Source organism: Anomaloglossus baeobatrachus, chromosome 5, assembly GCF_048569485.1.
Source record: "Anomaloglossus baeobatrachus isolate aAnoBae1 chromosome 5, aAnoBae1.hap1, whole genome shotgun sequence".
NCBI classification, from domain to species: Eukaryota; Metazoa; Chordata; class Amphibia; order Anura; family Aromobatidae; genus Anomaloglossus; species Anomaloglossus baeobatrachus.
Genome location: NC_134357.1, coordinates 158,234,278 through 158,306,366, shown reverse-complemented (window position 1 = coordinate 158,306,366; position 72,089 = coordinate 158,234,278).

Sequence of the window (72,089 nt, the reverse complement as noted above, 5' to 3'; positions counted from 1 at the left end):
ACAATGTTTGTAAAATGTAATAAGTACTGTTTTTTCTCTTAGTAATCATTTGAGTACTACCATTCAAAATCTAATAAATTCAACATTAAATAGGTAAAAATGTTTATCCTATTATTATGCCTATATAAGTAACAGTCTTTGGTTTCTATATGATGCAGTTAAACCAGCTTGCACTTGTTCACATTTGCTTCACTCCATTAGACGATGCTATCAAACATTCTTCATTTCCTATACTGTATGTTGAATCAGGCAGCATGCATCAGTTGTCAAGTTGTCTTTAAGGAAGATTCTGTAGAATCCCATAAATAAAAGTTAAGATTAATGAAAACTTTAAAAGACCAAATAAAACTACTTATTTTTTTTCCTTAATTTGATCAAATATTTCTAAAGAAAAGAATAACGTAAAACAAATATTTCACATGATGGCACAGTATGCAAGAGTAAAGTCACACTTGACAGATTTGCTCTACACATTTCTGTGACTGGAGATTTTACATATTCATTGATTTTATAAAAGATTGAGACAATCACATATATTGTTTCAACAAATCTGGCATATATGAATCTACCCAAACAGCTTAAAATGTATGAGATTAAAAAACAAACAAACCTCAAATGCACAACCTGTTTTACCTAATTTTTAAGTGTATTTGAAGAAAAAGATGTCCTGCATGTCTCCTTTCATTGCTAGATCAGTTCAGGGAGAAGAAATTTGACAATGTACAATCATTTTCCTCATCTTTTGTTATGGAATTTTATATAATTACTAAATATTTTTGTTTTATAGTATGCAAGTAGAGAATCATACTGTGCCCACATTATATGGTGCTCATATAGCAACATTTATGCTTTTACAAAAGCTCATTTAACTGATGTTAGTACTATTCTTTAACCTCACAACAAGCCTAGATATAAACATATGTACAAGATTGGAGGTACTTCACAAACTAGGATGCATATGTAAGTCCTTGCAATTGCGGGTGTACTAGCACACAGTGCCTGGTGCAATCTCAAAGCACTCACTGTCCCTGGCTGTTTAACCACTTAAATTCCACAATTGATATCAATCACAGCACATAAGGCCCGTTACATCTAATGATGTCGGCGGGGTCACGGAGTTTGTGACGCACATCCAGCATCGTTAGAGATATCGTACCGTGTGACACCACTGAACACCTGTGAACGAGCAAAAATACTCACTTTATCGTTGCTCGTTGACACGTCGTTCTTATTCATAATATCGTCCCACCTTCTCTGACCCAGTTGTTCATCGTTCCCGAGGCAGCACGCATTGCTCCGTGTGACACCCCGGGAACGATGAACACAGTTTACCTGCGTCCCGTTGGCAATGCGGAAGGAAGGAGGTGGGCGGGATGTTATATCCCGCTCATCTCCGCCCCTCGGTTTCTATTGGTTGGCCGCTGTGTGACGTCGCTGTGACGCCAAACGTCCCTCCCCCTTCAGGAAGAGCATGTTCGCCGCCCATAGCGACGTCGTCCGGGAGGTAAGTACGTGTGATGGGGGTTACCGACTTTGTGCGACACGGGCAACAAATTGCCCGTAAAGCACAAACGATGGGGGCGGGTGCGATCGCACATGTGATCGCACAAGATATTGTCCCGTGTGATGCCGGCCTTAGAGGATTGGGAGAAGGATCATACTCCCTCTCCCCTCATATCTGTATCAGCACAATGTAGTCACGAGGGCCCGATCATTGTCATGGTGACCCAAGGTTGTCATGATGACCTCCAAGTCAGTTGTTATTCCTGCAGCATGATTACTGAAACCTCAAACAGCAGAAATCCTCCACAAGTTACCACATATTACAAACTACACCCCTCAATAATTTTATATTCACTACAGTTCAAAGGTTTGGTGTCACCCAGACAATTTTGTCTTTTCCATGAAAAATCATACTTTTATTTATCAAATGAGTTTCATAAAGAAAAGAAAATACAGTCCAGACATTGACTAGGTTAGAAATAATGATTTTTATTTGAAATAATAATTTTCTTCAAACTTTGCTTTTGTTACAAAATGCTCCCTTTGCAGCAATTCCAGCTTTGCATACCTTTGGCATTCTAGCTGTTAATTTGCTGTGGAAATCTGGAGGTATTTCACGCCATGCTTCCCCCCTCCCACAAGTTGGATTGGCTTGATGGGCACTTTTTGCGTACCATACGGTCAAGCTAATCCCACAACAGCTCAATAGGGTTGAGATCTGGTGACTGGGCTGGCCACTCCATTACCAGCTGCCTGTTTCTTCCCTAAATAGTTCATGCATAATTTGGAGGTGTGCTTTGGGTCATTGCCCTGTTGTAGGATGAAATTGGCTCCAATCAAGCGCTGTCTACAGGGTATGGCATTGCAAAATGGAGTGATAGCCTTCCTTATTCAAAATCCCTTTTCCCTTGTAAAAAATCTCCAATTTTACCAGCACCAAAGCACCCCAGACACTCACAGTACCTCCACAATGCTTGACAGATGGCGTCAGGCACTCTACCAGCATCTTTTCCATAGTTCTTCATCTCACAAATGTTCTTCTGTGTGATCCAAATACCACAAACTTCGAATCGTCTGTCCATATCACTATTGTCCAATCCTCCTCTGTCCAATGTCTGTGTTCTTTTGCCCATATTAATCTTTTCGTTTTATTAGCCAGTCTCAGATATGGCTTTTTCTTTGCCACTCTGCCCTGAAGGCCAGAATCCTGGAGTCGCCTCTTCACTGTAGATGTTGACACTGGCGTTTTGCAGCTACTATTTAATGAAGCTGCCAGTTGATTACCTGTGAGGCATCGATTTCTCAAACTAGAGACTTTAATGTACTTGTCTTGTTGCTCAGTTTTGCAGCAGAGCCTTCTCTTTCTAATCTAGTTAGAGCCTGTTTGTGTTCTCCTCTGAAGAGAGTAGTACACACCGTTGTAGGAAATCTTCAGTTTCTTGGCAATTTCTCACATGGAATATCCTTCATTTCTAAGAAAAAGAATAGACTGTCGAGTTTAATAAGAAAGTTCTTTTTTTCTGGCCATTTTGAGAGTTTAATGGAACCAACAAATGTAATGCTCCAGATTCTCAACTAGCTCAAAGGAAGGTAAGTTTTATAGCTTCTCTAATCAGCAAAACTGTTTTCAGCTGTACTAACATACTTGCACAAGGGGTTTTCAAGGGATTTATAAACATCCATTAGCCTTCTAATACAGTTAGCAAACATAATGTACAATTAGAATACTGGAGTGGTGGTTGTTGGAAATGGGCCTCTATACACCTATGTAGATATTGCATTAAAAAACAGACGTTTGCAGCTAGAATAGTCATTTACCACATTACCAATGTATAGAGTGTATTTCTTTTTAATTTAATGTTAGCTTCATTGAAAAAAAAAGTGCTTTCCTTTCAAAAGTGAGGAAATATCTAAGTGACCCTAAACTTTTGAACTGTAGTGTAGATGTGCAGTGAGTATACTGACACTACAAGAATTTCACAAAATATATTGTTTGTACTACTAAAATGTTGTTTTAATCCCAAATTTCCAATGTTCATAAGGTGAATAGGTAAAAAAGGCCCCATAATATGTTTCACAATTTCTCCTGAATGTGGCAATACCCCACATGTGGCTGTACTGTTACAGTTATTAGTACTGTTTGCCCGCACCACAGGGCTTGGGAGGAAAGAAGTAACATTTGAATTTTGACAACTACAAAAAACAGCACTTAGCATATGAAGAGTAGCACTCACTCTGAACAATAATAAATGTATAAATTTTATGGATTGTCACAAATTTAAAAACAACCCATACAAAATTACAAACACATACATGATAAAACAAATGGTTCCAAATCTGCCCCCATAAAGTGTGTGTCATACAAGAATAAATGTGTAAGAGATTGCCATGAATGATTCAATCTAGTCACGTTAAGCCAATGCTATGTAAGCAATAATATGGCTGAGCAATCTAAGTAAAGACAAGTATCCTAGTACATATAGCATTAAGAGAACCACCCATAATCAATTGGAAACCCCCATTAAAGAGGATTTATTTTAAGCAAAACAGTAATGGCATGGCAAAAATAAATAACACAGAGGCAGATAGGGCACTTTTGAATATTGGAGTGCAGATTTTCCTAGAATAGTTTATGGACTCCATTTTTAGATTCCCTAAGTGCCAGAACAGCACACAGCTTCTTAAGTGACAAACTTTGGAAATTACACCTCTCTAGGAGTTTATCTAAGAATTATCTAAGAATTAAATGATGATTCAGTTTGTGGAAAACACCCAATGAATTAAATTCAATGAATGTTGCAAAATTAAAAATTAAAAATAAGCCCTTATGGTGCCCAGAATATTATAGTGCCCGTAGATTGGGACTAGCTCATGCTTCTGGAGACACATACCTAATGCCAAACCTGTGGACTTTAACTGTGGTTTAGGCATATTGTTGTGTTAAAAAGGGAAGGGAGATTTTGGATTTGGAGGGCACATATTTTGCTTTATTTCTTTTTTGAGGCGAGGAGCCTTTGTGTTACTATTAATGAGGAAGCCCTCTATATTTTCATTAACAGGTGACAGACCTGAGATTGCACATTTGTATTTTGTGGTTTGTGATTCTCAAATTTGTGCTGATGGAGCTGAATAGCAGCTTGTTTTTTGAAGGGCAAAATTATGCTTTCACTGGTATCATTTTTATTTATACATTATTTTTTATGTCATTTTATTGCACTTTTTTGTCAGCTGTATAATAAAAATACATAGTTTTTGCTACTTATTTTATTTTATTTTTTTTACCATGTCCCCTTAAAGGGTTAACTATTGTTACAATTTTATTGATAGGGCTGTTATGTACGTGGCAATAAGAAATTTGTGTACTTTTTTTTTACATAAACCTACATATTTGGTATTTTTTCATATTTTTACTCTTCGTGTTATGATTTTTTTAAAAAAATACTTTTACAATTTATTTTACTTTTTTTACTTAGTCTCTAAATGGGCCATTACCTTTTATAGTTCGGTATATGTGTCATAGAAGGAATGGGTTAATCCGCACTGCCTTGTGAATGGAGGAAAACACTCGGGAGAAGTAGTCTTTATGATTTTATTAATTCAACGCACTTCAGAGTCTATACAACTCCTTTTTCAGGAATCAAAATCACTGTGACTGGCCCCCTGTGGCTGGCACATGGCCTACTGTGCCTGCACATGTCCCACTGTGGTTGCACATGGCCCTCTGTGGCTGGCACATGGCCCACTGTGGCTGCATATGGCCCCCTGTGGCTGCACACAGCACCCTGTGTTAGATATCACTCCCATGCTGCTGCTTTTAGTAAAATAAACTCTTTCCTTACCTTCTCCAGCACTGTCCTGTCTCGTGACTCCCTCCTTGGGGTTGAGCTCCGGCCTCCTGCATTTCCTGGTTCTCGGCCGGTCACGTGATCGGCACGGCAGAGTGATATCATCTCTGCGTGCATGATCACAGTGGCAGGAGGGAGACCGGGGGAACACACTGGAGGGGGTAAGTAAAGAGTGTTTTATTTTACTATGGTCAGCAGCATGGGGGCCATATCTAACACAGGGGGGGCATGTGCCATCAAAGGGGCACAGTCAGATATAATATGCACCGCTCCCCCAGCCCATCGCCGCGGTGCGGTTTCAGCACCATGTTGATGGACAGCGGCTGTGCATATTATATGAGCAGGAGCAGGAGATCAAACGCTGCCACCCGCAGCTATCACCAGCCCCCAGCAGAGCTTCAGAGCTGCCCCTACCTCTCCTGGACTCTGTAGAGTATATATATATATATCGTCCGAAACAGAATTTGATATTCAGATTTCTGTGGAGTGCGACTCTTCATGCCTTGTTTCGGACGATTTGTCTCCCCCCTTTTTTGAGGTACGCACCTGGATCGTTTTTCTTGGATTGAGACTGAGCCTGTAGCAGTCAGTGGTATAGTGGTGCACCGGTACTTCTTACTCCTCCATATATATATATACGGGGAAGTGTATATATATATAAATATATATATACACTTCCCCGTATATTCGGATTATAAGACGCACCCCCTACTTTACCCCAAAATTTGGGGGAACAAAAGTGCGTCTTATAAAGCAAAAAATACGGTAAGTGATTTTGATTCCTGAAGAAGGAGTTGTATAGACTCTGAAGTGCGTTGAATTAGTAAAATCATGAAGACTACTTCTCCTGAGTGTTTTCCTCCATCCACAATGCAGTGCGAATTAACCCTTTTCTTCTATGCCACATATATCAAATTATCTCCTGAGTCTGCAGCAGCCACCGTGGTGATCATTTCTGCTCTTTTGGTAGTTGTTACCCTCACAACTACACCAGGTGAGTGCTCCTGAGCATATTATTTTAATTTCCGCCATGATAAGAGACCATCTGCGCCTCTTTGTCTTTACAGAAATAATTTTAACTTTTATAGTTCTGATCGCTGGTATTGCAATGCATCAGCATTGTACAACATTATAGTAGTCATTATAGCAGTCGATACAGCACTGACAGAAAGCTCTGGAATCATGCCAGAGGCTTCTGTCAATTTTTGATTTGGTTAAGTTAGATAACCCCCCCCAGACATCTTTTCATCACCAGGGAAAATGTTAATACTTATTTATTTTTTTTTCTCTCTGTTGTCCAAACCTGGGTGTCTTAAGATAGACATTTGTAAATTATAGATGAAATGTATGTATGTAGATTTTAATTTCTTTCGTTACAGCTACCAAAAATGCAGCAATTGTATTTAACAAGAAGTGCTCCTGAAAGATTTGGTGTATCATTTTCCGATATGCATCTTTTTAAAGGTAATCTATAAGCTGTCTTTTTTAACTCATCTAAAAGCAGCATAATGACGGCAAAGAGACCCTGAATCCAATGATGTATCACTTAGTGTACTGGCTGCAGCGGTTCTGACACAATCAGAGATTATATATTTAGCAATGCAGCAGAGCTGATAAAGCTAGCCACACCCAGACCTGGCTCTCTATGTACAATATTTACAGAGAGTGGGAATGGGTAACAGATATTACTTTGCTATCCATGTGCTGGAAAAATAAATGCTGGAGAGGATAAAATGAAAACTGTGATAGTTGAGGCTCTACTTTTGGTGAATACACTTGAAATTTTATGTTAAAAACTGCTTATAGTGAATACAATAGGAGCCAGTTGGAGTGTGCTTGGAACAGAAGTTCAAATGAACTTCATGTACATTCAAACACATCATTGAATTAGTATATTTAAAAAGTCCTTGATATAAAACATTTGCTACTTTCACCACACACCTGCGCCTGCTGTTCAGCTAACACTTCACTTATGACCTGTAACTCATAACGCGTCATCATCCTGGCTCAATGGGAAACACTTTCAAAGCAACTCCATCCCACACAGCACAATAAGAACCAAAAAGGACCCAGCTAGTAAGTTCAACACTGTTTAATCCAAGTATTTGTGGAATTGTCAAACAATAGATATTGAATCTGTGAACTATAACAGGAAAAGACTTCAACAAGATGTTACTCAATACAATGTTCATATCAGGTCACTTCTGGTCCAAAGCACGTTTAGATTGCCGTTTTATGTTAAGGTTTTTTTTTAAAATGCTCTAATTCAAATTACATTTTTGAATGTATATCATTAAGTTAATTTGAGGTTCCACTCCATGCACACTCCAGCTGGAACCTATTGAATCCGCTATTAGCAAATTTTGGTATGACAATACTAGTTTATTCATCATTAGTGTTGCTTCAAATATGGCTGTTTTTCTTTTTCCCACTCCACCATTCATTTATCCAGCGCATGGGTAGTGCAGTAATAACAGATATTCGTTACCTTTGAGTGTTTACTTGATGGGTCATCACACAGGACCCGTCTTGTTACAAGCATCTGCTTCTATTTCCCTAGGCACCTATAAATGTTTTTTGTGCTCTTGCATTTGAGCGAGCTCCAATTTAGTTCATTTTTTGTTTATAGACAGCGAGCTGCTTATCTCAGGACTGTACTTGTTGGACTACAAGGCACTTTAAGAAAAGGAAGGAATTCCAGCAACTCCAGGAGAGAATAGATTTTCTTTAAAAGCTATTTCTTTATTGATAATAAAAATATTCCATCGGTGCAAGACAAAAATAGGGAGGCAAAAAGACAGAGGAGCTATTTCCTACGCGTTTCAACCTAAACAGGTCTTAATCATGGAATGCGCAGAGAAAATCTCTAAAACAGTATTTAAAGTCTGTGCACAACAAGAGCAGGTTGAATTAATTAGATGGGACACCACCCACCCCACTTGGTGTGGAAAGCACAGAGAAAAAAAATTAAAAACTGAGACACTGCACCGAAAGTTTAGCACAACAGAAAACAAAGAAAAAAAGAAAAAAACCAATACATATAAATGAAATGATTAAAATCAGAAGTAACCAGAGAGCTCACATGAACAAAATATAACCTGGTATAGATTATAAAACAAACTCTTAGAGACAAGAAAGATTTTTTCTGATGGAAAAAAAGAGAACAATTGCTCCCCATATTTCTATATAATGAAAATTTAAATGCTGAAGGAATAACCTTAAGCCATCAGATTTCCGATAATCGCTAGAATATAATATAGTTGCTGGTGCTAGAAATGTATGTCATATAACGAACAAATGGTTAAAGAATTTTAAGTATACTGCATAACAAGATCTCTCCTCATATTCAAACCATGCGGCATTCTAGTGCCCAATTTAAAAATCCAGAAAGATTCTCTGTTGAGAATCTTTCTTTTGAGGTCCCCCCCTCTAATCGGTCTGGAAACTTTTTCAATGCCTGTAAATACAAGACTGTCCAGACACCTGTTGTGGACAGAGGTAAAGTGTCTAGAAACAGCAGATACATTTACCGCAGATGTATTTAGTGTGTCTGACATGTGTCTGCGTATTCTTTGTTTGAGGGGACAACTAGTGCAACCAACATATTGAACGTGGCAGGAAGTACACTCTATTAAATAAACCACATTTGGGGTATTACAGTTTATAAAGCTGTTGATGTTATAGGAAATCCCTGTATGATTAGATGTAAATGATTTACATTTTTTTACATGTTTACACGAGATGCAAAAGTTGTGCCCGCAACCAAAAAAACCAGTGCAGGATAACCAATTTTTAGAGATGGCATTGTCCTTTTTGCTAACAACCAAACTGGGGGATAAAATGTTGGCAAGATTGGGGGCTCTTCTGGCCACAAAATTAATTTTGTTCTCAGTGAAAATCCGGTTTAATAAGTCATCACTAAGTAAAATAGGCAGGTGTTTTTGTACTATTTTTACTATATCATGAAATTGTGGAGAAAAATTCGTTATAAACGTCACACAATTATTCTTTTTATGCTTGTTCTTATTTTTGTTGTTATCTTTAAATAAATCAGATCTATCTATTTCATTAACTATAGTTTTTGCCCGATCTAGACACCATTTCGGATAGCCTCAATGTTTGAGCTTTGCCACAACAGAGTCAGTTTCCACTTGTAGAACCTCAGGACAAGAACAATTGCGCTTCAACCTAATGAGTTCACCAAGCGGAATATTTTTGATAACATGCGGAGAGTGACATGAACTGGCCAGTAAGATAGAGTTGGAGTCCGTATCCTTATGGTAAGGAAGGATCTCCACTATACTGCCATTGCCTGCCAAAATAACATCCAAGTAATTAATGCTGGTGGAATGTGTTTGAAATGTGAATTTGAAATTGAAAGAATTTTGATTGAGATGATTTATGAAAGAATGTGCAGTGACCACATCCCCCTTCCATATAATCAATAAATCGTCGATGTAACGTGTGTAAAAAATTATGTGATCTGAAAAATCATTATCATCATTAAAAATATAAAATTCCTCAAAAATGGCTACAACAATGTTAGCAAGGGAGGGAGAGAATTTCCCTCCCATGCTAACGCCACATTTCTGCAAAAAGAATTTTTCATCAAAAGAAAAATAATTGTGCGTTAATAAAAAATTAATTGCAGTGATGATGAAATTTTGTATGTGGATCGGGTATGAACTGTGTTTTCTAAAGGTACTGTCACACATAACGAGATCGCTAGCGAGATCGCAGCTGAGTCACCGTTTGGTGATGCAGTAGCGATCCCGTTAGCGATCTCGTTATGTGTGACACTTACCAGCGATCAGGCCCCTGCTGTGAAATCGCTAGTCGTTGCTGAATGGTCCAGGTCATTTTCTTCAAAGGCAATGTCCTGCTGGGCAGGACACATCGCTGTGTTTGACACTGTGTGACAGGGTCACAGTGACTGCTGAGATCGTTATACAGGTCACTACTGCGACCTGTATTGTTCCTGCATCGCTGGTAAGATCTGTCTGTGTGACATCTCACCTGCGACCTCCCAGCGACTTACCTGCGATCCCTATATGGTCGCATCGTTTTCGGGATCGCTGGTAAGTCGTTGTGTGTGACTGGGCCTTAAAAAATAACTGCAAACAATCTGTAGCTACATGATGTGGAATAGAAGGATAAAGGCTGACAATATCACAAGTCAGCCACATGTAGTTACTTTGCCAGGATATAGAATTCAAATTATTGATAAGGGATTTAGTATCTCTAAGAAAACCTGGCAGTTCCCTAACTAAAGGCTGCAAAAAATAATCCAACCAAGCACCAAGTTTGAGGCACTTTGGCGCTCACCTGGTGCTAAAACAATCATAGCAAATAAAACAGAGTAAAAAGCCTGATAAGACAACACTGTAATCTGTGTTTTAACCCTTAGGGTACCTTCACACTTAGCGATGCAGCAGCGATCCGACCAGCGATCTGACCTGGTCAGGATCGCTGCTGCATCGCTACATGGTCGCTGGTGAGCTGTCAAACAGGCAGATCTCACCAGCGACCAGTGAACAGCCCCCAGCCAGCAGCGACGTGCAAGCGACGCTGCGCTTGCACGGAGCCGCCGTCTGGAAGCTGCGGAGACTGGTAACTAAGGTAAACATCGGGTATGGTTACCCGATGTTTACATTAGTTACCAGTGTGAGCAGGGAGCCGCGCACACTGAGCGCTGGCTCCTTGCTCTCCTAGCTACAGTACACATCGGGTTAATTAACCCGATGTGTAATGCAGCTACATGTGCAGAGAGCAGGGAGCCGCGCACACTGCTTAGCGCTGGCTCCTTGCTCTCCTAGCTGCTGTACACATCGTGTTAATTAACCCGATGTGTACAGCAGCTACATGTGCAGAGAGCCGGAGCCGGCAGCACAGGCAGCGTGAGAGCTGCAGAGGCTGGTAACTAAGGTAAATATCGGGTAACCACCTTGGTTACCCGATGTTTATCTTGGATACAGCTTACCTCAGCTGTCAGACGCCGGCTCCTGCTCCCTGCTTGCTTCATTTGTCGCTCTCTTGCTGTCACACACAGCGATCTGTGTGTCACAGCAGGAGAGCGGCTTTGAAGAAAACGAACCAGGGCTGTGTGTAACGAGCAGCGATCTCGCAGCAGGGGCCAGATCGCTGCTCAGTGTCACACACAGCGAGATCGCTAATGAGGTCACTGCTGCGTCACAAAAAGCGTGACTCAGCAGCGATCTCGGCAGTGAGCTCGCTATGTGTGAAGCACCCCTTACAGCATGCAATCTTCAGATTACACAGCAAGCACCCATTGATTTCCTTTATAACTGATATATGAAATGCTAGTCTCAATAAGTCTCCCGCAATGTGTTTCTTCAGATTACCTGATAACATTTTTGCAGTTTAAACTGTAATTAAGTAACAGTAATTGCTCATAACTGCGCTATCAAGCATTAGCTGTATTTCACATCACACTTGACTTGTAAGTTATTGATATTTGCTTTTTTTCTCTTAATAACAGTTTTATTTTTACACATGACTTCATTTTGTAAATGACATGATTTTGTAATTAAGTTATTGTTACATCAGAATTTTATTATGTGGCAAAGTGGGGTAAACCTGTACGGTATCTTTTGTTCTAAAAATACATTGTAAGGGAAAGAGCGCCCTTAATATTTAAAGGAATTGATGATATGACTTGGATAGTAATTCAAAAGTCAGTTCCCCTGCAGCTTTTATCTTCACCATTCCTCTTGACTGACAGCTGACTACCTATGTGTGTGCATAGCGTCAGACCTACTAGTCTAGAGACACGTGGCAGAGAAAAACTACTGGATGCCTATTTCTTAGACCAGATTTTGTATCCCATCATCCTTGTCAGCTCTATAAAACATGTTTTCTTTAAAAACGCCACAGCATTTAAAGTCACAAAAACTTTGATACATGCCCCTTACAGTAATTTCAACTAAAGATTTTCCCATACAGTATGGAACATTTAACATTAGTTCTCTAGACAGGAATGTTCTATAATATCTGAAAATATTCATCAGCTAAGTTCCCACAATTGCTAAAATATATCAGTGCTAAAAACTGACACAGCAGTAAAAACTTAGAAAAAGTTTACGTGTAGTTGCAGAAAATGTGAAATCGGCTTTATTTCATTTTCTACTAAAGAATTCTAAATCAAAACCAAAAGCCTAAGAGGCAAAACTGAGAAAAAAAAGCAACATCAGTGAATATTGTCAAAATATTTGTTTACCTCCTATACTGAATGTGTCATGTAAACTACTGTACTTCTTGAAACAGTAGCTGGAATAATACATGACAGAAAAAAATGTGTCAGACTCCAAACTATTATTGATGAGTAAAGCACACAGATTGGGAAAGAGAAAGCCTTAATATTTTGAACTTTTAAACCAAATAGAAATGTAAACTGATTTCTAACAAGAAAAATAAATGGATACATCAAAAAATGGCTTGAATGATTTGGATATTTTATTCAGAATAACTCTGATTGTTGTGTCTTTTAGGTACCCATCTTATACCAAATTGTATACACTGTTGATGTCAACCTTGAAATGACAAAACAACATAGTTGTAGAAAAAGACATTGATCGCACATCCAAAAATCATAAGCTGATCTAATACCGTTAAGCAAAATGTATGTACCTGAACATGAGGTTCTTGGTTTAACATTCTCATCAGACTGTGTAAAGCCCACAGCCAAGGCAAGGCGAAACTCTCAGTGGGTTCCTAACATTGAAGTCTTAAAGGTGTGGTGCCGTGCACCAACTACTGCCGCAGCGACAATGCACCAGCAAGGTAGGTGACTTGATGCATCACTGTGCCCATACATCAAGGCTGAGTCTCCAAAACTCCAGTCCATACCCCCCACAGACACAAAATCAACACAAGAATGGCCGAAACACAAAGCACAGACACCCTGTGAAAGGAATTGAATAACGCACCTTCCACCAGCTCCCAGTGTGTGAATTGAGAGCAAAGAAAAGGCAGACCCCTCTTGCAGTCTCCTGCTAATTACAAAACACCTGTGCCAAATGTGAGGAGGGCTGGTCCAAGAAAAACGAAAAAAACAGAGGGGATACACCGTGTATTGCAACATAGTTGTAGAAAAAGCCAGGTAGTGCACATGCAAAAATCACAAATTGATCTAACGATGTTAGGCAAAAATGTGTTTTACTTGGACCAGCACTCCTCCCATTTTTACTTTCACCAGAAACAGCAATATGACAAACAGGCATAGGACTGTTGCTTCCACACCCCTGCACTACAGGCAAAAAACAATTTGGAGATTATACTTCAAGTCTCTACATTTCCAAAAATATTAAATCTATAAAGGTTTTGAGCCATATAGATCACCACAAAAGTAGAATAAAATTGATATACATTTTTTTAAACATTAATGCAAACAAACAAAATCAATGCAAAAATAGTGAAAGTGCGTGCTGCAGGACTGCAAAACAGCAAGGTGCCTGAAGAAAACAACTAAGGGTTGGAGACCCTATTGGACTTATATCTCCAATAGGGTGTGTACACAGATGGTATTAAACCTAGAGTATTGAAGTCAATCTGACTGTTATCATGAAATATAATACAGCCAGCATTTAGTACACTCACCCATAGTGATCCCAGTTGCTATGCGGCACCAATGGTTTTATATAGATTTCTACCTTCAACAGAAACAGTAAGATTACAAACAGGCTTAGGGCTGTTGCTCCCAGACCTTTGCCACTAAAGGCAAAAGACAATTTTGAAACCCTACTTCGAGTCAACACATTTCCAAAAATTAAGGTCAGACAACAGGACAAGTGGCAACAATTGGCATAGACTACAAATAGTCGAAAACCTCAACATGGATGCGTGGGACCAGCCTTGTAACAAGGCCTAAAACAGCATTTCTACCTTACCAGGTGACAGCAAGATGACAGACAGCCATAGGGCATGTGCTTTCTGATACCTGGCACTACACCATCGCCCAGCCTGCACAGTCTGAGACTGGTGTGGCAAAGTGATTAGATATCCTTAACTTGTTCATCTTTATGAAAGTTAGGCAGTTTACACTTTTAGAGGACAGCTGGATGCACCTGTCCATCAATACACTGCCAGCAGAGCTGAAGACACATTCTGAGAGAACGCTGGCTGCTGGATAGGCCAAAACTTCCAAGGTGTGACTCGCAAGCTCATATCACTCTTCAATTTTTGAAGATCAAAATGCAAAGGGGTCCAATCCCCCTTTATGGCATTGATATTGAGCTCTAGATACTCTTGCATCATCTTCTCCTCTGGTCTGCTAGTGTATGCGATAGTCTAAAAAATGTGTGCCAAACCTCACAGAAATTGCTTCTGCCACTTTAACTGCTGCTGCTAATGTTTCTACGTTGACGATTCAACATTTCTGTAATTGGAATTTTAGAACTGGGATGCACACTATGTGCCTCACTGCTGTCTTGTGGAAAACTACTGTTAAGATTGTCTACAAGCTTGTTTTCGATGCTCCATGATCTGCACGTCTCTTTCCAGAGGGGAAGAATCTTGCTAAATTTAATTCACTGACTCAGTCATGGGTACGGGATTGAAATATACCAGGTGAGTGCTGCTAAGAGCAGTTCTGCTATTCATATGTGAGGCCGTATGGCACATTTTATAAAAATATTTTAGTGTAGGACTGCCTCAAATGAGATTTGCCGTGACGTGGCGAGGTAGCTCAAGAAATTGCAATTTGTTGCCAAAAATCTCAAAAAATTTTATAATAAGTACAGTTTGGAATTTTTAGTGCTGAAGTGCAAATTTAGTGCTGGCTTTTTGTTTTTTCTAAATTTAATTTTGTACAGTGCATTTAACAGAGTGGTAACCCATTAATCAGAAGTATTTCTAATCCTAACAATACAGATATCATGTTGCAGATAGTTCAGGAAGAAGACGCTCATATATCGGACGCTTCCATGAGGTCCAAGTCCATGTTGGTGGAGGGGTAATGGTCGAGTTTGCCTCTTTTATCCACTTCATATCTTCTTCATCTCCTACATTTTTTGTGGTCATCACCTCTTCCTCTTGCTCGGCTCCTGTACCTTCACAACCAGTTTGTCTGTTACCATGAGCCCACCTCGATCGATGGACTCCAACCTCCTGTGACACCTGCCTGCGCGACGACTGTCCGGACCTACAGGAAATAGTATCCCTTCCTCATCCACCTCTGCTTCCTTCACCTCCTCCCGCAGACCAGTCAAAGTGTGATCCAACATATAGATGACTGTAATAGTGGTCCTGATGATGGCATCATTGGCACTAACCATCTTCGTATCCATTTTGACAGCCTGCAGGAAGATGCAGAGGTCCTTCTTCTGTGCCCACTCCGCAATCGGGATTTCCTCCACATCTGGACAGCGGGGTCCCAGGCTATGCATTAAGACATAGTGCACCAGGGCTCACTGCTGCTTGCACAATCACTGCAACATGTGCAGAGTGGAATTCCACCATGTCGGCACATTCCGCCTACCGGTTAACTGGTTGATATGCAAAGACCTTTGTAGTGATGCTAGTTGATTAGCCATTGGATGCGAACAGTGGAAGGGAGCACACAGTGACTGTGCCTTCTGCTCTAGCACATCTAGGTCGTGATAGTAGCCTAGAGATTGCTATACAACCTGGTTGAGCATGTGAGCCATGGAAGACATAGTGCCACAACCAGGTTTGCGCCCTTATCGAACGTTTCCTTCCTTGACTCCAGGTTTAGTGGAGAAAGTCATTGATGAAACTCGGCCCGGATAGTGGTCCACAAATCTGCAGCTGTGTGACTGTGTTCTTCACTGCATATAAATTTCAGGACTGCCTGATTGCATTGAGCCCTGGCTGAGCTGTATGGAGGTGGGATGATTCTCTCGGCACTGTTGGAACGCATGTTACATTAAGGGGGAGGTTGGGGGCACAGGTGGAGGTCCTAGAGGAGGTGTACAAAGGAGAAGCAGTGGAGGAAGCATTAAGTCCAGAGGTTTGTTCCTGATTTCGAGACTTGGAAAGGAGCCGCTTTCCTGCCTGCCCCAGCAGCCACCAGATTAACCCAGTGCCTATTGAGCGAGATATAACACCTGTGGCCATGTTTGCTCATTCAGGTGTCAGTGGTGAAATATACCCTGGGAAAAACAGAGATTTTCAAGTAAACGATAATGTTGTCTGTGACATGATGGTGTGGGGTAAGTACAGTTTTATTAGAGAAGGAATGGCAACTGGGAAACTGCAATGGCTTTCAGCTTTTGTAAACCTTCTGAATCCACCAGGCTGATAGGCAGCATTTCTGAGCCCAAATGACTGGCTATGGTGAAGTTCAAGCTTATACTGTAGCTTTGGCATGTATAGGAGGAAATAATCTTTTCCATGACAATAACTGCGGGACTGAACGTTGGTTGATGTGCTGAAAGGGGGCAAAGGAGGTTGTACATGACAAACTGGTGAACTGCTTGAGAGGTGTAGGCAGAGATGTTATGGTGGATTGCGAAATGTGATGTGCTCAGTCTGAAATTGGTCAAAATCCACAGGCATATCCACTTCCATAACAACTGATAGGATTTCACTCACCCCAACTGTAGTTTGTAAACAAGTGCAGGTTCTGCGGGTGGAGACCTAGGAAAGAATAGTTTTGAAGGTGACGGAGGAGGATAAAAAATCAGATGTGGTTGACGGGCCATCAGGTGGTTGGGGTGCCTACTAGGCCGCATTTCAGTGCAGTAATATTCCCAGACTAATCCATGTTGGTTGGTCATGTGATGATTCATGTATGTAGCAGGCAAATTATTTGTATTTCAGCCTCTGAGATGTTTTTTACAAAGTTTGCAAGGAACGGGAGTTGGGTCATCCATTCTGTTTGAAAAAAGCCTAGGCTAGGTAACCCTTGCAGCCTATGCAAAATGTAGACCTGGCACCGCTGCTGGATTCAGCCAGAGTTGTGACTGAGGATGCAGTGGTTATCCTGGTTGCATAACTCTGTGTCTGTGTTGGAAGCACCTAATCTACCTCCTCCACCACCTCCTCTGCTAAGCTAGTCAGCTGCATGCCTCTGAGGTCAGACCAAGTGGGATCTACAACTTCATCATCATCATCACTGTTGTCCTACTCCTCGCCCTGACGACCACCCCCCTGCTCTTCCTGACCTGACATCACAGGACAGTATGTGTGCACCTCAGGTGTCTATGTCTCATCATCCTCACCTTTATCCCTGGGGGTTAACATCTGTTGATGAAGGTCTGTATCCTGCTCGAACCCAACTTTGTCTGAGCACAGATCTAACTGATAGAGATTTTGGGCATTGGTGCAGATACTTTCCTTCTCTTCAGTCTGATGCCCATGGGATAGAATGTGTGAACAGCTCTGTAGACTCGCCCATGTGTGGTTCCACTCAGTCACTTGGGTGGGTGGAGAGTTGTGATGTGAGGGGAAACAAGTGTAATTGGGGTTGAACCTCTGAGGATGAACTGTGTGAGATGTTGAAGTGCAGGAAAAGGAGGAGACACTTAATGCCACTTAATGCAGCACTTGCCATCCACTCTAGCAAATGCTGTTTCTGGCCCTCATTTACAAGTTAAAGCAATGTGTGGCTGCCAAGGAAATGGAGAGGAGTAACACATCCAGTAACAAAAGTTGTTTTCAGTTATCTTGGGATAGGACAAGCCGGTGTTTACTCAATAAAGCTTTGACTAACATTATAATGTCCCCTATGTACACCTCAAACACATCACCTATTCCCTCTTCCACCATAACCTTGTGATTTACCACTCATGATTGATGTCCCCATCCCTTTTGAAAGAGATGTTTTGCAACTCTAGACCCACACTTGTCAGTCACCTGACACAAAAGTAAAATTCTGTATTTCTTGACTGAGATGGCAATGTTCGGATGGCCCACAAAAGTACCAATACCTACTTAGATGGTTCACTAGCAAATTTGTAGCAGCCACTAAAGAGTACCAATAACTATTAAGATGTTTCACTGGCAAATTTTTAGCAGCTACTAAAAATTAGAAATACCTGTTATTTTTGTCAGTGCCAAATTTTTAGCAGCTGCTAAAAAGTAGCAATGCATATTGAGATGGTTTACTGGAATTTTTTTTATCAGGCACTACAAAATGGCAATACCTAATAAAATGATTCACTGGCAAATTTTTAGCAGGCTCTAAAATGTAGCAATACCTATTGAGATGGTACACTGGCAAATTTTTATTAGGCAATAAAGTTGTAATCTCTATTTATATCATGAAATGCCGATTTGTGGCACACATGTGCGAATGCCGCTGAGAACTCAACTTTCCCTACAGCTCTCAAAGCTAGGGACTATCCCTGCTCCGTCCTTGGGTCTTTAACCCCCTAAATGCTGAACAGAGTATCGTTTGCGGCACTTTGGGGATTGGGAGAAGGATCCGAATCGCTCTCCTCTCCGATCGGTGCCTGCAAGATATTGTTGAACATTGCTATTGTGACCCAAGATCATCATGACAACCTCTGGGTCTCCAGACTATGGTAAGTCTCATCATGCCTGGAGCATGATCACTGAAGCTTTTCACACTGCAGCTCTAACAGCTGCACTGTACTGGAATGATTGATCATTTCAGTACAGTACACATACAAACTTAGCAGCAAAAAGTATTGTACCATGTAGGGACTAATTAAAAAAGAAAAAAAATTGACACCAGTTAACCCATTCAATGACCACCATAAAAATAAATAAAAAAAAACTTACTAAAAACTATACAGCTAACAAAAAAGTGAAATAAAACATTATCAAAAAGGCATAAAAATGTTACTGCTGAAAACGTCACTTTGTTCTGCAAAAAAACAAGCCACTGTACAGCTCCACCAGCGAAAAAATAAGAAAACTATAGCTCTTAAAATACAGCAATGCAAGAACTGTTCTTTTTTTTCTATAGGATTTTTTTGGTGTAAATGCAGCAAATAAAATAAATTATTAAGCGTGGTATCGCTATAATTAGACTGACACTCTGAACGGCGTAAAAAACCCCAACTATTCCTGAATTGCTGTTTCGTCTTTATTCTGCCTCACAAGAAACGGAATAGAAAGTGATCAAAAACATTGTTTGACTTAATATGGTACCAATAAAAGCTCCAACACATCCCGCATAAAATAAGCCCTCACATGACTCTTTAGGGAAAAGAATAAGAAAATTATAATCTTCAAAATTTAGTGAAATCCTTCAAAAAACCCTTTATTTTGTAGAAAAAAGTATTTTTTAGTGTGATAGTTGTTTAGGTTTGCTTACTATCTAAAACTGGCATCGTTGTAATCGTACTGACTCAATGAATAAAGCCATCTAATCACTTATACTGCAAAGTGAACAGGTTAAAAAAATAAATAATGGAAATGATTAATCTGCAGTTGATATGTTTATTCTGCCTCCAAGAGATTGCAGTATGGTGTGGCTCATATTTATCCTGCACTCTACTCTGAGATCTTACACCAGGGATTATGTGAAAATGTCTGAAAATGTGATTCAGACAAAATTTCCAAAGGAAAAGTCACTGTAATGAGGCAGAGGGAGTCAATGTGAACTCTTGTCTGGTCTGTGGTGAGGTGGTGTCCATCTTTTTATGCATATTTTTACACATGCACAAATGTGTGGTCATCAATAGTTTTAATCACCTTTGAAAAGATGGACCCAACTGAACAGAGGCCAAACAGAATCTGGAGTATACTGAAGATCTAGACAGAACCTTTTATGTACCGCATATACTGGAGTATAAGCAGAGTTTTTCATGCTGAAAACACCCCTCCTCGGCTTATACTCGAGTGAGGGTCCCACAAAAATTATTCTCACCTGTCTTCCCTTCTTCTAGTGTCCTCTTAACTGCCTTTTGTGGACCGCAGGCATATAGACCCGTCGGGGATTGTGGCCAGTGCAGGGGCTGCCGCTGTTGTCATCAGCACTTTACTTTGCTTGAATGATTTGTTGTGCCAGAAAGCATTCAACTGGAGTAAAGCACAGATGTTAACAGCGGTAGCCCCGTGTACCGGCCATGATCACCGAGGGGTCTATGTGCCTGTGGGCCGCAAGAAGCAGGTAAGAGGACACCGCAGGAATGGAGAACAGGTGATAATATTTTTTTGTGTGTATGTGAACAACAGAATAATAGGGGACAAGAAGGGGACCAGAATGAGGATATTTTTTAAAAGGTGGGGGACATTACTAGAGGGCTTATTGCTGCAGGAGACAATATGGACAAATTACTACAGGAGACAATATGGGCACATTACTACAGGGGACAATATGTTCAAATTACTACAGGAAACAATATTGGCACATTACTAGATGGGACAATATGGGCACATTACTAGAGGGGACAATATGGGCACATTATTATAGGGGACAATATGGACACATTACTACAGGGGACAATATGGGCATATTTCTACCAGTAACTGCTGCATTTCCCTCCCTAGGCTTATAATCGAGTCAATAACTCTTCCCAGTTTTTTTGTGGTAAAATTAGGTGACTTGGCTTATACTTGGGTCGGCTTATACTCTAGTGCATATGGTAAGTGATCAGCTCAGAAATGGATAATTTTGTACTGATCCAAAATGTTCTGTTCCAAAATTGCCACCAAATAACAGTGACCTCAACCCACAAAAATACAAGTCAACACTAAGGTCTGTCATCTGATAATGGAAATATAGGGGCGTCCATGGTATTGGGAACACAAGGGCTCAGAAAAAATGCTATAGCTTCCCCACAAAAATAGAATTCCAGCAAAATCTGCACTCCAAAATCCATATGCCCTCTTCTCTTTTGAGTCCCAAAATGTGCCTACACCATGGATAACATCCACATGTTTGGCATTGATGGAGTGAGGAGAGCAACACTTAACTACAGGGTGCATTTTTCCAAATGCACTGGCTGGGCATAATGTGCAGGCTCTATAATGTACTGGGTACAACAAGGACTTTTGTGCAATTTTTAATTCTGCAACATTCACTGCGTTTGACACCATAGGTGTATTCCAGAGACTCAATCGTCACTACACTCAAAAATAAAATCCCAAGGGGGTGTATTTCCAAAATGGGGTCACTTTAGGGGATTTCTTCCATTTTATCAATTCTGGAAAATCTGTGCTCCAAAAATGAAGTAGTGCTCTTCCTTTCTGAGCCCGGTGGTGCGGCCAAACAGTACAGTACAATCACATGTGGGGTATTGCTACATTTAGGAGAAATTGTGCAACCTATTATGGGACCATTATTACCTATTCCCCTTGTGAAAATTGAGAGTTGAATCAACATTTCAGTGGCAAAAAAGTATTCATTTTTTTTTCACTGCCCAATATTACAACATTTTTTGACACCTGTAGTGTCAATATGCTTACTGCACCCCTGGATAAATTCACTGAAGGGTAAAGTTTGTAAAATTATGGGGGTTTCTACTGTTATGGTACATAGCACCCACAAATCATTCCAACAAAATCCAAATATGGTGCTCCATTCCTTTTTGACTTTCTACTGTGCCTTTAAAAGTATTTTTTTTACCTCATTTGGGGTATGTGACGTACTCAAGAAAAATTGCACAATCAACTGAATGGTACATTATCTCCTGTCACCCCAATGAATTTTAAAAATTTGAGCTAAAGCAACATATTTATGTTCACAAATGCGGTATTTCATTTTAACTGTTCAATGCTATGAAATTCTGTGAAGCACCTGTGGGTTTAAGGTGCTCACCAAACATTGAAATAAATTCCTAGAAAATTTCCAAAATGGATTCACTTGAGGAGTAGCTCTACTGTTTAGGCATATCAGAGGTTCTGCAAATGCAACATAGTGTCCACTATCTATTCCAGACAATCTTGCACTCTAAAATTCAAATGGCGCTCCTTCCCCTCCAACCCCCTCATGTTGTGAATGTCAGTTATGCTTTTGCTGCTGTGAGGCTCCCTCTTGTGGCCAGGAATGGTTTGGACAGAGACTAGGTGTGTTGAGAAATGGGCGTTTCCATTGCTAACTCTCTGCCTATTTAAACCCTGGTCTGCTGGCAGGCTATTCCGGATGTCAGTTGTTCTTTGTTCACCAACCTGCTTCATCCTGCTCCAGACCACATCTACCCCAGATAAGTGCTTGACTCTTTATTTGTTGTTTGGTTCTTGTTGCTCTTATCTGAGTTTGTCATTTTTTGTGGTTATTGTCAGTTTATTTGCATGCAGGAATCTTCCCTCTCAGTTGCTTAGCTGGGAAGCTCCCTGCAACTATGTTTGGAGTATTACTTCTATAAGTCCAAGTGTTTGTTGCTTCTTGAATTTGTAATGTTTCCTGCTTTTTGTTCATTGGTATGACAAGAGCGCCTGGTATAGTACGGAGTTCAGATCTAGTGATCTGAGGGCTTTTTACACTATCAGGTTTTTGGAATTGTGTAGGGTTTTTCTCTGGCCACCATCAGTCCCTTTCCTATCCTGTCCTATTTAGTTCGTAGGGCCTCACCTTTTGCTAATCCTATCATCTATCTGTGTATTGTGTTTTCCCACCGCAGTCTTTGAATGTGGGGGGCTTGCTATTCTTTGGCAATCTATTTTCTGAGGCAGTTATTCATCTTTCCTTCCTTTAGGATAGCTAGTTCTCCGGCTGGGTTCGCGGTGCACAGGATGTTAGTTCACCCCTCGGCTACTTCTAGTGTTGATGGTTAGTAAGGGGATGGCGGCCAGATTAGTTGCCAATGCTCTTGTCACCTTTTACCAATGATTTATGGTGGTCTTCCATGGTTCCGGATCATAACACCCTCAGTTACGTACTGCTCTGAACAATGAGAAGAAAATTACTCTTGAAGGACCAAATGGATGGGCCTATAGAGGATTGTTAATTGTCCCACACCTCAGCTTTGATTCAAACACCAACAAAATGGAGGGGAGCCAATGCAATGATTTAGTATTACTAAAGATGATCTCGCTAGATTTTCTGGGGTAGAAGATGGATTCAAAATAAACCCCCAAATCTGCTGCCAGTTTTTAGACACACTAATGCAACGGTAAAAAAAAAAAGTTTGCATCTTTCAAGATACCATTATTTTTAAGCTAGACAGTGTTCCATCGCATGCCTCCAAGTATTTCACTTCTTCACCGGTCATTACAGTAAAGACTGTAATAATGAGTAGAAAGTTATAGTTCTATATAACTTTTTTATGGGATGATCTGGTCACCACATATTGATGACTAAGGGGTACTTTGCTAGCCGATTGTAGCGATGCCAAGCGCGATAATCCTCGCCCCCGACGTAGATGCGATATCTTATGATAGCTGCTGTAGCGAACATTATTGCTACGGCAGCTTCACACGCACTTACCTGCGCTGTGATGTCGCTCTGGCTGGCGAACCGCCTCCTTCCTAAGGGGGCTGGCTGTGCGGCGTCACAGCGACGTCACACGGCAGGCGGCCAATAGAAGCAGAGGGGCGGAGATGAGCAGGATGTAAATATCCCGTCCACCTCCTTCCTTCCTCATTGCAGGCGGGACGCAGATAAGGATATGTTCCTCGCTCCTGCGGCTTCATACACAGCGATGTGTGCTGCCGCAGGAACGAGGAACAACATCGTACCTGTCGCTGCAGCGAAATTATGAAAATGACCGACACTACACAGATCACCGATTTATGACGCTTTTGCGATCGTTTATTGGTGCATCTAGGCTTTACTTGTTGCGACGTCGTTAGCGGCATCGAATGTGCATCACTTTCGATTTGACCCTGGCGATATCGCCGTACCGATATCAGAACGTGCAAAGTACCCCTAGGATAGGCTATCAATATCTTATCAGTGAGTTTTAAATACAGAATACTCCTAATGAGTTACTTGTTATATAGTCTCAGCTATGTAGCCACTTTGAACTGAGCTGAGAAGTTCAGATCAATTCAAAGTGTAGTGGCCATTCTTTGGTGCTGCACAATGCCAGCTAAACAATATCATTTCACTATTCTTCTTCACTCAAAATGTTTACATAAAAGAAAGGCAGAAATAAATAACAGTCAGTCTGTGGGTTTACCAGGTGTCAGACCCACAATGATTTGATATTGATGAACTTCTCCATTTTCTGTCAGCCAATATTAAGTCAAACTTAGTGTAAAACCTTGATTACTACATTATTAGGCACAAAGACTGGAATATCTGAAATGTATTAGCAGAAACAGGCTCACAAGTCCTTAAATGTAGGTGGAATAGAAAATGTTTTGAAAATGGAATCTTTTGTGCACTGTCTAGAACTGAACGGTAACTGCATATGTGTGACCCTCTGCTCCATTCTATTAAAGCATCGGAATTTGTAAAGTGTGTTATTTGACACACAATTTAGTTATACACATAATGAACACTGATGTAAACCATACCATCAGGCTGGGCAGCCAATAAAGAGATCCAGCCATTCAGATTACAGAACACTTTATTTAAAGGAGTGGTTCACCCATATTTTTTTTTGTCTTGTTCGATATTACATTGAGAAACAATGTTTCTCTCAAATACCTTGTTTTGGCAATAGTGCCTGTGAGAGGCGCTATTGCAGACCGCTGTTCCCTGCTCTGGTGACGTCGCGTCAAGTGCCGCACACGTCACATCTGTGCAGCCGGCTGCAAACTTCCTGACTCACTGAGCTGTGAGCAGGGTTTCATCACTTGTCACAGCCCATCTGCTCCCTGCTCCCTCCTCCCTCCTACCTCACAGCAGACCACTGCAAGCAGGAGATGCACTGTGCTGTGACAGTGGTGAAACACCTGTGTCGCCCTGGAGACCGGATTGGGGGTCTATTTCTTGAGGGAATGTCACGGGTTGCTCGACCTGGGCTGTGGTCTCAAGCGATGCACAGTGCAATGGGGGTATTTACAGGGGATAAATAAAAATTTATAAGAGTTTTTCATCACGCCACCCGGAATAAATGTGGCTATTTATGGCCACCGTTGCCAGTAGCTGGCTGGGGATGATGATGTAGGGCAGCTGAGGTGGAAAGCCCTTTCCAGGTAGGGCTGTGGGTTCCAGGCAGGTGAGGTAAAAGTCAATAGTGGTTATAGATGATGGTATTGTGAGGAGACTTTGGGGGCACAGACACTTACTTGATCTGCAACAGGTTTTCTCAGCTTCGATGGTCCCAATCCTGGATAGGTGGCAACTGTCCAAATGAGAGACTGAGGCGCAGGCAACGTTTAATTGGTTTACTTCAACAAAAACTGCATAACAACAAGTCCCATCACCAGAGTCTGTATCAGGAGGACTAAGTTACTCTGCCCTGCCGGGTCCTTGGCCTCCTTCTTTGCGCTGTCTGTGTGTGGCCGTGCTGCTGTGTGTGAACTGGCTGCCGGCCCAAACTGTCCCCCCCGGGTCCTAATTCAACAGGCAACTTGAGTCCTTTTCCTCTGCTTACCCCCTCCGGGAGTACCACTGAACTCTCTGGATGCTGCTTTGTCTGACCCTGGTGAAGCTTGAATCGCCTTCACTTTTCCTGGTTGCTGTATTGTGTGAAACTAATGCAGCCACGGATCCGGTGTCCGTTTTTGCGCCTTTTCAGGGGTAGATATTAATGGCTACCTGGTTCCTAAAATGTTCCTCTTCTCTGTATCCTCCTCCTCAGACCGATGGCTTGGGCCTGGAAATTGTCAGTCTCTCCTAAGGACCTCAGAGCAATTTCTCTGTGACTGCTCCTCTGAGCATCCCGGCTCCAACTGGAAAAACTAACTGACTATTTTACCTCAGATCAGAATATATATAGGGGAGTCCCTTGAGCTCCCCCTTCTGGCCAGAGGTGATAGTGCGGTGTCTGCTCTAGTGCTTGTGTTCAGTAACTAATGATGGTTTTACTGTGGCTAATACCCCTAGGGGTGCCACACACCGCCCACAGCTCAGTGAGTCAGGAAGACTGCAGCCGGCCAAAGGGATGTGACGTGTGCAGCACTTGACATGACGTCACCAAAGCGGGGAACAGCGATCTGCAATAGTGCCTCTCACAGGCACTATTGCCAACACAAGGTATTTGAGAGAAACATTGTTTCTCAATATAATATCTAACTAGACAATAAATAATATGGGTGAACAACCCTTTTAAATATTCTAATCACTGATTTTAATTTAATCTACCAGATTCTGTTCTTCTGGAAGTTGTTTTAATACTTATGACCTCCTTTCTTCATGAACCCATGCATTCACATTCATATGCCTGAATGCAATGCATGAACTGGTAGGATTTGAAATCAGAGGATACAGTATATGTTATTTTCTGAGGATTATAAGGAATAGAACACTTTACTAACTCTTTGCATTTATTGTTACATATGTGATGTAGTATTTTTTAACATATAATTGTTCTGGTAAACATAAGTGACAGCTTACAACAATATCAGAAACTTAGACAAAAATAATACTAATATTAGTTTGTAAAATGATTCCATAAATTATTGGTTTGGCTACAATCACTGAAGTTGATATTTCTGTAGCATTAAAAATATTTACAGGAAAGGAAGATGGTTCCTGAAGCTTTGTTTTTTGTTGCTGAAGGCGATAACTTGTGCAATATCTGTCCAACAGATGGGTGCTTTTAAAGTTTAACTGTCTAGACAACTTGTGACATGGTCTTTCTAGTCTCATTTCATTACCTATCTGAAAATAGTTTTCTTACTTTGTGAATATCTGTTTCTTGCTGATAGAATGAAACCCATCTCAACCATATGCCTGGGGTCCTTATATTCTTTTATCAAAAGGCCAGATCCACTAAGAATTATTTTCCCTCTAGCAAATATGTTTTGCAAGTTTTAACAGTTGTGTCATCTGACACGCATCAAGTTGCCCGATTCCATCTACTGTCAACTCATTTGGCAAGAATGTGTAAAGTCTCATGACACAAAGTGACATGCTGTGTACAACACAACATTATGGTGACAAATCATAAATAAGAAATGACACATTTAAAAAAAAAATAAAAAAATAAAATAAGACCCAGAGTTGGAGGACAGCTGTTTTCTCCAAACATTTTGATGCCAAATTCTGGGTAGGTTTATCATTTGATGAACATACATTTGGCCTCTGTACTGCAGAGGAAAGAATAAGATGTCTGTTTGTATTGCACTAAGAAAATATTAGATTTTACTGGGACATGTCCACCTTATCTTGTATTTCTTATTTGATTTTTTTATTTTATCTTTTCATAACTACAGGACAACATTCTGTTTATGTTCCCTGTGACTTTGAGAAAGTCATCATGTTTCCTTTTCGATAAATATGATAGGAACATTTTCATGAAGATTTTGTAAGCTTCTTCTTTTTTAGTTTATCATGTCATTCTAGACCTGGAAATAATGTAAAACTTATAGTAATGTAAATATAGTCATGTAAAAATTATAGTTGCTTAGCAATAGTTTAGTTAATTAATATGTACTATCCTGTGTGAACAAGACAAGAATCACAGTATAGTTAAAAAATGTCTCCATTGTACTGTTGATTCATCTTATCCTTTTCTTTAAAGTTAAATCAAACCCACAATTTCACATACTTCAATCAGAAAATACTTTTGATCCTTTCATGTACTTAAAAGTAACATATTATACTGTGTTTAACAGAAAATCTAATTAGGGCGTAGAGATAAGTAACCACAATGTTATTAGTGATGGATAAGAACATTTTCATGAATGTTAATATGGCATAATACATGTTCAAAGTGGAATTTGTGTACCATTTTAGAAATTATCTAATTCAAATGATCAGCTTTGAGAAATTTGGATTTAAATTGCCATCTATAAATTATAAATATGTTAAAAACAATGAAGTGTTTAAAACGGTTGTACTTATTCACTGATACCCCGGCCACTAAAACACCCTAATGACCGGGCCATTTTTTTTGACATTTTGACCACTGTCACTTTGACAGGTTATAACTCTAGAATGCTTCAACAGATCCCAGTCATTCTGACATTGTTTTTTCGCGATATATTGTACTTCATGATAGTGGTAAATTTAGGCCATTATTTTTTGCATTTATTTGTGAAACTTTTGGAAATTTGGAAAAATATTTTAAAATGTTTCAATTTTCAAAATTTGAAATGTTATGCCTATAAATTCGAGAGCTATGTCACACAAAATAGTTACTAAGTAACATTTCCCACATGTCTACTTTACATCAGCACAATGTTGCAAGCAATTTTTTTTATTACGAAGTTAGAAGGGTTCAAAGTTCATGAGCAATTTTTCATTTTTCCAACAAAATTTGTAAAACTGTTTTTTAGGCACCACATCACATTTGAAAATTTGAAATGACTTTGAGAGGCCTAGACGACAGAAAATACCCAAAAGTGACACCATTCTAAAAACTGTACCCCTCACATTATTCAAAACCACATCCAAGAAGTTTATTAACCCTTTAGGTTCTTCACAGGAACCAAAGTAATGTGGAAGGAAAAAATGAAACTTTTACTTTTTTACACAGAAATGTTACTTTAGCCATAAAATTTTGTATTTTCACAAGGGTATCAGGAAAAAAAGCACCATAAAATTTATTGTTAATTTTTTCCTGAGTGCATCGATACCTTATATGTGGTGGAAATCAATTGTTGGGCGCACATCAGGGCTCAAAAGGAAGGAGCGCCATTCAAATTCTTGAAAGCAAAATTACCTGGACCTATTAGTGAATGCCAAGTTGCGTTTGGAGACCCCCTAAGGTACCTAAACAATGGAGCTTCCCCACAAGTGACCCCATTTTTGAAACTAGACCCCATGGAATTTATCTAGATGTTTGGTGAGCACCTTGAGCCCCTGGGGGCCTTACAGAAGTTGATAACGTTGGACCATGAAAATTAAAAAAAAAAAAATACCAAAAAATTGTTACTTCACCCAGGTAGCCTTTTTTCACATGTGTATCAGGTAAACACACAACAATTTCTCCTGAGTACGCTGATATCTCATATGTGGTGGAAATAAATTGTTTGGGTGCACGACAGAGTTCGGAAGAGAATGGGCTCCATTTGACTGCAAAATTTGCTAAAGTAATTAGTGGATGCCATGTTGCGATTGAAGACTGCCTGATGTGCCTAAACAATGGAGCTCAACCACCAGTGACCCCATTTTGGAAACTAGACCCCTCAAAGAATTTATCTACACAATGTTCCAAATTATTATGCAAATTATATTTTTCTCTGATTTTCCTAAATCGTCGGTGCAAATGACATTCAGTCTGATAAAAGTCATCACTCGTTAGAGTATACATCAAATTTTATTGAAGAAACCTCCGAATGATAACAGTATAATCTTCAAAATTAAAAAAACTCAAATTGAACTGTTCCAAATTATTAGGCACAGTAGAATTTCTAAACAGTTTATATGTTATAAAATTCTGAAAATGCTCATTTGTGGAATTTGCAGCATTATGAGTAGAGATGAGCGAACCGGTCGCGGTTCGGCTCGAGGTTGGTTCGCCGAACGGACCTCCCGTTCGAGTTCGGTTCGTCGAACGTTCGACGAACCGAACTCGAACTGCATAGGAAACAATGGCAGGCAATCACAAACACAGAAAAACACCTAGAAAACACCCTCAAAGGTGTCCTAAAGGTGACAAACAACTCAAACATATTGGAAAGTGACAAGGACATATACTCATGCGAAAACAAAACAGCTGGACAAGGAAAAAGAGGAGGACACACAGATATAGGCATGGCACGCCCTTCTAAAATCATGTAAAACACCGCAAGGTGACTCCAAGCGGAGTCTCCATTTTTTCCAAAAATTGGGCCACACACACACCCACCCCTTCAGTGGCAGCAGTTGTGCCCCAGTTGTACACTTCACAGCTACATTTGCATCAAGCACATTCAAAAATACGCCATTCTTATCCATCCCCAGGATGACACCGGGGTAGGTAGCAAAGTCTTTGCTGACCCATGACTTGTTCATCTTGGCTTCTTTTAAAAACAATGTAAGCAAGGGTTACTCCAAGCGGAGTCTCCCTTTTTTTCCAAAAATTGGGCCACACAGACACCCACCCCATCAGTGGCAGCACTTGGGCCCTAGTTGCAAACAGGATGTTTTGATTTGCATCAAGCACATTCAAAAATACGCCATTCTTATCCGTCCCCAGGATGACACCGGGGTAGGTAGCAAAGTCTTTGCTGATCCCAGCTCTGTTCATCTTGGCTTCTTTTAAAAACACATCAAGCAAGGGTTACTCCAAGCGGAGTCTCCCTTTTTTTCCAAAAATTGGGCCACACAGACACCCACCCCATCAGTGGCAGCACTTGGACCCTAGTTGCAAACAGGATGTTTTGATTTGCATCAAGCACATTCAAAAATACGCCATTCTTATCCGTCCCCAGGATGACACCGGGGTAGGTAGCAAAGTCTTTGCTGATCCCAGCTCTGTTCATCTTGGCTTCTTTTAAAAACACATCAAGCAAGGGTTACTCCAAGCGGAGTCTCCCTTTTTTTCCAAAAATTGGGCCACACAGACACCCACCCCATCAGTGGCAGCACTTGGGCCCTAGTTGCAAACAGGATGTTTTGATTTGCATCAAGCACATTCAAAAATACGCCATTCTTATCCGTCCCCAGGATGACACCGGGGTAGGTAGCAAAGTCTTTCCTGATCCCAGCTCTGTTCATCTTGGCTTCTTTTAAAAACACATCAAGCAAGGGTTACTCCAAGCGGAGTCTCCCTTTTTTTCCAAAAATTGGGCCACACAGACACCCACCCCATCAGTGGCAGCACTTGGGCCCTAGTTGCAAACAGGATGTTTTGATTTGCATCAAGCACATTCAAAAATACGCCATTCTTATCCGTCCCCAGGATGACACCGGGGTAGGTAGCAAAGTCTTTGCTGATCCCAGCTCTGTTCATCTTGGCTTCTTTTAAAAACACATCAAGCAAGGGTTACTCCAAGCGGAGTCTCCCTTTTTTTCCAAAAATTGGGCCACACAGACACCCACCCCATCAGTGGCAGCACTTGGGCCCTAGTTGTACACTTCACAGCTACATTTGCATCAATCACATTCAAAAATACCCCATAATTAACCGTCCCCAGGATGACACCGGGGTAGGTAGCAAAGTCTTTGCTGACCCATGACTTGTTCATCTTGGCTTCTTTTAAAAACAATGTAAGCAAGGGTTACTCCAAGCGGAGTCTCTCTTTTTTCCAAAAATTGGGCCACACAGACACCCACCCCATCAGTGGCAGCACTTGGGCCCTAGTTGCAAACAGGATGTTTTGATTTGCATCAAGCACATTCCAAATCCACAAGCATTTACTCTCCCCAGGATGACACAGGGGTAGTAAATTCCTTCTGGATCCATGACTTGTTCATTTTGATGAACGTCAGTCTGTCCACATTGTCACTGGACAGACGCGTGCGCTTATCTGTCAGCACACACCCAGCAGCACTGAATACACGTTCAGAGACAACGCTGGCAGCTGGACACGACAAAATCTCCAAGGCGTAACTGGAGAGCTCTGGCCATTTTTCTATGTTTGAAGCCCAAAAGGAGCAAGGCTCCAGTTGCACAGTCATGGCATCGATGTTCATTTGGAGATACTCCTGTATCATCCTCTCCAGCCGTTGAGTATGTGTCAGACTTGTTGTCTCTGGTGGCCTTGCAAAAGAGGGTCTAAAAAAATTATGAAAAGATTCCATAAAATTGCTGTTACCGGCACCAGATACGGTCCTACTGGTACGGGTAGACTGGTGAAGATGACGAGACCGTCCCATGTTTGTCAAGTTACAACTGGGAGATTCCCTCCCTGCACCTGCACGGTTGTTTGGTGGAAAAGCCGAGCTAAGATCGAGTAACAGCTTCTGCTGATACTCCTGCATACGTGCGTCCCTTTCTATGGCTGGAATTATGTCACAAAATTTGGACTTGTACCGGGGATCTAATAGTGTGGCAATCCAGTAGTCATCATCACTTCTAATTTTGACAATACTGCTGAAAGGGGGGAGAAAAGGCGCAAATAGGGTTTTACCCGGTATTAACCGTGTAAGGATGTAGAAAGATACACTCACCTGGAGCGGTTGTGCCAGTCACAACCCCTTGTAAAGCATATGAGTGTCCGCGTGGTTCCAGCAGCAGCCCCGTGAAGACTTAGTGAAAAAAAGGACATATATATATATATATATATATGTGAGAATCGGGTTTTAGCCGCGCTAAGAAACCACTGTTGCCAGGATGTAGTTTATATTGAAAAACTCTTTCTTTATTACAGCATCCAACGCGTTTCAGAGACATAAGCCGTCTCCTTCTTCAGGGAAAAAGAGAATCTCTTTTTCCCTGAAGAAGGAGACGGCTTATGTCTCTGAAACGCGTTGGATGCTGTAATAAAGAAAGAGTTTTTCAATATAAACTACATCCTGGCAACAGTGGTTTCTTAGCGCGGCTAAAACCCGATTCTCACATATATATATATATATATATATGTCCTTTTTTTCACTAAATTTTGACAATACGACTGTCATGTTGGAGGTAGTGCAACAAAAAGGCACTCATGTGTCTTGCGCAGCCATGCGGACCAAGTCCACGCTGTGTTTGTGGCATAGAGGTGCTACCCGTTCTTTCTTCCTCTGACATCTCCCCCCAACCTCTTTCAACTGAAATTTGACCAAGGTCTCCCTCATCCGCTGAGTCTTCCATGTCCATGGACAGTTCGTCCTCCATTTCTTCATGTTCTCCTGCACCTTGCTCAACATTTCGCCTGCTACTATGCGCCCTTGTCGATCCCTGTTCCCCATGGTCCCATGCCTGCTGCGTTGGTGATGATGAACGTCTGGACCTTGGTGATGTTGTTGTCCCTTGCACATATGAATCCTCCTGTAGTTCCTCCCCTTCATGTTGTCCCACCCCCTGACTCCGAATAGTGTTTAGCGTGTGCTCCAGCATGTAAATGACTGGAATCGTCATGCTGATAATGGCATTGTCAGAGCTAAACATATTCGTCGCCATGTCGAAACTGTGCAGAAGGGTGCATAGGTCCTTGATCTGAGACCACTCCATCAGGGTGATCTGCCCCACCTCTGCATCTCGTTGGCCCAGGCTATACGTCATGACGTATTGCACCAGGGCTCTGCGGTGCTGCCACAGTCGCTGTAACATGTGGAGAGTTGAATTCCAGCGTGTCGCCACATCGCATTTCAGGCGATGAACCGGCAGGCCGAAAGACTTCTGTAGCGATGCAAGTCGCTCAGCTGCGGCGCTTGAACGCCGGAAGTGAGCAGACAGTTTTCGTGCCCTGTTCAGAAGGCCATCTAGGCCGGGATAGTGTGTTAAAAATTGCTGCACGACAAGGTTCAACACGTGAGCCATACAAGGTACGTGTGTCACCTTGCCCAGGCGAAGGGCCGCACCCAGGTTTGCAGCATTGTCGCACACGGCCTTACCAGGCTGCAGGTTGAGTGGAGACAACCATTTATTAAACTCGGACCGCAGAGCTGACCACAACTCCTCAGCTGTGTGACTCTTATTACCAAGACATGTCAAGCTAAAGACCGCCTGATGCCGTTGCGCTCGGCTGCCAGCATAGTAATGAGGCGTGCGTGATTCCTTCTGCGCAGTGAGAACGCTGGTGGCCTGACCAGGCAGGCTTGGGGCGGAGGTGGAGGACCCAGATGAGGTGGAGGATGCAGAAGCTGTGGCGGAACTTGGACAGACAGAGGATTGACACACAAGTCGTGGGGACGGCAAGACTTGTGCAGCAGACCCTTCACCATCTATCACCATAGTTACCCAGTGCCCAGTCAGCGACATGTAACGTCCCTGTCCATGCTTACTGGTCCAAGTATCGGTGGTGAAATGCACCCGTTCACACACAGAGTTTCTCAAGGAAGCGGTGATGTTGTGTGCGACATGCTGGTGTAGCGCGGGCACACCTTTCTTAGAGAAGTAGTGGCGACTAGGCATCTGGTACTGGGGCACAGCGACAGACATAAGGTCTCTAAAATCCTGTGTGTCCACTAGGCGGAAAGGCAGCATTTCGGTAGCCAACAGCTTACAGAGGGATAGAGTCAACCTCTTAGCTTTGTCATGGGTCGGAGGAAGTGGCCTTTTATTTGACCACATCTGAGGGACAGAGATCTGGCTGCTGTGTGTAGACGGTGTTGAGTAGGGTGTCCCTGGAAAAATGCAGGTTTGTGAGGAAAGTGCAGGCGGAGACAGGATGTTGCCTTCATCCAACGTTGGTGCTATCGATGTCTGAGAGAGCTGTACACACTCACTTGTTTCCCCTTCCAAACCAACTGACGACCTTACAAGCAAACTGCCTGTTGCGGTTACAGTGGTGGAAGTTTTGCGTGGAAAAACAGGTGTGACAGCTGTCCCCACAGTCCTAGAAGATGAAGAGCGCGCGGATGCACTGGAAGGGGCGGGCGGTGGATGGTTCGCTCCGCTAGCCGGCATTGCAGCACGGTGAGCTTCCCACCGGGACTTATGATATTTATTCATGTGACGATTCATGGAAGAAGTTGTCAAACTGCTGAGGTTTTGACCTCTACTAACAGAATCATGACAAATGTTACATATCACATGAGTTGGGCGATCTTTTTCGATGTGAAAAAAGGCCCAGGCTAGGCAAGGCTTAGAGGCCATGCGACCTGTTGATCCACCCCGAATAATGCTCATAGGCAGAGTGGTGGCTGAGGATGCAGTTGTAGACGTGCTACCAGTGCTCCGACTCTGTCCAGGAAGGCGCAAGGTAACTTCGTCGTCGGTTGCATCCTCCTCCGCCGCCTCTGTTGACCTCCTCGAGTGCCTGACTGGGGGTTGACAGTAGGTGGGATCTAGAACGTCATCATCAATTGTTGTGTTCGCACTCCCCTCCCCCTCAGACCGAGCCTCTTCTTGCCCTGACCGAATATTTAAGTTGTCATCCCAATCGGGTATCTGCGTCTCATCTTCATCAGTATGTTCCTCATTGTCTATAACCACAGGTGTTACAGTTTGTGACAAAGGGTCAACATTATGCTCAGAAACTTGGTCCTCACGGCCTGAATCTGAGTCACAAAGGTTCTGGGCATCACTGCAGACCATTTCCTGTTCTGTACTCACTGTAGCTTGGGAGCAGACCTCTGATTCCCAGGCTATAGTGTGACTGAACAGCTCTGCAGACTCAGCCATCTCAGTTCCACCATACTGTGCAGGGCTGATGGAGACTTCAGAGCTGGGAGAAATCAAGTGTGATTGGGATGACAACTCAGAGGAATGGTGTTTTTTGGATGCGATACTTGAAGTGGCTGAGAGGGCACTTGTTGGACCACTTGAGATCCATTCAAGCATTTTCCTTTTTTGCCCATCATCTACCTTTGTTCCTCTTGTTCGTGTCCGTAAAAAAGGGAGCACATCGGATTGTCCACAATAAGTAGTAGACATCTTACTTTTGCTAGTAGATGGTCTATCTTCAGCAGATGATAATGGAGCTTTGGCACCTTCCCCACTGACAAAACCTTTTTTGCCTTTTCCACCACGCCTCTTCCCCTTTCCACCAGCATCTGTCATTTTGCCACTCATGTTGATTGCGACAAGATTGTGGACTGAAAATGTGGTAGTAAAAATTGAGAGGTAGTGAAGATTGCAGTGGTGGTCTAGCTTTATTAACAGCAGAATAATAAAGAATAAATATCCCTGATAATGTAACTTAGTTATAATTAGTTGGAGTGTGCAACGCAGGCAGACGTGCTGCAAATGTCTTGGCACTAGTGGGACTATAGCAAAGTCCAATAGCCACGTATAGGATGCCACTAGGTACACTGAGTGTGTGCTAGTATAATGGCTTAGTTATAATTAGTTGGAGTGTGCAACGCAGGCAGACGTGCTGCAAATGTCTTGGCACTAGTGGGACTATAGCAAAGTCCAATAGCCATGTATAGGATGCCACTAGGTTCACTGAGTGTGTGCTAGTATAATGGCTTAGTTATAATTAGTTGGAGTGTGCAACGCAGGCAGATGCGCTCTGCAAATGTCTTGGCACTAGTAGGACTATAGCAAAGTCCAATAGCCACGTATAGGATGCCACTAAAAAACACTTAGTGTGTGCAAGTATAATGGCTTAGTTATAATTAGTTGGAGTGTGCAACGCAGGCAGATGCGCTCTGCAAATGTCTTGGCACAAGTGGGACTATAGCAAAGTCCAATAGCCACGTATAGGATGCCACTAGGTACACTGAGTGTTTGCTAGTAAAATTGCTTAGTTTAAAAAAGTTGTAGTGTGCAATGCAGGCAGTCGTGCTCTGCAAATGTCTTTGCACTAGTGGGACTATAGCAAAGTCCAATAGCCACGTATAGGATGCCACTAGGTACACTGAGTGTGTGCTAGTATAATGGCTTAGTTATAATTAGTTGGAGTGTGCAACGCAGGCAGACGTGCTGCAAATGTCTTGGCACTAGTGGGACTATAGCAAAGTCCAATAGCCACGTATAGGATGCCACTAGGTACACTGAGTGTGTGCTAGTATAATGGCTTAGTTATAATTAGTTGGAGTGTGCAACGCAGGCAGACGTGCTGCAAATGTCTTGGCACTAGTGGGACTATAGCAAAGTCCAATAGCCACGTATAGGATGCCACTAGGTACACTGAGAGTGTGCTAGTATAATGGCTTAGTTATAATTAGTTGGAGTGTGCAACGCAGGCAGACGTGCTGCAAATGTCTTGGCACTAGTGGGACTATAGCAAAGTCCAATAGCCACGTATAGGATGCCACTAGGTACACTGAGTGTGTGCTAGTATAATGGCTTAGTTATAATTAGTTGGAGTGTGCAACGCAGGCAGACGTGCTGCAAATGTCTTGGCACTAGTGGGACTATAGCAAAGTCCAATAGCCACGTATAGGATGCCACTAGGTACACTGAGTGTGTGCTAGTATAATGGCTTAGTTATAATTAGTTGGAGTGTGCAACGCAGGCAGACGTGCTGCAAATGTCTTGGCACTAGTGGGACTATAGCAAAGTCCAATAGCCACGTATAGGATGCCACTAGGTACACTGAGTGTGTGCTAGTATAATGGCTTAGTTATAATTAGTTGGAGTGTGCAACGCAGGCAGACGTGCTGCAAATGTCTTGGCACTAGTGGGACTATAGCAAAGTCCAATAGCCACGTATAGGATGCCACTAGGTTCACTGAGTGTGTGCTAGTATAATGGCTTAGTTATAATTAGTTGGAGTGTGCAACGCAGGCAGATGCGCTCTGCAAATGTCTTGGCACTAGTAGGACTATAGAAAAGTCCAATAGCCACGTATAGGATGCCACTAAAAAACACTTAGTGTGTGCAAGTATAATGGCTTAGTTATAATTAGTTGGAGTGTGCAACGCAGGCAGACGTGCTGCAAATGTCTTGGCACTAGTGGGACTATAGCAAAGTCCAATAGCCATGTATAGGATGCCACTAGGTTCACTGAGTGTGTGCTAGTATAATGGCTTAGTTATAATTAGTTGGAGTGTGCAACGCAGGCAGACGTGCTGCAAATGTCTTGGCACTAGTGGGACTATAGCAAAGTCCAATAGCCACGTATAGGATGCCACTAGGTACACTGAGTGTGTGCTAGTATAATGGCTTAGTTATAATTAGTTGGAGTGTGCAACGCAGGCAGACGTGCTGCAAATGTCTTGGCACTAGTGGGACTATAGCAAAGTCCAATAGCCACGTATAGGATGCCACTAGGTACACTGAGTGTGTGCTAGTATAATGGCTTAGTTATAATTAGTTGGAGTGTGCAACGCAGGCAGATGCGCTCTGCAAATGTCTTGGCACTAGTAGGACTATAGCAAAGTCCAATAGCCACGTATAGGATGCCACTAAAAAACACTTAGTGTGTGCAAGTATAATGGCTTAGTTATAATTAGTTGGAGTGTGCAACGCAGGCAGATGCGCTCTGCAAATGTCTTGGCACTAGTGGGACTATAGCAAAGTCCAATAGCCACGTATAGGATGCCACTAGGTACACTGAGTGTTTGCTAGTAAAATTGCTTAGTTTAAAAAAGTTGTAGTGTGCAATGCAGGCAGTCGTGCTCTGCAAATGTCTTTGCACTAGTGGGACTATAGCAAAGTCCAATAGCCACGTATAGGATGCCACTAGGTACACTGAGTGTGTGCTAGTATAATGGCTTAGTTATAATTAGTTGGAGTGTGCAACGCAGGCAGACGTGCTGCAAATGTCTTGGCACTAGTGGGACTATAGCAAAGTCCAATAGCCACGTATAGGATGCCACTAGGTACACTGAGTGTGTGCTAGTATAATGGCTTAGTTATAATTAGTTGGAGTGTGCAACGCAGGCAGACGTGCTGCAAATGTCTTGGCACTAGTGGGACTATAGCAAAGTCCAATAGCCACGTATAGGATGCCACTAGGTACACTGAGTGTGTGCTAGTATAATGGCTTAGTTATAATTAGTTGGAGTGTGCAACGCAGGCAGACGTGCTGCAAATGTCTTGGCACTAGTGGGACTATAGCAAAGTCCAATAGCCACGTATAGGATGCCACTAGGTACACTGAGTGTGTGCTAGTATAATGGCTTAGTTATAATTAGTTGGAGTGTGCAACGCAGGCAGACGTGCTGCAAATGTCTTGGCACTAGAGGGACTATAGCAAAGTCCAATAGCCACGTATAGGATGCCACTAGGTACACTGAGTGTGTGCTAGTATAATGGCTTAGTTATAATTAGTTGGAGTGTGCAACGCAGGCAGACGTGCTGCAAATGTCTTGGCACTAGTGGGACTATAGCAAAGTCCAATAGCCACGTATAGGATGCCACTAGGTACACTGAGTGTGTGCTAGTATAATGGCTTAGTTATAATTAGTTGGAGTGTGCAACGCAGGCAGATGCGCTCTGCAAATGTCTTGGCCATAGTAGGACTATAGCAAAGTCCAATAGCCACGTATAGGATGCCACTAAAAAACACTTAGTGTGTGCAAGTATAATGGCTTAGTTATAATTAGTTGGAGTGTGCAACGCAGGCAGATGCGCTCTGCAAATGTCTTGGCACTAGTAGGACTATAGCAAAGTCCAATAGCCACGTATAGGATGCCACTAGGTACACTGAGTGTGTGCTAGTATAATGGCTTAGTTATAATTAGTTGGAGTGTGCAATGCAGGCAGACGTGCTCTGCAAATGTCTTTGCACTAGTGGGACTATAGCAAAGTCCAATAGCCACGTATAGGATGCCACTAGGTACACTGAGTGTGTGCTAGTATAATGGCTTAGTTATAATTAGTTGGAGTGTGCAACGCAGGCAGACGTGCTGCAAATGTCTTGGCACTAGTGGGACTATAGCAAAGTCCAATAGCCACGTATAGGATGCCACTAGGTACACTGAGTGTGTGCTAGTATAATGGCTTAGTTATAATTAGTTGGAGTGTGCAACGCAGGCAGACGTGCTGCAAATGTCTTGGCACTAGTGGGACTATAGCAAAGTCCAATAGCCACGTATAGGATGCCACTAGGTTCACTGAGTGTGTGCTAGTATAATGGCTTAGTTATAATTAGTTGGAGTGTGCAACGCAGGCAGATGCGCTCTGCAAATGTCTTGGCACTAGTAGGACTATAGAAAAGTCCAATAGCCACGTATAGGATGCCACTAAAAAACACTTAGTGTGTGCAAGTATAATGGCTTAGTTATAATTAGTTGGAGTGTGCAACGCAGGCAGACGTGCTGCAAATGTCTTGGCACTAGTGGGACTATAGCAAAGTCCAATAGCCATGTATAGGATGCCACTAGGTTCACTGAGTGTGTGCTAGTATAATGGCTTAGTTATAATTAGTTGGAGTGTGCAACGCAGGCAGACGTGCTGCAAATGTCTTGGCACTAGTGGGACTATAGCAAAGTCCAATAGCCACGTATAGGATGCCACTAGGTACACTGAGTGTGTGCTAGTATAATGGCTTAGTTATAATTAGTTGGAGTGTGCAACGCAGGCAGACGTGCTGCAAATGTCTTGGCACTAGTGGGACTATAGCAAAGTCCAATAGCCACGTATAGGATGCCACTAGGTACACTGAGTGTGTGCTAGTATAATGGCTTAGTTATAATTAGTTGGAGTGTGCAACGCAGGCAGATGCGCTCTGCAAATGTCTTGGCACTAGTAGGACTATAGCAAAGTCCAATAGCCACGTATAGGATGCCACTAAAAAACACTTAGTGTGTGCAAGTATAATGGCTTAGTTATAATTAGTTGGAGTGTGCAACGCAGGCAGATGCGCTCTGCAAATGTCTTGGCACTAGTGGGACTATAGCAAAGTCCAATAGCCACGTATAGGATGCCACTAGGTACACTGAGTGTTTGCTAGTAAAATTGCTTAGTTTAAAAAAGTTGTAGTGTGCAATGCAGGCAGTCGTGCTCTGCAAATGTCTTTGCACTAGTGGGACTATAGCAAAGTCCAATAGCCACGTATAGGATGCCACTAGGTACACTGAGTGTGTGCTAGTATAATGGCTTAGTTATAATTAGTTGGAGTGTGCAACGCAGGCAGACGTGCTGCAAATGTCTTGGCACTAGTGGGACTATAGCAAAGTCCAATAGCCACGTATAGGATGCCACTAGGTACACTGAGTGTGTGCTAGTATAATGGCTTAGTTATAATTAGTTGGAGTGTGCAACGCAGGCAGACGTGCTGCAAATGTCTTGGCACTAGTGGGACTGTAGCAAAGTCCAATAGCCACGTATAGGATGCCACTAGGTACACTGAGTGTGTGCTAGTATAATGGCTTAGTTATAATTAGTTGGAGTGTGCAACGCAGGCAGACGTGCTGCAAATGTCTTGGCACTAGTGGGACTATAGCAAAGTCCAATAGCCACGTATAGGATGCCACTAGGTACACTGAGTGTGTGCTAGTATAATGGCTTAGTTATAATTAGTTGGAGTGTGCAACGCAGGCAGACGTGCTGCAAATGTCTTGGCACTAGAGGGACTATAGCAAAGTCCAATAGCCACGTATAGGATGCCACTAGGTACACTGAGTGTGTGCTAGTATAATGGCTTAGTTATAATTAGTTGGAGTGTGCAACGCAGGCAGACGTGCTGCAAATGTCTTGGCACTAGTGGGACTATAGCAAAGTCCAATAGCCACGTATAGGATGCCACTAGGTACACTGAGTGTGTGCTAGTATAATGGCTTAGTTATAATTAGTTGGAGTGTGCAACGCAGGCAGATGCGCTCTGCAAATGTCTTGGCCATAGTAGGACTATAGCAAAGTCCAATAGCCACGTATAGGATGCCACTAAAAAACACTTAGTGTGTGCAAGTATAATGGCTTAGTTATAATTAGTTGGAGTGTGCAACGCAGGCAGATGCGCTCTGCAAATGTCTTGGCACTAGTAGGACTATAGCAAAGTCCAATAGCCACGTATAGGATGCCACTAGGTACACTGAGTGTGTGCTAGTATAATGGCTTAGTTATAATTAGTTGGAGTGTGCAATGCAGGCAGACGTGCTCTGCAAATGTCTTTGCACTAGTGGGACTATAGCAAAGTCCAATAGCCACGTATAGGATGCCACTAGGTACACTGAGTGTGTGCTAGTATAATGGCTTAGTTATAATTAGTTGGAGTGTGCAACGCAGGCAGACGTGCTGCAAATGTCTTGGCACTAGTGGGACTATAGCAAAGTCCAATAGCCACGTATAGGATGCCACTAGGTACACTGAGTGTGTGCTAGTATAATGGCTTAGTTATAATTAGTTGGAGTGTGCAACGCAGGCAGACGTGCTGCAAATGTCTTGGCACTAGTGGGACTATAGCAAAGTCCAATAGCCACGTATAGGATGCCACTAGGTACACTGAGTGTGTGCTAGTATAATGGCTTAGTTATAATTAGTTGGAGTGTGCAACGCAGGCAGACGTGCTGCAAATGTCTTGGCACTAGTGGGACTATAGCAAAGTCCAATAGCCACGTATAGGATGCCACTAGGTACACTGAGTGTGTGCTAGTATAATGGCTTAGTTATAATTAGTTGGAGTGTGCAACGCAGGCAGACGTGCTGCAAATGTCTTGGCACTAGTGGGACTATAGCAAAGTCCAATAGCCATGTATAGGATGCCACTAGGTTCACTGAGTGTGTGCTAGTATAATGGCTTAGTTATAATTAGTTGGAGTGTGCAACGCAGGCAGATGCGCTCTGCAAATGTCTTGGCACTAGTAGGACTATAGCAAAGTCCAATAGCCACGTATAGGATGCCACTAAAAAACACTTAGTGTGTGCAAGTATAATGGCTTAGTTATAATTAGTTGGAGTGTGCAACGCAGGCAGATGCGCTCTGCAAATGTCTTGGCACAAGTGGGACTATAGCAAAGTCCAATAGCCACGTATAGGATGCCACTAGGTACACTGAGTGTTTGCTAGTAAAATTGCTTAGTTTAAAAAAGTTGTAGTGTGCAATGCAGGCAGTCGTGCTCTGCAAATGTCTTTGCACTAGTGGGACTATAGCAAAGTCCAATAGCCACGTATAGGATGCCACTAGATACACTGAGTGTGTGCTAGTATAATGGCTTAGTTATAATTAGTTGGAGTGTGCAACGCAGGCAGACGTGCTGCAAATGTCTTGGCACTAGTGGGACTATAGCAAAGTCCAATAGCCACGTATAGGATGCCACTAGGTACACTGAGTGTGTGCTAGTATAATGGCTTAGTTATAATTAGTTGGAGTGTGCAACGCAGGCAGACGTGCTGCAAATGTCTTGGCACTAGTGGGACTATAGCAAAGTCCAATAGCCACGTATAGGATGCCACTAGGTACACTGAGTGTGTGCTAGTATAATGGCTTAGTTATAATTAGTTGGAGTGTGCAACGCAGGCAGACGTGCTGCAAATGTCTTGGCACTAGTGGGACTATAGCAAAGTCCAATAGCCACGTATAGGATGCCACTAGGTACACTGAGTGTGTGCTAGTATAATGGCTTAGTTATAATTAGTTGGAGTGTGCAACGCAGGCAGACGTGCTGCAAATGTCTTGGCACTAGTGGGACTATAGCAAAGTCCAATAGCCACGTATAGGATGCCACTAGGTACACTGAGTGTGTGCTAGTATAATGGCTTAGTTATAATTAGTTGGAGTGTGCAACGCAGGCAGACGTGCTGCAAATGTCTTGGCACTAGTGGGACTATAGCAAAGTCCAATAGCCACGTATAGGATGCCACTAGGTACACTGAGTGTGTGCTAGTATAATGGCTTAGTTATAATTAGTTGGAGTGTGCAACGCAGGCAGATGCGCTCTGCAAATGTCTTGGCACTAGTAGGACTATAGCAAAGTCCAATAGCCACGTATAGGATGCCACTAAAAAACACTTAGTGTGTGCAAGTATAATGGCTTAGTTATAATTAGTTGGAGTGTGCAACGCAGGCAGATGCGCTCTGCAAATGTCTTGGCACTAGTAGGACTATAGCAAAGTCCAATAGCCACGTATAGGATGCCACTAGGTACACTGAGTGTGTGCTAGTATAATGGCTTAGTTATAATTAGTTGGAGTGTGCAATGCAGGCAGACGTGCTCTGCAAATGTCTTTGCACTAGTGGGACTATAGCAAAGTCCAATAGCCACGTATAGGATGCCACTAGGTACACTGAGTGTGTGCTAGTATAATGGCTTAGTTATAATTAGTTGGAGTGTGCAACGCAGGCAGACGTGCTGCAAATGTCTTGGCACTAGTGGGACTATAGCAAAGTCCAATAGCCACGTATAGGATGCCACTAGGTACACTGAGTGTATGCTAGTATAATGGCTTAGTTATAATTAGTTGGAGTGTGCAACGCAGGCAGACGTGCTGCAAATGTCTTGGCACTAGTGGGACTATAGCAAAGTCCAATAGCCACGTATAGGATGCCACTAGGTACACTGAGTGTGTGCTAGTATAATGGCTTAGTTATAATTAGTTGGAGTGTGCAACGCAGGCAGACGTGCTGCAAATGTCTTGGCACTAGTGGGACTATAGCAAAGTCCAATAGCCACGTATAGGATGCCACTAGGTACACTGAGTGTGTGCTAGTATAATGGCTTAGTTATAATTAGTTGGAGTGTGCAACGCAGGCAGACGTGCTGCAAATGTCTTGGCACTAGTGGGACTATAGCAAAGTCCAATAGCCACGTATAGGATGCCACTAGGTACACTGAGTGTGTGCTAGTATAATGGCTTAGTTATAATTAGTTGGAGTGTGCAACGCAGGCAGACGTGCTGCAAATGTCTTGGCACTAGTGGGACTATAGCAAAGTCCAATAGCCACGTATAGGATGCCACTAGGTACACTGAGTGTGTGCTAGTATAATGGCTTAGTTATAATTAGTTGGAGTGTGCAACGCAGGCAGACGTGCTGCAAATGTCTTGGCACTAGTGGGACTATAGCAAAGTCCAATAGCCACGTATAGGATGCCACTAGGTTCACTGAGTGTGTGCTAGTATAATGGCTTAGTTATAATTAGTTGGAGTGTGCAACGCAGGCAGATGCGCTCTGCAAATGTCTTGGCACTAGTAGGACTATAGCAAAGTCCAATAGCCACGTATAGGATGCCACTAAAAAACACTTAGTGTGTGCAAGTATAATGGCTTAGTTATAATTAGTTGGAGTGTGCAACGCAGGCAGATGCGCTCTGCAAATGTCTTGGCACTAGTGGGACTATAGCAAAGTCCAATAGCCACGTATAGGATGCCACTAGGTACACTGAGTGTGTGCTAGTATAATGGCTTAGTTATAATTAGTTGGAGTGTGCAACGCAGGCAGACGTGCTGCAAATGTCTTGGCACTAGTGGGACTATAGCAAAGTCCAATAGCCACGTATAGGATGCCACTAGGTACACTGAGTGTGTGCTAGTATAATGGCTTAGTTATAATTAGTTGGAGTGTGCAACGCAGGCAGACGTGCTGCAAATGTCTTGGCACTAGTGGGACTATAGCAAAGTCCAATAGCCACGTATAGGATGCCACTAGGTACACTGAGTGTGTGCTAGTATAATGGCTTAGTTATAATTAGTTGGAGTGTGCAACGCAGGCAGACGTGCTGCAAATGTCTTGGCACTAGTGGGACTATAGCAAAGTCCAATAGCCACGTATAGGATGCCACTAGGTACACTGAGTGTGTGCTAGTATAATGGCTTAGTTATAATTAGTTGGAGTGTGCAACGCAGGCAGACGTGCTGCAAATGTCTTGGCACTAGTGGGACTATAGCAAAGTCCAATAGCCACGTATAGGATGCCACTAGGTACACTGAGTGTGTGCTAGTATATTGGCTTAGTTATAATTAGTTAGAGTGTGCAACGCAGGCAGACGTGCTGCAAATGTCTTGGCACTAGTGGGACTATAGCAAAGTCCAATAGCCACGTATAGGATGCCACTAGGTACACTGAGTGTGTGCTAGTATAATGGCTTAGTTATAATTAGTTGGAGTGTGCAACGCAGGCAGACGTGCTGCAAATGTCTTGGCACTAGTGGGACTATAGCAAAGTCCAATAGCCACGTATAGGATGCCACTAGGTACACTGAGTGTGTGCTAGTATAATGGCTTAGTTATAATTAGTTGGAGTGTGCAACGCAGGCAGACGTGCTGCAAATGTCTTGGCACTAGTGGGACTATAGCAAAGTCCAATAGCCACGTATAGGATGCCACTAGGTTCACTGAGTGTGTGCTAGTATAATGGCTTAGTTATAATTAGTTGGAGTGTGCAACGCAGGCAGATGCGCTCTGCAAATGTCTTGGCACTAGTAGGACTATAGCAAAGTCCAATAGCCACGTATAGGATGCCACTAGGTACACTGAGTGTGTGCTAGTATAATGGCTTAGTTATAATTAGTTGGAGTGTGCAACGCAGGCAGACGTGCTGCAAATGTCTTGGCACTAGTGGGACTATAGCAAAGTCCAATAGCCACGTATAGGATGCCACTAGGTACACTGAGTGTGTGCTAGTATAATGGCTTAGTTATAATTAGTTGGAGTGTGCAACGCAGGCAGACGTGCTGCAAATGTCTTGGCACTAGTGGGACTATAGCAAAGTCCAATAGCCACGTATAGGATGCCACTAGGTACACTGAGTGTGTGCTAGTATAATGGCTTAGTTATAATTAGTTGGAGTGTGCAACGCAGGCAGACGTGCTGCAAATGTCTTGGCACTAGTGGGACTATAGCAAAGTCCAATAGCCACGTATAGGATGCCACTAGGTACACTGAGTGTGTGCTAGTATAATGGCTTAGTTATAATTAGTTGGAGTGTGCAACGCAGGCAGATGCGCTCTGCAAATGTCTTGGCACTAGTAGGACTATAGCAAAGTCCAATAGCCACGTATAGGATGCCACTAAAAAACACTTAGTGTGTGCAAGTATAATGGCTTAGTTATAATTAGTTGGAGTGTGCAACGCAGGCAGATGCGCTCTGCAAATGTCTTGGCACTAGTAGGACTATAGCAAAGTCCAATAGCCACGTATAGGATGCCACTAGGTACACTGAGTGTGTGCTAGTATAATGGCTTAGTTATAATTAGTTGGAGTGTGCAATGCAGGCAGACGTGCTCTGCAAATGTCTTTGCACTAGTGGGACTATAGCAAAGTCCAATAGCCACGTATAGGATGCCACTAGGTACACTGAGTGTGTGCTAGTATAATGGCTTAGTTATAATTAGTTGGAGTGTGCAACGCAGGCAGACGTGCTGCAAATGTCTTGGCACTAGTGGGACTATAGCAAAGTCCAATAGCCACGTATAGGATGCCACTAGGTACACTGAGTGTATGCTAGTATAATGGCTTAGTTATAATTAGTTGGAGTGTGCAACGCAGGCAGACGTGCTGCAAATGTCTTGGCACTAGTGGGACTATAGCAAAGTCCAATAGCCACGTATAGGATGCCACTAGGTACACTGAGTGTGTGCTAGTATAATGGCTTAGTTATAATTAGTTGGAGTGTGCAACGCAGGCAGACGTGCTGCAAATGTCTTGGCACTAGTGGGACTATAGCAAAGTCCAATAGCCACGTATAGGATGCCACTAGGTACACTGAGTGTGTGCTAGTATAATGGCTTAGTTATAATTAGTTGGAGTGTGCAACGCAGGCAGACGTGCTGCAAATGTCTTGGCACTAGTGGGACTATAGCAAAGTCCAATAGCCACGTATAGGATGCCACTAGGTACACTGAGTGTGTGCTAGTATAATGGCTTAGTTATAATTAGTTGGAGTGTGCAACGCAGGCAGACGTGCTGCAAATGTCTTGGCACTAGTGGGACTATAGCAAAGTCCAATAGCCACGTATAGGATGCCACTAGGTACACTGAGTGTGTGCTAGTATAATGGCTTAGTTATAATTAGTTGGAGTGTGCAACGCAGGCAGACGTGCTGCAAATGTCTTGGCACTAGTGGGACTATAGCAAAGTCCAATAGCCACGTATAGGATGCCACTAGGTTCACTGAGTGTGTGCTAGTATAATGGCTTAGTTATAATTAGTTGGAGTGTGCAACGCAGGCAGATGCGCTCTGCAAATGTCTTGGCACTAGTAGGACTATAGCAAAGTCCAATAGCCACGTATAGGATGCCACTAAAAAACACTTAGTGTGTGCAAGTATAATGGCTTAGTTATAATTAGTTGGAGTGTGCAACGCAGGCAGATGCGCTCTGCAAATGTCTTGGCACTAGTGGGACTATAGCAAAGTCCAATAGCCACGTATAGGATGCCACTAGGTACACTGAGTGTGTGCTAGTATAATGGCTTAGTTATAATTAGTTGGAGTGTGCAACGCAGGCAGACGTGCTGCAAATGTCTTGGCACTAGTGGGACTATAGCAAAGTCCAATAGCCACGTATAGGATGCCACTAGGTACACTGAGTGTGTGCTAGTATAATGGCTTAGTTATAATTAGTTGGAGTGTGCAACGCAGGCAGACGTGCTGCAAATGTCTTGGCACTAGTGGGACTATAGCAAAGTCCAATAGCCACGTATAGGATGCCACTAGGTACACTGAGTGTGTGCTAGTATAATGGCTTAGTTATAATTAGTTGGAGTGTGCAACGCAGGCAGACGTGCTGCAAATGTCTTGGCACTAGTGGGACTATAGCAAAGTCCAATAGCCACGTATAGGATGCCACTAGGTACACTGAGTGTGTGCTAGTATAATGGCTTAGTTATAATTAGTTGGAGTGTGCAACGCAGGCAGACGTGCTGCAAATGTCTTGGCACTAGTGGGACTATAGCAAAGTCCAATAGCCACGTATAGGATGCCACTAGGTACACTGAGTGTGTGCTAGTATATTGGCTTAGTTATAATTAGTTAGAGTGTGCAACGCAGGCAGACGTGCTGCAAATGTCTTGGCACTAGTGGGACTATAGCAAAGTCCAATAGCCACGTATAGGATGCCACTAGGTACACTGAGTGTGTGCTAGTATAATGGCTTAGTTATAATTAGTTGGAGTGTGCAACGCAGGCAGACGTGCTGCAAATGTCTTGGCACTAGTGGGACTATAGCAAAGTCCAATAGCCACGTATAGGATGCCACTAGGTACACTGAGTGTGTGCTAGTATAATGGCTTAGTTATAATTAGTTGGAGTGTGCAACGCAGGCAGACGTGCTGCAAATGTCTTGGCACTAGTGGGACTATAGCAAAGTCCAATAGCCACGTATAGGATGCCACTAGGTTCACTGAGTGTGTGCTAGTATAATGGCTTAGTTATAATTAGTTGGAGTGTGCAACGCAGGCAGATGCGCTCTGCAAATGTCTTGGCACTAGTAGGACTATAGCAAAGTCCAATAGCCACGTATAGGATGCCACTAGGTACACTGAGTGTGTGCTAGTATAATGGCTTAGTTATAATTAGTTGGAGTGTGCAACGCAGGCAGACGTGCTGCAAATGTCTTGGCACTAGTGGGACTATAGCAAAGTCCAATAGCCACGTATAGGATGCCACTAGGTACACTGAGTGTGTGCTAGTATAATGGCTTAGTTATAATTAGTTGGAGTGTGCAACGCAGGCAGACGTGCTGCAAATGTCTTGGCACTAGTGGGACTATAGCAAAGTCCAATAGCCACGTATAGGATGCCACTAGGTACACTGAGTGTGTGCTAGTATAATGGCTTAGTTATAATTAGTTGGAGTGTGCAACGCAGGCAGACGTGCTGCAAATGTCTTGGCACTAGTGGGACTATAGCAAAGTCCAATAGCCACGTATAGGATGCCACTAGGTACACTGAGTGTGTGCTAGTATAATGGCTTAGTTATAATTAGTTGGAGTGTGCAACGCAGGCAGACGTGCTGCAAATGTCTTGGCACTAGTGGGACTATAGCAAAGTCCAATAGCCACGTATAGGATGCCACTAGGTACACTGAGTGTGTCCTAGTATAATGGCTTAGTTATAATTAGTTGGAGTGTGCAACGCAGGCAGACGTGCTGCAAATGTCTTGGCACTAGTGGGACTATAGCAAAGTCCAATAGCCACGTATAGGATGCCACTAGGTACACTGAGTGTGTGCTAGTATAATGGCTTAGTTATAATTAGTTGGAGTGTGCAACGCAGGCAGACGTGCTGCAAATGTCTTGGCACTAGTGGGACTATAGCAAAGTCCAATAGCCACGTATAGGATGCCACTAGGTACACTGAGTGTGTGCTAGTATAATGGCTTAGTTATAATTAGTTGGAGTGTGCAACGCAGGCAGACGTGCTGCAAATGTCTTGGCACTAGTGGGACTATAGCAAAGTCCAATAGCCACGTATAGGATGCCACTAGGTTCACTGAGTGTGTGCTAGTATAATGGCTTAGTTATAATTAGTTGGAGTGTGCAACGCAGGCAGATGCGCTCTGCAAATGTCTTGGCACTAGTAGGACTATAGCAAAGTCCAATAGCCACGTATAGGATGCCACTAAAAAACACTTAGTGTGTGCAAGTATAATGGCTTAGTTATAATTAGTTGGAGTGTGCAACGCAGGCAGATGCGCTCTGCAAATGTCTTGGCACTAGTGGGACTATAGCAAAGTCCAATAGCCACGTATAGGATGCCACTAGGTACACTGAGTGTGTGCTAGTATAATGGCTTAGTTATAATTAGTTGGAGTGTGCAACGCAGGCAGACGTGCTGCAAATGTCTTGGCACTAGTGGGACTATAGCAAAGTCCAATAGCCACGTATAGGATGCCACTAGGTTCGCTGAGTGTGTGCTAGTATAATGGCTTAGTTATAATTAGTTGGAGTGTGCAACGCAGGCAGATGCGCTCTGCAAATGTCTTGGCACTAGTAGGACTATAGCAAAGTCCAATAGCCACGTATAGGATGCCACTAAAAAACACTTAGTGTGTGCAAGTATAATGGCTTAGTTATAATTAGTTGGAGTGTGCAACGCAGGCAGATGCGCTCTGCAAATGTCTTGGCACTAGTGGGACTATAGCAAAGTCCAATAGCCACGTATAGGATTCCACTAGGTACACTGAGTGTTTGCTAGTAAACTTGCTTAGTTTAAAAAAGTTGTAGTGTGCAATGCAGGCAGACGTGCTCTGCAAATGTCTTTGCACTAGTGGGACTATAGCAAAGTCCAATAGCCACGTATAGGATGCCACTAGGTACACTGAATGTTTGCTAGTATAATGGCTTACTTAGAATGAGTTGGAGTGTGCAGAGGACAAGAGGGTACAGTGGCAGGATTGTGGTGCTCTGGGTAGAGGAATGGAAGCCTGCCTTTCTATTCCCTCCTAATGGTGAAATGCAGGGAGGAAATCCCTGACCTGGGCTACACAGACGCTGTTGCTGTTTGCAGGACCTGTCTCTTATGGCTCTCTGACCCTGCCGCTTTGAGCCCTTAAAAGGACTGCTAGAATGTGCTCTCCCTAAGCTGTCTAACGCTGTGTATGCAGCGCATACAGCTGTATCGGCTATAGGACTCAGGAGGACGGAGCTGCGACACTGATGTCTGACACCAAAGACGCAGAAGGCAGATAATGGCGTTCGTGAAGAAAATGTCCGGTTTTATAATGCAGGGACATGTGACATGCAGATCCTATCACACATGCCGTTGCTTCTCTGGCTCAAAGTCCACTTAGGTGTGTGTGTGTCTGTGATTGGCTGACATGCTGGCCCGCCCCACAAGACGCGCGCGCTTAGGGAAGGAAGACAAGAAAAAAAAAAAAAAAATGGCGATCGCCATTATAGAAACAGCAGTGATCTGAAGGCGCTGTTCACGCACACTATACACTGAAATGTGATAATAGTTTGATTCACAGAGTGACTTACACTATTACAGCAGAAACCAAGCTAGGATTTAGCTGTTTTTTGGCTGCTAGAACCGTTCTCGAACGTTTCTAGAACTATCGAGCTTTTGCAAAAAGCTCGAGTTCTAGTTCGATCTAGAACATGCCCCAAAATCACTCGAGCCGCGAACTGGAGAACCACGAACCACGAACCGCGCTCAACTCTAATTATGAGGTCACTGAAATTAAAAGCAACTTAATCCAAAACATCCTAACAGGCCAAGTTACATGTTAACATAGGAACCCTTTTTTGATATCACTTTCACAAATCTTGCATCTATTGAACTTGGGAGTTTTTGGAGATTTTTTACTTGAATTTCTTTGCATGATGTTAGAATAGCCTCCCAGAGCTGCTGTTTTCATGTGAACTGCCTCCCACCCTCATAGATCAATTGCTTGATGATACTTCAAAGGTTCTCTATAGGGTTGAGGTCAGGGGAAGATGGTGACCACACCATGGGTTTACCTCCTTTTATGACCTTAGCAGCCAATGACACAGAGGTATTCTTTGCAGCATGAGATGGTGCATTGCCCTGCATGACGATGGTTTTGCTTCTGAAGGCACGTTTCTGCTTTTTGCACCATGGAAGAAAGTAGTCAGTCAGAAACTCTATATACTTTGCAAAGGTCATTTTCACACCTTCAGGTTCCTCAAAGGGACCTACCAGCTGTCTCCTCATGATTCCGGCCCAAAACATTACTCTTCACCCTCCTTGCTGACGTCGCAGCCTTGTTGGGACATAATGTCCATCAACCAACCATCCATTACTCCATCCATCTTGCACAACACTCATCAGTAAACAAGACTGTTTGAAAACTAGTCTTCATGTATGTCTGGGCTCACTGCAACCATTTCTGCTTGTGAGCACTGGTTAGGGGTGGCCGAATAGTAGGTTTATGCACCACAGCAAGCCTTTGAAGGATCCTAAACCTTGAGGCTCGAGGGACTCATTGCTCTATTTGATGCTTTTCGGCAGCAGAGCGATCCTGTTTCTTTCCCATCTTACTTGAAAACTGTGGCCTGCTTAATATTGTGGAACATCCAATTTTCCTTTTTTGGGCTCACCTGGCATACTAATTATCACAGGCATCTGAGATTGATTTCAGTGATCCAAAGAACCCTGAGACATAATACCATCAATGAGTTTCATGAAAATAAAAAAAAAATGCTGACAATTAAATCCAATTTGCATAATAATTTGGAACATGGTGTAGATGTTTGGTGAGCACCTTGATCGCCTGGCCTCACAGAAGTTGATAACATTGAGCTGTGAAAATATATATATTTTTTTTTTACCAAAAAATTGTTACTTCAACCAGGCAGCCTTTGTTTCACAAGGGTATGAAGAAAAAATGCACCACATAATTTAATGTGCAATTTCTCCTGAGTACGCTGATACCTCATATGTGGTGGAAATCAACTGTTAAGGTGCACGGTAGGGCTCAGAAGGCAAGGAGCGCCATTTTACTTTTCAAATGCACGGACGCCAATCAGTGATATGCATCACTGATCGGCAGTTGCAGGACGCACACACGGATGAGGTGCAAAAAGTGAAAGAGGATATGGACAAAAAAAGTCCTGCCCAAAATTGAGCACAGATGGTGATATGTGATGTGCATCACTGACCAGTGTTCAGCGGCTGCAGAACACACACAGATGAAGTGCAAAAAGCAATGGGGGATAAAAAAACAAGTTCTGCCCAAAATTAAGCAATGACGCCGATGATCACCCTTTGCAGGACACATGGATGGACAAGGTGCAAAAAGGGACCGGGGATGAGGGACAAAAAAAATATATACTCACAGCATCAGAAGATCAGCAGGAGGATCACTGACAAGAGCTATTGCAGGAGGAAAAGCAAGCAGAAAGATGTACTTCACATAAAAGGAGGCAGCATCAGGCAGTAAAAAAGACGACTGACTGAGGATCCAGGAAGGACCCAGCGATGGAGGCAGCTGCGATTGGACCAGTAAAGACCTCAGACTACCCGGAAGCAGCAGGTAGGGGACTTTGGAGGGGGACAGCAGATGCAAAGGAGGAGATAGTGGAAGATAGAGAGATCGCAGAGCGGCAGAGTGGGGGAGAACGATTGCAAATTGGTGGGAGGAGATAGAGAGATCACAGATCAGCGAGTGGGCAGCAGGATGCAGGAGCGGTGATCAGACAGCGGTGGTGGTGTGATACTAGAAGTATCAACAGGGCAGAACGGGAGCATGCAGGGGCAGCACGCAATACTAACAGCAGTAGCAGGATGCAGGAGTGGAGATTTGACAGTGGAGGTGGCATGGTACTACAAGTTCCACTGGGTTTGTGGTGCACACATTCTGAGAGAGGGCTCTCAAGACCAAAACAAGCCCGGGGACGTTCACCGCCATGTCAGACTGCTTCCCCTGTATGCTGATTGGAGCAATTGGGCATCATAGCATGATTGCTCCAATCAGTGCTGCAGGTATGATGCCCCATGGGTGCCGATCCTGTTCAGGGACACCACAGGGCTTGTTCAATATGGCAAACAGGTAATGTCAGTTTTTATATGTCGTGACGCCACTCACGGCTTGTGGTCAGAGATGTGAATGACCGCCGCTGCAGGTTTTACGAGCATCTGGGGCTGATGGGGTCTGCAGACAGATGATGTAGCCTCCCGTGAGTGAGGCAGGCCCCAGGGGCTCGGGTGAGCAGGGTAGCGGGTCCCGGAATAACACAGGCTCAGTCCAAAAGTCTTTTAACTAGTTTTTACTCACTTTGGATGTTGCGGTGAGCTGACCCGGGCGTTGCTGTGATGAACCAGGTAGGACCAGGGCTCCTTCGGGCCAGTCTGAAGGTAACCTGTTAGCTCGCCTTCCTAGCACTCTGTGTTTGGATAACCCCCTGACGTGGAGTACCATGGGGGTCTATCCAGGGAGTTGCTGCTGCCTTTTCTCCCCTGTGTTTGGCCCGTTTGCCGGCAGCGTGGACCAAGTGAGATGGCTCCAGGCTCTGTCCCCTTATGGGTCCCTGCGTTGCTGCTGAGGCTCAGACTCTGTGAGTTTGGTGAGGTACGTGTAGTTCCCCTCACCGGCAGGTTTAGCAGATAGTTAAACTGGAGTCTGCTCTAGGGACCTGTACCCCGTACGTGCCTAGTCACCAGGAACACCCCACTGTTTCTGCCAGGTGAAACAGACCTCGTGAAGGGTCTGACTAGTGGCAGCGCACCTATCCGCCTCGCGACCGCCGCTCACCACTATCAGACTGGCTCTCTTCCTCCTCAGAACTCCACTCTCCTCCCTTCCTGACAACCTCTGCACTCTAGCTCCTAGCCCCTCCGCTACACCCCTTGACAAGATTTGAAGGCCAGCCCCCTCCGGAGACTGTCCAAGGGTCCCATCTACTGGTGTGGGAGAACTGGTTGCTATGTGTCTGTGCGTACACACCTCGTTCGGGCCCTTAGGATTACCTGGAAGTACTGTCCCAGCATGGGTGTAGCAGTCAGTGGCGCCTGACCGGGTCAGGGGTGCCACACAGGTGGGGCACCGTGTTTGCTGGTCTCTAGCCTATGATCTGCTGCAACAAATCATAGCTGGATCTCACAGGATTGCACTGTTTGGGGGATTTTTTTTTAGCAAAAACAGTTCGATCTCTGTGATTGGTAGTTCACATTTGAACAGTCAATCACAGCAATTGGGTGGTGATGCCGCCCCCGGGGTCAAGCAAAGTTTCTTTGCTGTAAGAAACAGCAGGGAACATCATTTGAAAGCCGTTGCTATGGCCATGACAATCAAATGAATTTTAGGCAGTACAGTTACGTGCCTAGTCGTTAAGTCACATAAAAATAGGACATAATTTTACTGTCCATGGTAGTGAAGGGGTTAATTGTACTCACAATCTAAATCATATCATAATTTGGTGTGACCATCCTTTGCTTTTAAAATAGAAACAATTCTTCAAGGTACACTTGCACAGAATCAGGTATTTTGTGAGATTATAGTCAAAGTAAACAATTATATCAAATCGGTAATAATGATCAGTATTCTCATATATACCTTAAAACACAGTCATTTCCAAAACCAGCTATGAGGGAGGGAGAATTTGCCAGAAGGATCACTGTGCTAAACTATAAATATGGGCATGCAAGTAATACAAAGTTGAACATAACCTTGATATTTACAATCAGATTATTTTTTCCAAAAAAAGCCACATTAACATTTAGGGGCAGGACATAAGCTCTGAAAGCAAGCTCTATGGAAGATCTATTTTAGTGAACAGCTTGAGCCATGTAATGATTGACAGTCTGTTTCAATGATCTCATTGCAGCTCTGTGTGTAAGTACAACTAACACATCTACAGTCATATGAAAAAGTTTGGGCACCCCTATTAATGTCAACCTTTTTTCTTTATAACAATTTGGGTTTTTGCAACAGCTATTTCAGTTTCATATATCTAATAACTGATGGACTCAGTAATATTTCTGGATTGAAATGAAGTTTATTGTACTAACAGAAAATGTGCAATCCGCATTTAAACATAATTTGACCGGTGCAATAGTATGGGCACCCTTATCAATTTCTTGATTTGAACACTCCTAACTACTTTTTACTGACTTACTAAAGCACTAAATTGGTTTTTGTAACCTCACTAAGCTTTGAACTTCATAGGCAGGTGTATCCAATCATGAGAAAAGGTATTTAAGGTGGCCACTTGCAAGTTGTTCTCCTATTTGAATCTCCTATGAAGAATGGCATCATGGGCTCCTCAAAACAACTCTGAAATGATCTGAAAACAAAGATTATTCAACATAGTTGTTCAGGGGAAGGATGCAAAAGGTTGTCTCAGAGATTTAAACTGTCAGTTTCCACTGTGAGGAACATAGTAAGGAAATGGAAGGACACAGGTACAGTTCTTGTTACGCCCAGAAGTGGCAGGCCAAGAAAAATATCAGAAAGGCAGAGAAGAAGAATAGTGAGAACAGTTAAGGACAATCCACAGACCACCTCCAAAGACCTGCAGCATCATCTTTCTGCAATGGTGTCAATGTGCATCGGTCAACAATACAGCACACTTTGCACAAGGAGAACCTGTATGGGAGAGTGATGCAAAATAAGCCGTTTCTGCAAGCACGCCACAAACAGAGTCACCTGAGGTATGCAAAAGCACATTTGGACCAGCCAGTTACATTTTGGAAGAAGGTCATGTGGACTAATGAAACAAAGATTGAGTTGTTTGGTCATACATAAAGGCGTTATGCATGGAGGCAAAAAAACATGGCATTCCAAGAAAAGCACTTGCTACCCACAGTAAAATTTGGTAGAGGTTCCATCATACTTTGGGGCTGTGTGGCCAGTGCCCGCACCAGGAATCTTGTTATAGTTGAGGGTCGCATGGATTCAACTCAGTATCAGCAGATTCTTGACAATAACGTGCAAGATTCAGTGACAAAGTTGAAGTTACGCAGGGGATGGATATTTCAGCAAGACAATGATCCAAAACACCGTTCCAAATCTACTCAGGCATTCATGCAGAGGAACAATTACAATGTTCTGGAATGGCCATCCAAGTCCCCAAACCTGAATATCATTGAACATCTGTGGGATGATTTGAAGCGTGCTGTCCATGCTCGGCGACCATCAAACTTAACTGAACTGGAATTGTTTTGTAAACAGGAATGGTCAAATATACCTTCATCCAGGATCAGGAACTCATTAAAAGCTACAGGAAGCAACTAGAGGCTGTTATTTTTGCAAAAGGAGGATCTACAAAATATTAATGTCACTTTTATGTTGTGGTACCCATACTTTTGCACAGGTCAAATTTTGTTTAAATGCGGATTGCACATTTTCTGTTAGTACAATAAACCTCATTTCAATCCAGAAATATTACTGAGTCCATCAGGTATTAGATATATGAAACTGAAATAGCTGTTGCAAAAACCCAAATTGTTCTGAAGAAAAAAGGTTAACATTAACCCCTTCAGCCCCCGGGCACTTTCCGTTTTTGCGTTTTTGTTTTTTGCTCCTTTTCTTCCGAGAGCCGTAACTTTTTTATTGTTCCATCAATCTTGCCACATGAGGGCTTGTTTTTTGCGGGACGAGTTGTTCTTTTAAATGAAATCATAAGTTTTACCATATATTGTACTGGAAAACAGTAAAAAAATTCCAAGTGTGGAAAAACTGCAAAAAAAGTGTGATCGCACAATAGTGTTTGGGATGTTTTATTCACCGTGTTCACTATATGGTAAAACTGATGTATCTATGTGATGCCTCAGGTCGGTGCGAGTTTGTAGACACCAAACATGTATAGGTTTACTTGTATCTAAGGGGTTAAAAAAATTCACAAATTTGTCCAATAAAAGTGGCGTACGTTTTCCGCCATTTTCCGAAACACGTAGCGTTCTCATTTTTCGGGATCTGTGGCTCAATGATGGCTTATTTTTTGCGACTCGAGCTACCATTTTTAATGGTACCATTTTTGTGCACATGCTATGTTTTGATCGCCTATTATTGCATTTTGCGTAAATCATGCGGCGACCAAAAAACGTAATTTTGGCGTTTGGAATTTTTTTGCCACTACGCCGTTTACCAATAAGATTAGTTGATTTTATATTTTGATAGATCAGGCATTTCTGAACGCGGCAATACCAAATATGTGTATATTTATTTATTTTTTAATCTTTTAATTTTCAGTGGGGTGAAAGGGGGGTGATTTGCACTTTTAGGTTTTTTGTTTTTCTTTATTTTTTAAAACTTTTTTTTACTTTTTTTTTACTAGTCCCCCTAGGGGCCTATAGCGATCAGCAATCCAATTGCTCTTATCTATCTGCTGATCACAGCTATACAGCTGTAAATAGCAGATTCAGTCACTTCCGGTTTCCCTCTGCTCCGTGCCGAGGAAAAATGAAAGTGAAACTTCGTACCTGCAGGCGTCATCACATGACCCTGTGCTACGATGGCAACCACCGAACGTCACGTGATCACTCACGTGACTTCCGGTGGGGGCGGCGGTAATAAAAAACATTACCGCGCACATATAGATCTCACTGCCAGACTTTGGCAGCAAGATTTAAGGGGTTAAATGTTGCGAGTGGAAGCGATTCCACTTGCAACATGCAGGCACACATGTCAGCTGTTGAAAACAGCTGATATGTGTGCCGACCGCCGCTGCCTGCCCGCGGCAGGGGGCGGGGCTTAACGGGATACGATCCTTGACGGATAGATCCGTCCAAGGTCGTGAAAAGGTTAATAGGGGTGCTCAAACTTTTTGATATGACTGTATAACTTTCATGTCACAGGCAAACAGTGGGGTTTTCTTTGGGGAAACAGAGGCATAACAAGGGGTTCAGCTCAGGGGGGTGAATTGTTTGCATAGGACCTTAGTAAGGTAACCCTGATTACAACTATGGTGGTGGACCTTAATAGTGTGTATAAAGCAAACATCAGTAGATCACCGCCATGTCATTGAAAATAAATCTCTACACAAAGATCTGCACTGATATTACTGCCATACGGTGACCATATTGTGGTAGATACAAGTCATACAGAACTTTTAAGAGGAGTAAAAACCTCAAGGATTTAGTGGTCAGGAGCTATTATACTCCGAAACCCAGTACACCATTCGGGAATTATGCACATGTATGTGGGTGCTTCCCATGTGGTGAATGCTTATCATGGGCTAGCATATGTGGGGCCAAAACCTTCAAGTAATCTGGTGGAGTCAGGGAGTATGATATTCGCCAATGTATCACCTGTCTCACCACACAGGTGATATATCATGTGACATGTGGGTGTGATCTAATTTATGTAGGCTTGACTTCTCGACAGCTGAGAATTAGAGTTAGGGAACATGTATGTGACATTCTTGTGGCCAAGTCAGTTTTGAATCTGGACGAGCTCAAAACATTGCCCCATCACTTTAAACTTAAGAATGAAAGTGATCCTCGAACGTTGAGGGTTAAGGGCACTGAGCACGTCCAGACTGGGATTCGTGGTGGTGATATTAAAAAACTTTTGCTGCAGCGAGAGTGCAAGTGGATTACCATGTTGGGAACAACAACTCCCCATGGGTTAAATGAAGCCAATTCATTTGCATGTTTCCTATAGCAAATGTATTGAGGGTCTAATGCTACATTATGACATATTAGATATCCTGGTTCTCTTTGTGCTTTGGCTCACTTGGGCCATATGTACTATATATATATATATATATATATATATATATACATGTATATATATATATATATATATATATATATATATATACATGTGTTGACTGTATTCCTTGCCTTTGTTTTGGTTTTTAATCAGTTCTTTATCTTATTATGTTTTTAGTGGAGCACTTTTTTTTATCACATTTCACGGTGTATAACTCCTCATGAGAATGAACATCTCACCTGCTCAAGAGTCAGATCAAATTCAATATTCAAGACATCTATATCCTTATGGACATGAATTATTGTTAAACTGTGTTAAACTGGCTTTAATTCATGATATTGTGTAATGGTAGTTTTATATGTATGTAATTATTGGCATATTCTTTATAGACACAGTTATGTGCATAGGAATTTAAAAACTTATGATGTACAATTAGACTATTATGTACATAACGTATACATATTTTTTCTACATTTGAATGTGACCCATCATGATCTATGTTTGTCCAAGCCTTTTGTGTCTTACATGCATGTATTTATGGGTATGTAGAATGAGTTGAGGATCTATACTACAATATTATGTTGAGGTATGGGTACTTGCATATCCTAGGTGACCGTGCGGTGCGCGTACGCGCTGATCTCCATTGCTGCTCTGGGTTGTGCTGCTGTCTAGGGGAGCCGCGTGTGCGCACTGGCTAAAGCATTACTAGATTCGGCCACTGCACATGCTTCGATGACGAGCAGCGAGTCTGGAGCAGCGCTGGTCAGCAGTGCGCATGCGCCGATGATTCACGGTCACTGGAGGATCAGGGTGAGTGTTCACATATATAAGGGGGAGAGAAACGTATCACAATAGACCCCTGATGAAGCAGGAAGAGCGAAATGCGCACAGGGGATATGACTGAATGACCTAACTATACCAACATAATATCATGGGTAATTATTGATGTGGCTCTTTGACTTTACAGCTGCTTCCAGGAGTCTGGGTTCATAATGACTTTACTTTAATGAATTGCTGCTACACTGCTCTAAATTTGCACTCCCTTTGATGCACTTTTTATGCACTTTAAATGCTAAGCTGCTGCTATTTGCACTATTTGCACAGGAATGATATAATTATCTTATTAGCAGAGGCCTAATGCAATAAGAGTTCTTTCATTGTGTTCAAAGTATTTGTTAATTGTACTTTTGTACCAAGTCGCTGCTATTTGTACTATTTGCATAGGCATCCCATCTCTTCCAACAAGCCTACAACCTACAATAACCCTCAGTCCAGTACGCCATTGCGCAACCAGCTCTGTCCTCACCTATTGTACCATCACCCATTCCCTGTAGACTGTGAGCCCTCGCGGGCAGGGTCCTCTCTCCTCCTATACCAGTCTGTTTTGTATTGTTATTAATTTTGTACATGTACCCTCTTTCACTTGTTAAGCGCCATGGAATAAATGGTGCTGTAATAATAAATATTAATAATAATAATATACTTAACAGTAGAGGGCCAGTGCAATAGTCACGATCTATTTAATAGATACGAATTCTGCCACTGTGTTACAAAAAAGTTGCAGTTATATTATTGTGTATATCATATTGTTGCTATATGTATAAAAAAAAAGAGGATAGGTGCAATTTCTATAACCTAACATCATTCATAAGCTATAAACCATCTACTTGGTTGTCTAACTGTGGGCAATGGGCAGGTAACTCCTTTATATATATAGTCACTAACAGCTGCACTATGCAGGTTTAATTAAACTACTTAATTTCGAAGTGCTGCGGTCCAAAGCAGTGAACTACTTCATCCCAATACAATGACTATTGACACTATTTACAATTAATTATTTTATGTTCAGGGCTTCTTTTGTGGTTTTTGACAACATTTTGCCCATAATATAGGGAGAGCAGATATTGTGCGGAGCAATATTAATCAACTGATGTTCATGAATAAATCCTTTTATCTGTCACAATATAATTAATCACTGTTGGATTATTTGCAACCTGCTTTTTTTTTTAACCACAGGCAAGCCACATAAAGATCTAAACCCTTTAAGGGCTCATGCGCACGTAACTGCTGAATAATCTGCAGCGATTTGACAGCACATGTGTGCGTCAAATCGCTGCAGAAACACTGCATAATGGATGTAGTATTTCTGTAAAAAAAGCAGATTTCATGCTCTCTGGTTACTGCCCCCACCATAGACAGAGTGGGAGCTGCATCCATAGCACACAAATTAATTGACATGCTCCTTTTATGAACGCACGGATTTGGGTAAAAATGTTAGCACCCAAATCGCTGCGCTCAAAAAAGCATTGTGCGCAAGTATCATGCACAATCTACATAGATTGTGCTGGGGACGCAGGACACATGCATTTACGCTGCAGTGCTATACGCAACGTAAATGCATGTAAGTACATGTAAGTACGCAACATGCGCACGAGCCCTAATAGTGTCATAGAGAACTGCTACAGTTTATAGTATGTACCCATGACGTAATATATTTCTTTACATAACTATATAGGTTAAGATTCTCAACTCATATATGTCGTTCAGTCAAAAATGTTTTTTGTTTGTTCACTGTCACAAGTCACTAATTTTGTTTTTTTAAAGAAATTTGATTAATAAAAATCTACTTTTTTATGCGCAATTACTCCTTGTTTTCCTTTGTTCTCATGCAGAACATGTAAGAGAATAAAGTATAGTTATAGATTGTGACTTACAGCTGACATTCCTTCTGGTGAAGTTGTTCACTTTTCCTATTTTTTTTCAAGTTCAGACTGACACAATTTCTCCAGCCACAACTCATCTAGAGAGATTACATCAAAGACTCGTTTAACTTTTCACACTTCCTGCAACGTCCTCATTTATTCCCAAATTGAACAACCTCCTCATCCCACTGATGCCGCAATGTTGAGCCACTGCTGCTGTATGTGTTTGTGTTATTGCACCTGCTGTGCAGTACAAAATAGTACCCTCTAGATGGTAAAATTGCCCCCTAGTATATATTAATGCCCTGAGCAAGAGCCCTAGAAAAGTGTCCACGTTTTGCCACTAAAAAGCAAAAGGCTCCTATGTGCACCTTTGATCACAATACTCTAAGTGCTCCTATAACAATATTCCTTCTTAAGTGTCCACTTAACATTTAACAAAGCCCCCAGTGTTCCCTCATGTACAGCTCCCAATACATAGTTTGATGGGTCTAAAGCTCCAGTAAAGAAAGTAATATGCTTCTTCACCTCCCCTAAAAAAACTAAGATGAGCTTATAGGTCTTCTATAGACAGTATGATATCCCTACACCTCCCTTATACACATATACACATAATGATGGGGCCACAGCTTCCCATTGCACAGTATCTGTGACTATAGCTCCATGTTCACACTAAGATGAGCTCACAACTCCGATATACAAAATAAGATGAGCCCACAGCTCCCCTTTACACAGTATGAGGTAAACATCTATTTATATAATTGCCTTATTCTGTCTGTCTTGCTCCAAAATGACGTCATTACAGTGACAATCGTCGCCCCAGCTGCGACCAAGGGCTCAGCTAAGGCTCCCTGCATACGTAACAAGGGTACACATCGGGTTACTAAGCAAAGCGCTTTGCTTAGTTACCCGATATTTACCTTGGCTACGTGTACAGGGAGCCAGCGCTAAGCGGAGTACGCTGGAAACCAAGGTAAATATTGGATAACCAAGCAAAGCGCTTTGCTTAGTTACCCGATATTTACCCTGGTTGTGTGTGCACGGAGCCTAACTGAACAGCCCAAACTACGGTCCGACAGGACGACGCCCAACACTTTTCCCCACACCCACACAGAGCCCCGGGTCCCCGGTCACTGCTGCACCCCCGGGAGCCCACACCAGCAACCCAGCCGACACATACCCACCGCTCGCCTCTGCTTCCCACACACATTACCCCACTTGGCTCCACCCCCTGCACTCCACCCTCCGCATGTATACACTGAACACACACACACAAATGCACGCACGCACACACACACACACACACACACACGAATAGTCACCTGTCCCCAGCTATGCAGTCCCAAGCACTGACGTACTGAGTGCTGTCTCGCTCCACTCCACCCCCCGCACTCTGCCCCCACACACAGTACCCTGCTCGCCCCCGCCCCCACGCACTCCGACCTCCGCATGTATACACTGAACACACACACACACACCTGGATAGCCACCTGTCCCCAGTCATGCAGTCCCCGACACTGAAGTCCTCAGTGCCATGGCCCCGCTCAGCTCCACCCCTCCTGCACTCCACCCCCTGCACACATTACCGCACTCGGCTCTGCCCCCCCACACTCCACCCTCCTCATTTATACACTGAACACACACACACACCTGGATAGTCACCTGTCCCCAGCCATACAGTCCCCGACACTGAGGTACTCAGTGCCATGGCCTCACTCGGCTCCACCCACCCTGCACTCCGCTCCCTGCACACATTACCCTGCAGGATGGGGGCACATGTCAGGATTGTGGCTGCACCACGATGGGGGCACATACCAGCATTGGGCCACATCATAGCATCAACATAGTTTTACTTAACTTTACACTGTTTATGGCCTTCTTTCATTACAAGCCATGGACATCATTAAACATTAGACTTATGTATTAAAACTGTTCCTTCTGTTGTTTGTCATTTTAAAACCAATAAACAATTATAAGAATACTAAATTAAACCTAACCCATTCAGTCCATTCATTTCCTTATTATTCAATCTGCTAACCTACATACACATTCTAGACTACCCGATACGTTAGAATCGGGCCTCCTTCTAGTAAATAGAATAATTCACTACATCGCATCTATACATTGTAAGATTCCCGTACTCGTCCACTATACACAGTAAGATGAGCCCACAGTGCTCCATTGAAAATAAAATAATAAAAAATATAAAATACACATATTTGGTATTAATGAGGTCAGAAGTATAAGATATATCAAAATATAAAATAAATTAATCACTGGTATAAAATGCAATAACAGGCGATGAAAACATTACATCTTCAGAAAAATTGTATGATTTAAAATGTCAGCTAAGGACTAGAGATGAACGAACCTCTAGAGGCACGAGTTCGGTTCGGTTCGTCGAACGGAGGCCGCGTTCGAGTTCAGTTTGGCGAGCCGTTCGACAAACCTCTCGAGTCCCATTGAAACCAATGGCAGGCAAACACAAACACATGAAAACACATTACAAATGTACACATACAGTTAATAAACATTGCCATAACACTTACCTGTCCCCGCGATGCGTCCTACACTCTGTCTCTCACCGCTTTTCCGTCCGATAATCGCTGCGTCCTCCCGGTAACCAGCACTGATGATAGGACCTATCGTGATGTCAAAATAGCATGTAACCAGTTACGTGTCTATTATCTCATTGGCTACAGACAGGTCACATGGTTAGACGTCATTCTAGGTCCTGTCATTCCATCTCTCTGGTACGCGGTGCACGTTTGTGTATCTCCGTGTACCGGCGACATGCTCTGGCACACGGTCGACTCCCTGTTCTGCTTCCCTGTTCCGTTATTCACCGGCTGTCACAGCCGGTGAATAGCAGAGATCACCATTGCTATAGCAACCTGACTGTTAGCGGTGATGTCACCGCTTACAGCCAGCAGCTTATTCTCACTCACGGAGTGAAAAGACTGCACGGGAAGCAGCGGCGTCCTTCCTCCCATGAAGTGCTGTCTGATATAGCAGACCTGCATGTGTTGAAGGAGAAAGAAGACCGAAGACCATGGATCGTGGAGGGATAAGAGGGAATAATAAACATGGAGTCTCTAAGTGTCTCTGTGTATTTATTTCTATAAAAGTATTTTTTCTCTGTGTAGTGTCTTTTTTTAACCCTTTATTGGAGATTCTTAATGGCCGGGTCCAACTTGCCTGATATTAAGAATCTCTGGCTTAATACTAGCTAGTAAAACAAAGCTAGTATTAACTCATTATTACCCAGCAAGCCACCCGGCTTCAGGGCAGCTGGAAGAGTTGGATACAGTGCCAGATGATGGTGCTTTTATGAAAGTGCCATTTTCTGAGGCGGCTGCGGACTGCAATTCGCAGCACAGGGGCCCAGAAAGCTCAAGCCAACCTGTGCTGTGGATTCCAATCCCCAGCTGCCTAGTTGTAACTGGCTGGGCACAAAAATATGGCGTAGCCCACGTCATTAGTTTTTTAATTATTTCATGAAATTTGTGAAATAATTAAAAAAATGGGCTTCACTATATTTTTGGTTCCCAGCCGGGTACAAATAGGCAGCTGGGAATTGGAATCCACAGCACAGGTTGGCTTGAGCTTTCTGGGCCCCTCTGCTGCGAATTGCAGTCTGTAGCCGCCCCAGAAAATGGCGCTTTCATAGAAGCACCATCTTCTGGCGCTGTATTCAACTCTTCTAGCTACCCTGGTGACGGGTGGCTCGCTGGGAAATAATGGGGTTGGGGCTAGCTGTACAGTATATTATCAGCTGGCCCTAAGCCCGAAATTCATGGTGTCATGCCAATATTAGACATGGCCAACATGAATTTCTAGTACCAAAAAAAAACACAACACACAGAAAAATACTTATATTATATATTAATACTTATTATAAATAAAACACGACACAATTAGGGACTCAATCTTTATTGAAATAAAGAACCCCCCCTCCGCAGTAATCCTGGGTTAAGGGTCCCGCACCGTCCAATCCGGATCCAATATCATCTGATCGGTTTGCTGGAAGGCAAAGCAATCAGACGATGTGTCAGGTTCAAGGGCCTGAATCACATGACACAGCAGCTGATTGTATAAACGGCTTTTATACAATCAGCTGATGCATCAGTGCAAAAAAACCCCAAAAAACTACACACTTTAGTGCAGACTTCTGTCCGACGGCATCAGCTGATAGTTTAGACGGCCGGGCGGTAAAAAGCCGTCCACACCGCTCGACTTATAGTGTCAGCTGATTCCGTCAGGTGACCGCATCAACTAATCATCGCTAGGTCTGAGAAAGAGAGAGAGAAAGAGATAAAGAAGAGAGAGAGAGAAAGAAGAGAGAGAGAAATAGAAAGAAGTGAGAGAGAAAGAAGAGAAAGAAGAGAGAGAGAGAAAAAAGAGAAAAAAGAGAGAGAGAAAGAGAGAAAGAAGAGAGAGAGAAAGAGAGAAAGAAGAGAGAGAGAAAGAGAGAGAGAAAGAAGAGAGAGAGAAAGAGAGAGAGAAAGAGAGAGAGAAAGAAGAGAGAGAGAGAAAGAGTGAGAGAGAGAAAGAGAGAAAGAAGAGATAGAGAAAGAAGAAAAAGAAGAGAAAGAAAGGAGAGAGAGAGAGAAAGGAGAGAGAGAAAGGAGAGAGAGAAGAGAGAGAAAGGAGATAGAGAGAAAGGAGAGAAAGAGAGAGAGAAAGAGAGAGAGAGGAGAGAGCAATGCAGCCTCATTCAGTGAACTACTCCAATTTTAGAGGTGTGCTCCGGGGCTCACAGCTGAAGTCCTGCTCTTTCCCTCAGTGCATAATAAATTATAATTATAAATATATTATAAATATATTATAAATATAATTTAAAATTAAAAATAAAAAAAAAATAAAAAAAAGGTCTTTACCAGAACTAGAACCCGCGACCTAATGCTTTAAGGTGAGCGCTCTATCCACTCAGCTACTGACTCTATTGTTAAAGGTAGGCAGTAATTTGGTATAATAAAAATGTATTAAATCACACTTTTTAGCAGGTTAAAAGCAAATCAGGACACTTAGCTCTTTATGCAATTTCCAATTAAACCAATAAATCAAAAAAGTATACCCGAATCTAACCTTTTCTACATCATATAGTGCAAATTTGAACAATATAAAACATAAAGGTTTTAAATACTTGCTGACTGTCAACCAGGATCACTTAATGAGTCAAATTATATCAGGATGTCGCAGGGCTGTTGCAAAATGTGGACTCTTCCTGGACAACACTCTGTTACCGAGCCTATTTGGCAATAATTAAATAATATAATAAGAAATTAAACAAAAATCGGTTAGCAATTTCAGGTTTTTATAGCTGTGCAAAAAATATTGCAACGCTTGAAGTTTTGCATAGAATAAATAAACTTATGTTTGTGCAAAAATATAATGTATAGAATCAAATCGTTCTTAAACTGTGAAACAGACAATGTCACCTTATTGTATAGAGTGCTCTTATAGCAATATGAAATATATAGGATATACAACTCGCAAAGTCAAGAAAATGTATCGCAGAAAAATTCTCAAACATAATAATTTTTCATACTTATGAGTAGAGTTGAGCGCGGTTCGTGGTTCGTGGTTCTCCAGTTCGCGGCTCGAGTGATTTTGGGGCATGTTCTAGATCGAACTAGAACTCGAGCTTTTTGCAAAAGCTCGGTAGTTCTAGAAACGTTCGAGAACGGTTCTAGCAGCCAAAAAACAGCTAAATCATAGCTTGGTTTCTGCTGTAATAGTGTAAGTCACTCTGTGAATCAAACTATTATCACATTTCAGTGTATAGTGTGCGTGAACAGCGCCTTCAGATCACTGCTGTTTCTATAATGGCGATCGCCATTTTTTTTTTTTTTTTTTCTTGTCTTCCTTCCCTAAGTGCGCGCGTCTTGTGGGGCGGGCCAGCATGTCAGCCAATCCCAGACACACACACAGCTAAGTGGACTTTGAGCCAGAGAAGCAACGGCATGTGTGATAGGATCTGCATGTCACATGTCCCTGCATTATAAAACCGGACATTTTCTTCACGGACGCCATTATCTGCCTTCTGCGTCTTTGGTGTCAGACATCACTGTCGCAGCTCCGTCTTCCTGAGTCCTATAGCCGATACAGCTGTATGCGCTGCATACACAGCGTTAGACAGCTTAGGGAGAGCACTTTATAGCAGTCCTTTTAAGGGCTCCAACCGGCAGGGTCAGAGAGCCATAGGTGACAGGTCCTGCAAACAGCAACAGCGTCTGTGTAGCCCAGGTCAGGGATTTCCTACCTGCATTTCACCATTAGGAGGGAATAGAAAGGCAGGCTTCCATTCCTCTACCCAGAGCACCACAATCCTGCCACTGTACCCTCTTGTCCTCTGCACACTCCAACTGATAACTAAGCCATTATACTAGCAAACACTCAGTGTACCTAGTGGCATCCTATACGTGGCTATTGGACTTTGCTATAGTCCCACTAGTGCAAAGACATTTGCAGAGCGCGTCTGCCTGCATTGCACACTACAACTCATTCTAAACAAGCCATTATACTAGCAAACACTCAGTGTACCTAGTGGCATCCTATACGTGGCTATTGGACTTTGCTATAGTCCCACTAGTGCAAAGACATTTGCAGAGCGCGTCTGCCTGCATTGCACACTACAACTCATTCTAACCAAGCCATTATACTAGCAAACACTCAGTGTACCTAGTGGCATCCTATACGTGGCTATTGGACTTTGCTATAGTCCCACTAGTGCAAAGACATTTGCAGAGCGCGTCTGCCTGCATTGCACACTCCAACTCATTAAAACCAAGCCATTATACTAGCAAACACTCAGTGTACCTAGTGGCATCCTATACGTGGCTATTGGACTTTGCTATAGTCCCACTAGTGCAAAGACATTTGCATAGCGCGTCTGCCGGCATTGCACACTCAAACTCATTTTAACTAAGCCATTATACTAGCAAACACTCAGTGTACCTAGTGGCATCCTATACGTGGCTATTGGACTTTGCTATAGTCCCACTAGTGCAAAGACATTAGCAGAGCACATCTGCCTGCATTGCACACTACAACTCATTCTAACCAAGCCATTATACTAGCAAACACTCAGTGTACCTAGTGGCATCCTATACGTGGCTATTGGACTTTGCTATAGTCCCACTAGTGCAAAGACATTTGCATAGCGCGTCTGCCTGCATTGCACACTCAAACTCATTTTAACTAAGCCATTATACTAGCAAACACTCAGTGTACCTAGTGGCATCCTATACGTGGCTATTGGACTTTGCTATAGTCCCACTAGTGCAAAGACATTAGCAGAGCACATCTGCCTGCATTGCACACTACAACTCATTCTAACCAAGCCATTATACTAGCAAACACTCAGTGTACCTAGTGGCATCCTATACGTGGCTATTGGACTTTGCTATAGTCCCACTAGTGCAAAGACATTTGCAGAGCGCGTCTGCCTGCATTGCACACTCCAACTCATTAAAACCAAGCCATTATACTAGCAAACACTCAGTGTACCTAGTGGCATCCTATACGTGGCTATTGGACTTTGCTATAGTCCCACTAGTGCAAAGACATTTGCATAGCGCGTCTGCCTGCATTGCACACTCAAACTCATTTTAACTAAGCCATTATACTAGCAAACACTCAGTGTACCTAGTGGCATCCTATACGTGGCTATTGGACTTTGCTATAGTCCCACTAGTGCAAAGATATTAGCAGAGCACATCTGCCTGCATTGCACACTCCAACTTTTTTAAACTAAGCAATTTTACTAGCAAACACTCAGTGTACCTAGTTGTATCCTAAACGTGGCTATTGTACTTTTGTCTATTCACAGTATTGGAACGATATTTGCAGCACGTCTGCCTGCATTGCACACTCTAACTTTTTTAAACTCAGCCATTTATAGTAGCAAACACTCAGTGTACCTAGTTGTATCCTAAACGTGGCTATTGTACTTTTGTCAATTCACAGTATTGGAACGTTATTTGCAGCACGTCTGCCTGCATTGCACACTCAAACTTTTTTAAACTCAGCCATTTATAGTAGCAAACACTCAGTGTACCTAGTTGTATCCTAAACATGGCTATTGTACTTTTGTCTATTCACAGTATTGGAACGATATTTGCAGCACGTCTGCCTGCATTGCACACTCAAACTTTTTTAAACTCAGCCATTTATAGTAGCAAACACTCAGTGTACCTAGTTGTATCCTAAACGTGGCTATTGTACTTTTGTCAATTCACAGTATTGGAACGTTATTTGCAGCACGTCTGCCTGCATTGCACACTCAAACTTTTTTAAACTCAGCCATTTATAGTAGCAAACACTCAGTGTACCTAGTTGTATCCTAAACGTGGCTATTGTACTTTTGTCTATTCACAGTATTGGAACGTTATTTGCAGCACGTCTGCCTGCATTGCACACTCTAACTTTTTTAAACTCAGCCATTATACTAGCAAACACTCACTGTACCTAGTTGTATCCTAAACGTGGCTATTGTACTTTTGTCAATTCACAGTATTGGAACGTTATTTGCAGCACGTCTGCCTGCATTGCACACTCAAACTTTTTTAAACTCAGCCATTATACTAGCAAACACTCACTGTACCTAGTTGTATCCTAAACGTGGCTATTGTACTTTTGTCAATTCACAGTATTGGAACGTTATTTGCAGCACGTCTGCCTGCATTGCACACTCAAACTTTTTTAAACTCAGCCATTTATAGTAGCAAACACTCAGTGTACCTAGTTGTATCCTAAACGTGGCTATTGTACTTTTGTCAATTCACAGTATTGGAACGTTATTTGCAGCACGTCTGCCTGCATTGCACACTCAAACTTTTTTAAACTCAGCCATTTATAGTAGCAAACACTCAGTGTACCTAGTTGTATCCTAAACGTGGCTATTTTACTTTTGTCTATTCACAGTATTGGAACGATATTTGCAGCACGTCTGCCTGCATTGCACACTCTAACTTTTTTAAACTCAGCCATTATACTAGCAAACACTCACTGTACCTAGTTGTATCCTAAACGTGGCTATTGTACTTTTGTCAATTCACAGTATTGGAACGTTATTTGCAGAACGTCTGCCTGCATTGCACACTCAAACTTTTTTAAACTCAGCCATTATACTAGCAAACACTCACTGTACCTAGTTGTATCCTAAACGTGGCTATTGTACTTTTGTCAATTCACAGTATTGGAACGTTATTTGCAGCACGTCTGCCTGCATTGCACACTCAAACTTTTTTAAACTCAGCCATTTATAGTAGCAAACACTCAGTGTACCTAGTTGTATCCTAAACGTGGCTATTGTACTTTTGTCAATTCACAGTATTGGAACGTTATTTGCAGCACGTCTGCCTGCATTGCACACTCAAACTTTTTTAAACTCAGCCATTTATAGTAGCAAACACTCAGTGTACCTAGTTGTATCCTAAACGTGGCTATTTTACTTTTGTCTATTCACAGTATTGGAACGATATTTGCAGCACGTCTGCCTGCATTGCACACTCTAACTTTTTTAAACTCAGCCATTATACTAGCAAACACTCACTGTACCTAGTTGTATCCTAAACGTGGCTATTGTACTTTTGTCAATTCACAGTATTGGAACGTTATTTGCAGCACGTCTGCCTGCATTGCACACTCAAACTTTTTTAAACTCAGCCATTTATAGTAGCAAACACTCAGTGTACCTAGTTGTATCCTAAACGTGGCTATTGTACTTTTGTCTATTCACAGT